At 38.3% G+C, this 72,089-nt stretch overlaps 2 long non-coding RNA genes across 2 annotated transcripts; both read right to left on the minus strand.

The window, feature by feature from the left end:
* Positions 1-18,267: 18,267 nt before the first annotated feature.
* Positions 18,268-24,606, minus strand: LOC309441384. Its single transcript, XR_014184364.1, has 3 exons — positions 24,576-24,606; positions 18,708-18,839; positions 18,268-18,415 (listed from the first exon to the last, which is right to left on the minus strand). It is a non-coding gene; the product is annotated as an uncharacterized lncRNA (long non-coding RNA).
* Positions 24,607-62,356: 37,750 nt separating this feature from the next.
* Positions 62,357-68,158, minus strand: LOC309441072. The gene is made up of 3 exons (XR_014184311.1): positions 68,019-68,158; positions 63,465-63,593; positions 62,357-62,464 (listed from the first exon to the last, which is right to left on the minus strand). It is a non-coding gene; the product is annotated as an uncharacterized lncRNA (long non-coding RNA).
* Between the last annotated feature and the right edge of the window lie 3,931 nt (positions 68,159-72,089).

Genomic DNA, 72,089 nt, shown 5'->3' on the forward strand with positions numbered 1-72,089 from the left:
TTGTTTTAATCTCATTAGCTGGGTAGTGACTGCTGATCACATAATTTTGCCACACACATTGAGTGAACCCAGTCTTACATGTATAATGTCCTACTTGTACTGATCATTCATAAAACATTACCCTCACAAAGTACTTCTTTTTATCTTAGTTGATTTATGAACTCAACTTGTCCAGTTAATTTAATCTATATCTCTATTACTAAACAGAACTGGATAGAGATATGTGACACTTTATGTTCTGTTTTAGCAAAGTAACATTTGAATGTTTTAAAAAGAAATAGAATCTATTCCATGCTCAATGTAAAATGGAGATTTATCATTAAAATACTACTGCAACATTGGATCAAGTGGTGAGGTTTTGATATTTGCTCAAAACCAGAGTGAAAATGAACGTGAAGTTCAGATTTTGTAACTGTTGATAAATGTGATTCTTCTTCTGAAATAGAGAAAATATTTCTTAAAATTAATTTTTAGACAGAAGGAACTAACGTGCAATTAGATCATGTAAACATTCATTAATTCATGTAAAATAATTAATAGTTCAGGAATTGCTGTAGGAAAATACTGTATCAGTGCTAGTCAGCTCTTGTTTGATTTTCATTTCTATGATTCAAACACTGGATAAATCCAGAAGCACTTGGGACAATTTATATTTACTAAAGTCTCTCCAGATGAAAGCATGACAGGAATAGTCAATTGATACAACATTGAAAATAACTGGGAAATTAAAATAAACTGCTATATCTCAAAATCTAGGAATAGGGATGTTAATCTTTTGTCTACTGTGATAAAACCACAGTGGGGGAGAGTGGGGACACTGAGGCTTCAAGGGAGCTGCTGTGGAAAGAATGGCCGTGCTTTCTGTAAGCTGCTGGGGAGAGGGAACCAAAAGGTTACAGCTGAGGCTCTGTAATGAGTTGACCATTTGGCCGTAGCCTCTGGCATAGTTCTGCTGTTTCACTCCCAGCTATTGACCTTTATGCTGTCAGATCGTGGGATTTCCTAGTCATCCCATCTTTAACAGCACAGCAAAGACAAGTCAGGAATTTAGTATCAGAAAGTACTGTGAACTGGTTTTGTAAATAGCTGTTTACCAGCTAGCAGTACCCTAAATTTGAAGAAGTGATGCTTGAGGAGGATAAGATATAAATAACGAATCATTACCTTCTATAGATAAAGAGACATTTTTCACTGGTTTGTGCTATCCTTTCATTTATGTTGAGAGAAAAGGACAAATCCTCCTAGAATAATCAATTTCTATTTTGCACTGTCTTCCTCCTATGTATTGGCAATGCGAATGAAACTTCCAAACGTTTAAAACAACAGATTGACTACAATAATTGGGAAAGCTCTGTTTTTCTCTTATCTACTCATGAGCTCTTAGGCATTTCAGATGCTTATTGCTATGAAGTGAACATATACCAGAGAGCATAGTGAATCTCACTGGTCAATATGTATGTGTGCATAAGGCCCTGTTCAGTCTCACTAGGTCAATCAGTGGGATGTGGAAGTCTCTTCTGTGTAGTCATTAGTTTCCCATGGTGATCCTTTTGAAAAATAAACACAGGACGAAGCAAGAAATCCTGGCATCATCCCATTTTTGACCTCTTAATCATTCCTTCACTCTAACTTGCTGTGGCCCTAGAAGATGCTATTTTTGACTAAGTTGAATATAACTATGAGCTGAATAATTGACAAGGGAAGAAACAGTGTGCTGTGCTTTGGGGAGAGGACATACAGACACTGAATCCAGAAGGAGGACTAGCAATAGTGTGGCCCTGCTAGATGGCCAGAGAATTTTCCTGTGCTACTCTGTAAGTTTCTGTAACACCCATTCAGAAGTAACCTCCAAGAGTCAATGGGAAATTCTTATGAACATGAAGGTTCAGAGAAAGTATTGCCTGATTTAAAGTATGTTCTTACTCCAGTTTAATCTCCAGTTTTAACTTTCTTCAGTATTATTGCAAGTTCCCATTGAATTCCAGCTCTCTCAGTTCTGTACCATACTATTTTCCGTTTGCTTGACTGCCAATCCTGTATTTTGTTCAACAGATCACATCATGGGCATAAGAGAGATTCTTCATGTAGGGATTGATTCTTGACTGTTCAGTATTGCATAAGTGATCTGCTGCACTGTACAGTGGCTGTTTTAACTGGACCCTGCCAGAGCTCCTCTGTGGTGCGGAGGAGGTAGCAGAAGGAAATACCCCCTTCCTTTGTACTTTCACAATCTGTTCTTGCCAGCACAGATCTTTAATTATAGAGGCTTGACTTTGAGCAATGGTTACATGGGAAAAATCTGTTCTTTGGCCTTCTTAGTACATGCATCCTTTCTGTTGGGTAATTTCAAGTCCGAAAACTTATCATCATACTTGCTCACTTGTAGAGTCCCCTTCTGGGACTTCAGTCACCATCTTCACATCTCTGGTGGTATCAGTGCTATTATCACTTATGTAATACTTACCTTTCTTAAATATACCTTCTTTCCTTACTCTTCTCTCTCTCTCATAATTCTTGCCTAATTAGACCACTTCGAGCCTCATTCTTCTTTCTGCTTAGGAATGTTACACCTGTGTAACAATTAAGAGCTTGTTTGAAACTGAACTTCTCCAACTGGACAGTGCTCTTAGAGGCTGTACAGACAGTGTTTTGATTGCAATGAATTAAGCTGACCTCTAAAATACCTATTGTTCTTTCTCCCAGCTACATACTAGTTTATCTCTCCATACTGCGCAAAGCTCTTGAAGACACAAACAACTTTCTTAGAGCAGAGAATTATCCGGGGCAGAATAGGTACTCTGAATATATCACATATGAAGAGCTTGTCTGTTACTTTTTGCAAAACATGACATAACATGGTGAGTGAGGAAAACCCTGTGTAATAAATGCATTTAAGGTGCCCATATTTTGCCTTCACCTAGAATACCATTCTATTTAGCTAATACTAAACACCAGATAAAAGATAAACTAAGAGGTCTAACTACAAAAGAAATTAAAGTACCTTTCTGCATTTTATAAATTCCACACATTGAAACACCAGAAGGAGGAGGGCTTTTAATCTTGTTTGCATTCTTTATTAAGATGCTTTGTGTAATTAGTTGCGTTTCTATTGGAATAAATGGTAATTTGGAATTCATCCAAATTGAAAACCTAAATGAAAAAGGAGCATTAGTGGTGGGTTGCATGCTAAAAGAGGCAAACTTCTCTAGGGCAGATCTGTTCATGCAACTTGGCCCTGCTTAAATAAAATCTATAGAATCCATGTGGAATTTAAGAGGGAATGTAGCACATAGGAGGGATGGGAATGCAAAAGAAAACAGATTTTCAGCCAGAAGGGCAATTCACTTGTAGTTTAATGAAAACCCCCTAAAACCAGACAGAATTATGTATGGTATGTTGAAATTTTGGTTTGGAATAAAAAAAGAAAGCCTATAAATAAATGCGAAAATATTATTCTGTATTTTACATTATTGAATTGAGTGTGTTTCAGGACTGGCTGACACAAAGACTTCATTGCCAAATGAAATTATGCTGTATTCAGGTGACAGTATTATAAAAGTTCTCTTGATGCTGCTGTAGGGTATAGCGTGTCACTACTTCCCATTATAAATTCCACTTTGCAGCTGGTTGTTCGGCCTTTTTAAAGTGTTTGAAAGGCATAAAAATTTCACCTAGTTTATTCATGCAGGTATAAATTATAAATAATTTTCCTGTTGTTTTTTGTTTGTTTGTGTTTGGTTTTTGGTGGTTTTTTTTTTTTAGGTAAAGATTTTAAGACACTAATCTGTGATGCACACTCAGTGCTTTGGGGGAAAATGACAAATGATTAGCTTATTTTTGTTTGGTGAACTTGTTACTGGTAATGCACATTACCTTTCTGGGGATAAATGTTTCATAAGGAGTTTTAGTGCACAGACTCATGTACATGAATAACAGCCACACAGGACACGATGGACTGGAATGCCTCTGAAAGAGCTGTCACAGTCCATCGTGTCAATCTATGAGCTGGGGTGTGCCTGAATAAACCTAAAAATTCTCTGTGTTGGTTCTGGTGAAATTTTGATTGTGATGTGAGGAATCCAGCTAAGTAAATCTGAGATTAGAGTCTTGATACTTGATCAGAAACAGTATACTAGTTGGTACTGGTTTTCATAATTTGCCACATGAATCAGAAACTGTTTTGCTTGACTTTCAATGTCTGATACTGTCCTTAAAGCCAAAGGTAACTGGGCTTTTAGAACATGACCCATGATGATTTATATGATAGGTCCAAGAAGTCTCTAATTACATATGGATTTAATAATTAGCATGTTTATACGATAGCTAAATAGACAATAAGATGAAATAGTGAAAGTGTTATAAATTCCTCTTTATAGTGAGTGATGGAGGAAACATCTTTTTCTGCTGTTGGAAACCAGAATTACTCCTATGGAAGCCTTATTCCTCTTTATTTATTGTTTTAAGGAAGCACTTTTCCTTTGTTTGGTGGTAATAACAAAGATAAAAGTGCTTTGTGTTCCAGCTCCATGATATTTTCAGGTTGACTGATCTAATAGTAGTTTTCTATCATTGAGTTCTCTAGGCAGACTGCAAAGCCCTCTCCTAAATCCTGCACCAAATTTGAAATGTTTCCTTCCTTCTAATACATACATGAAGGAATCATCTGGTATTTGCCTAAAAATTGAGCCAAATTACAAATTTACTGGGTCTTCTAGAAGATGTATAAACTGGAGGCTTGCCATTCAAGTATCCCACTTAATTTCACTTCTTGGAAACAGGACATAAACTCTACAGTGTTTAGTCATTCTATACTAATAGGATATTTGAATTCCAGAAATAAAATGCATAACAATGCACTTTTCTGAGTAGCTGCAAAAGTTTATTTACAAAAAAATAAGCCAGCTGGGCAAGGAACTTTACTCTCTGCTCCTTGAAATACTTGAGATAATAGTTAGGTGTATTGTTATGTAGAGATTCTCTGCAATAATCCAGTCTGGTTAGGACAAAGGAGTAACAATTTGGCAGAGTGCCAGATCCAAAAGAAAGGCTACATTTTCTTACAACAAAAATTCTAGCTAGCACTCAACTATGGGCCTACTTCTGAATTCTTTATCTTGTGATCAGGATTTCCTCACTGCAAACAAAAACCCAGCCAGTCTTGAAGACCCTTTGGCTATGAATATTTGTAACAAAAAGATGACATTCCTACTGTTTCCCACTGTGCCATCAATATGCCACTTTCTCAAAACATTTTTCTTAGTATAAAGGCATCACCTTTATTTCAAAGTGAGCTGTAGTCAAAGTGTTCTCCTATAAGGTTCCGTTTGGGATAAACACAAGGGAAACCCAAGCCTGCGGTATTATCTGTGTCTATGATACATCAGGCAAAGTGTGACAGCTATTAGCAACACAAATTAAAATGCCTCATTTAATGCAAGAAAGGTCAGAAATGAAAGCTGGGAAGTTCACAGGAGAAGGCCCAACAACAGATGAACACTTACCCAGCCTTTGCTTCCTCAAGAAAAATTAAGTGCTATTTCTTACTTTCTTTTCAGAGTCTGTAGAATGACAAACATACCACGGAATAAGACACAGCAAAAAAGGTCTAAAATATTGTTGAAAATCACTTTGTCCTGGCCAATCACAAAAAAATATGCGTAGCTAATTAGATCACAATTCTCATCACTGAACCCAAATATCTAATGAGGAGATGCTTCATCAGATCTTTTGTTCCTCCTAAATAAGATGATTAAATAGAAGAGACAATGACAAAATATTAATAAGTGATGCAACTTCTGTTTGAAAATATGGTAGTAATTTCAAAATGAAGTATCCTATGGGAAAATGTGTATGACTTGGTCTCTACCAGGGACTGTTGGCAGGCAAATTCACTTTTAGAGGATACATGAATGGACAGTGTGTCAGACCTTTGCATCAAAAATATGAATGCATAAATACATAAGCGTAACATTTTTTGGTATTGTGACTGTATTTGCAGCTGGCAAAATTATTTTACTGAAATTCAGTTTCTCCTATGACATTTCAGGAGTGATCTTTCCAGAACTATCAGAAAGTACAGCTGTTTTTCTCTGGTTGCCTTTTAACTTTTTTACATTTCACCTCTGTTCTCCTGTGCATGTGTCTAGATTAAGTTTGAGAGCTTTTCCATATTCAGAACATCATCGCATTCTGAACATAAAAGTTGTGTATTGTTACTGTCTTTTGATTAATCTTTTCAACTTGTGACATGCAGCAACTGGAAAACAAACACAAGGCAGCTGTCTACTAGTTTTTATAGTAGGGCAACTAAAATCTTGGACTATATTTAAAACCTCAGATTTAAATGATCCTCTGCACCAGGTGTAAGCAATTGGTTTATTCTAGCATTTCATTATGATCCTTTCTTATCCTATCGTAGCTTCACTTTAAGTAAGAACATTTTCATGTGAGTGATTACCTCATACAATGATTTTATCATGGATATTTCAACAATCAACCTTTCCTACTGCTCCTTTTGCCATTTTCATGCTAATGTGTTTTGTCCGGCTTAGAAACTGAAGGTATTTACCCAGGGAATGGTTTTGATCACAAACATTTTTAACAAACATGAACTGAAAAAAACCCGCTTTCTATCCATTTAAAAATGTAGTACTATCATGGCTATTTCTTGGTCTGCTTACCTTTGGAATCTGTAAATGCTGAATTTTCATTTTATCAAACATCTGTAAAACAAAATCAGCTAAAAATGTATTCTGTGTTACAGCAGAGTGAAGCCATGAATCACATGATAACACACTAGAGCGACTACTGTCAAAGGACCCCATGGGGAATTTAGGAAAAGGTAGTTAAGCAATTAATGAAGATATTTAAAACACTAATATGGCAGAGACAGCTTTGAAGGCAGCAAGGGATTAATATTTATTTAATAGATCGTCAGATACTGTGCCAAAAAAAGAAATGTAACAGAAGCCACCCTAGTCTGAATGCAAACGTGCACAATTTGAAGAACAGTTTGTGGCGGCAGTGACATCAGCTTGTCATGCTTTGTCGTGATAGATGAGAAAAATATCTTGCCTTAAAGAGAAAATTTCCTTTGCTGCTTTTGACTATTTTGGCTGAAAATTACTTCAATGATCCAAGCCCTGTCACAACACATGGAATTAAAGCTTCATAAGAAGGGAACATATTACTACTTTATAGAAGTGGCACAGGTGGGTTATATGATTGACTACTGAACACTGTAACTGCTCTGCAATGTTTCATGGGGTTTGATGTGACTATTATCTGCTTTTTTAAAGAAATTGCATGTAACTAAGTAGAACTTTCCAGTTTCCTGAATTGCTGGTCATATTGAATGGGTAAACTCTGTTTATGTCAAATTTTGCTTCTCAGGAAAAGTCAAACTTCTATGTTGATTACAATGGTTTTCAGAACCATTTATGACTGACCATGCCTGGCGTTGTCTCTGAGATGCAGCCTGTTACGAGTGCAAAAGATTGCTGTAAAGTTCTATTATTTCTTTTTGCAGAAAATCTGGAATTCATAAAGAGCCCATCTTCCTTAGTGATATTTCTTTAGGTTTCCAGAACACTGATATATTTCCATTCTTCCCAGTTAAAGGATTAATGAGGCTACTGAGGAAAACTACTTTTAATGTATCTTTAATGTTCTTTCAGATGCAGGTGATGGGGTTACCTTATGTCCCCTCCTCCAGGGAAAAATAAAACTGTGTCTAAAAGCTGGCTTGTCTTAAATCAGTGCAAACATAAGAGAACTAAGAGGTGACAACTGTTCTCTTGGTGGAAGTTCAGGGACCTTCACATGCAGAGGTACAAAGCTACAAAAAATACAGGCAGTATTTCAAGTCTTATCAGATACCCACACATGGAGAAGACTAGAGACTGCAATGAGTGCAGTGGTTCACAGATATTGAATCTGTCCTAAGTTGGCCTTGTTTCTTTTATAGGAGTTCAACAAAAATTATAAAATTGTAGTACAGAATTCATCTAAAAACATGAGGAGAGCTATTCTTTACAGTTGATTTTGGTATCACAGGGAACTGAACAAAAAATCAGTAGCACAAGGCAGACTGGAAACCTGAGTCAACAATTCTCACTGGACCATCAATCTGTGCAATAATGATGAGGCAGATGGGAGTTTTTAAAACTTCTGCTTAGTATATAACAGGGTTTTTACTCTATTTGATTTCTTTTAGACCTTGACACTCTTATACCCATTGCTTAAATCCCAAACAGCCTTTATTTTTGACATGTTGATTTAAGGAGAATTTCTCAATAAACAATTAGTAACGACATTTTTTAAAAACAGACCTACTCGTATACATTGCTGAGAAAGTAGCTTTGCGTGTATCGTTCTATTTTAAGTGACTGTCTAAAATATGTTGATAGAGATAATGCATTTATAACACAGTAAATTTAGTTAACTACCCCTATGTATCCCTCCTAGAATCATATGCCAATGAAAAAGATGCTCTAATAATCAGGGCTGAAGCCCACTGAATACAACGCTTTCCAATTAGCACTCCCCAGCTTGAATACTACCGTTAACATTAAACAACAAAGACAAAAGTGGGTATCAATTCACATACTAGAAGATAATAGATGAAGTTGGAGGGTGTGATTATTTGTGATTACTTTACAGCCATACACTGAAAGTAGGAGAATCCCAGTTAGTAGTTAATCTCTGGCTACCTCTTTGAAGATAATGAAATTGGCTTCCTACGATGATTATTCATTAACAATTAATTCTTTCTTGGTGATCTGCTTCATTTTCAGCTTCTCACCACAAACATGCAATGGAATAATTACAAGTGGAAATGAAAAAGCAATTAGTGGCAGATAATGCCAACATCTGATTAAAAAACAGTAGAACAGATTAGCCATTCAGTAACTGCAAGTCTTATGCCTTCAGCAGGGAGATATAAGTTACCCAGCAATATTACAGTTCAAGCTGCGTTTCCCTTTTATTGCTTCCCCTACATCATGGTCTGCCACATTAAATGCTTTCTTTTATTCTTGGGGGCATTGGCTTGTTGTAAATAATTTCTAAAGATTAAGTATTATTTGAGATGATTTGTCATCCTTCATGCTGAGGCTCTCAAAAAAGAAAGGAAGGAAAAAGTACTTAAGCGAAGTCATTTATTGTATTTGCAAGCAAATGTGATAGGATTTTTTTTTGAGGAGAGGATAGTTGGAGATTTGCTTAAGTGTCCAGAGACTAAGAACCTGTAAGTTAGAGTCTCCTCCTCCAGTCAGTATTTCCTCTCAAACACAACAACTATTTTCTGTTGTAGCAAACAATAGTTGTCTTCACTGTCACAAGCATAGCTTATTTTTGAAAAGTGCATTGTGACACTGCTGGGTCTGCAGATCACCATCACAGTATCACAGAATCACAGAGTGTTAGAGATTGGAAGGGACCTTAAAAGATCATCTAGTGCAATCCCCCTGCCGGAGCAGGAACACTTAGATGAGGTTACACAGGAAGGTGTCCAGGCGGGTTTTGAATGTCTCCAGAGTAGGAGACTCCACAACCCCCCTGGGCAGCCTGTTCCAGTGTTCTGATACCCTCACTGAGAACAAGTTTCTTCTCAAATTTAAGTGGAACCTCTTGTGTTCAAATTCAAAAGATACACTACAATCTTCTAAAATAGTGGATGATTTACATCATGCAGTACCCAGAATTCCATAATTACCTAACACTCGCTTAGCAAGAAACCCAACTAAGCAAACAAAAGTTTGCAGGAAATCTATAAAGTCTATGGGGGATCTGAGAACTGAACCCAGAGCCCCTGTTGCACACACAAACCACAAGAACAGAAAGGCAGAATCTCAGCCCTTTCAGGAATCCCAGGCCAGATTCTCGCATTGCAAACCCTTCAGCAGGGCAAGTTCCCATTTCCTGAGCAGAGTTCATGGGGCCACTCTCTGGACTAAGTTTACAAAAAGGTTGCTTTTCGAATGCTGATTATGGAACTGACTTGAAAGAACCTGATAATTTTACAGTTCTACTTTAGAGAAGAGAGTTCAGAAACAGGTGAATAAGTACAGCTGGTGCAGTGGGTATGCAGATGTGTTAATGACAGGAACCTCGTTAACCACTTGGTCAGAAAATGATCAATAACATGGAACTGCAAGTTATTTTGGTTTTCAGTTTAGAGTTCGCACAGTAGGCAGTGTTGTCATGGGCAAATGGTCCATTGGCTATTTTTCAAAACAAAGAACAAAGAGAATTTTTGGAGTTAATGTTGCTTTGTTAGTTTGAGAGCCTCTGTGTTGTGTTTTCAAAAAGGATGACTATGAACAATCAGAGTTTAAAAATTTCTGTAAGGGGAACTGAAAATTACTTCCAAATACATGGAAAAGAGTGGTTTTCATGGTGTTTATTTAAAGGTTTTATTGTTTACACTTGTTCTCAAAGATGCACGATGCAGATATGCTGAAATATTTGTGACACACTCGTGACTGGCAGTCTGAAATCTCCTTCTCTATCCTAAGGACAGTTAGGTTATGGTAAGAGGGTAGCCTTGTAGATTCTGTATTCTCTCTCATTTTGTAATTTTCCCTACTTTTTTTCAGAAGTGCTGGCAAAATCTTTGAAAATATATGCTTCTGTCTTGACTTCCCTCTCTTTCCCTTGATTATTTACTCTGATTGCTCCCTAGAGAAGCTTTACTTACTTTTACCTTATCATTTGTTTTTGAAAATTTTTCAATTTCTGTCTAATTCTTTGAATTTTCTCCCTTGCTTGTTTTTTATCCCTGCTCTTTCCTTCATCTTTAGTTTTATTTCCCCTATTCTTGCTAAACCATTTATTTAAAAAATGTTTGTCCTATGACCCTATTCTACATCTCTAAATTATTTGTGTGAACTTTTCACATACATTGTCTCACATTCTCCTGGGGACAATGGTTTTGAGTTATTACAAAATCGCTCAGATTTTTTCAGGTAACTCAGTCAGGTCTGAGACATCATCCTATTATACATCTAATTTATTATCCTACACCTACTACTGTGGAAAATGGGCATCAGCAGGAAAAACTTTCACAGCCCTGAGCTTTTCTTTTTACCTGTTAGCAGCCGCAGTACCACCATCTTCTCAGTTACATAGACTTACATCTGTTTGCATTACCCATGTATAATTAAAGTGTAAAATATGTGAGACGAGTTAGGAAGAAGCAGCAACATATTGTCATGAAAACAGCAGTATTTTCAGCCCAAAGAAAGCTTTCATTTTGCCCACTGTTGATACTAACAGCAAATACTGATCTACAAAACCCACAGTAAAGGACTCTAACCAAATTTTCTAACCACGTATTTGGTTGAGTATGAACTAGTCAAACTAATCAGCCAAATGGCTCATGGAAATAATTAAGGGTGTTGCATGTGCAAGGATTTGCCTTAGTACTATGTTTCTTCCACTCGATAAACTTCTTGTTTTGTAAAGACTTTCCCTCTGTGGCTAACGCAGATTGCTAAATTCCATGTAAAATGTCAAGGGAGTTCTGGAGGGCATTGCACTGATGTGTGGAGCTCTTTTTTAGCACAGCCACAATTCAGTCATATAGAAATTTCTTGCACTAGGTTTATAATTGCAGGAGGGGAGGTTGTAATGAAAAATAATTTATTTGAATTTTTTTGCATGTGCTTTTTTCTCAGTTGATTCATCTCTTGACACAAGCTTGTGTAGTCAATGTTTGGCAATATATCAGTCACATTCAGATGTAAAAAAGAAATAAATACATAGAAATTGCAACATTTGTGCCAGCTAGTTTTGACTGGCTGAATCTGTGTGCTGTGTATTAGAACTGTGTTACTGACACTGGAAAAGCACTTTCAGGCCAGAAATTTTCTCCTCAGGAAGCCCTAGAATATTTTATATGTTTATTTAAGATGTCAAATATAACATTCATACGACAGAGGTGATGCATTAAGCTAAAAACGCACAGTAGCAATGAAATTAGCAATTGCCAATTCTTTTTTTTTTAAATTAGTAGTTCAAACCTGTATTAGTGTAGAACATTTACTTAGCAAACATATAGTATTTAAACTATGAGGTGATTTGAAGAATTAATTTAAAATAATCTTAGTTTCCCATACTAATCTACCATCATAAATCTATTTTTCTTTATAGTACCAAACACATTTAGGGATAATCCTACACAATTCTTCCATACCAGTTTATTCCCTTATGTGACTGGACATGTGACTGGCCTGTTCGTCACCATTTGAGTTTCATGGGCTGGGCTTCTGATGACATGCAAGATGAGTAACCTGTTACAGACATGGAAGCCTTCAGAGCAGACTTTTATCAACCACCTTACAGGAAGAATGGGTAGGCGATGGGCAGATGAATGTCTCATTTCTGAAGCAGCAGAAACACTACCTGACTTTTCAGCCTTGGCAAGTCAAGATCTCCACCTAGCTACTGAACTTCTTTTGTCTTTCCTAAAAGGCTTTAGAAATGAAAAGCTGTAGTTTGTCTGCAAAATGAAAAATGCTCCAGGGAGCCAAGAGATAGAAGGTAGACAGTGCTGACAAGTCTGTGGTTATTGTCAAATACAGATTTTAGATCATGCAGATGAAACCAAGACTACTACCTGCCTATAGCAAGCTGTCAAAAGCAAGAGCACCAGCCATAGACATTGAAATATTCAGAAAAAAAAAAAAGGGTTTAAATTCTTGTTTCCTTGGCAAAGGTTTTTCCATCACATTCCCCGAAACTATTTTCTCATTGTCCTTAACTACTAGAGATGCTGGCACAAGTAATACTGATACTTTCCTTGTGTTCTCTTTTGCATCATTCACAATCAGCAGCTTTTATCTTCTGAAGTCTTACAGATGACATGTTTTGTGTCTAGTTCAAAGTCTATCTACTTTCGTAGATAGCTTTATCCTCATCTTAAGGTCTTTTTCCTTTGTGACAGTTGCAGCAGTGCATTTTACACTCATTGCTTTTCTCCTACTGAGCATGGGGTGATGTTTCAGAAAAGGAGAGGTAGATTGTTCCAGTAAGTACTCACTGCTTTCTTAAGACTTCTCAGAGAGACTTCTCAGTCCATTGTTGCCACTAAGAAATGAGAAGGCATCGCATCTCAGACAGCCTCTCACTTATTGTCCCAAGTCATACTTGTGTCTCACCTCCTACTATTTATTCTCTTCAAATTGTGACTATGACAGTTTTCCTATCCCTATGCCTATTCGAACTGTCAGACCACATCAGCCATCCATCAGACCTCTCAGCTGACCTTTCCTTCATCTTCATGTTAGGAGCAAGCTTTTTTATTTTGACTTTTAATGCTTAAATCACTTAAAACTTAAATCACAGTTTAAATCTTCTTCAGCATACATAGACAGAACAGGGAGAAATTCGGATTGTTTAGAGAGAGATTATGTGGTGAAGACTGGGAACAGCAAAAGAACAAAGCTAAGGATTAGCATACCAGATTAAACCCAGTGTGACAAACAACTGGTCCTACCTAACACTTAGGTGTCAAAATCTTGTCTAAGGAAATCACTATAATGCATAATACAATCATTTTATTGCTTCAAGGACTGTTACTGGCTTTGTGCACTAGATATTTTACCTTAACAGTTCACTCTAGATGCCTTTGGGCTAGAAAATAAGCCTTGATAGAAAAATGCCTGAAAAAAAAATGCCAGCATACAAAATGCATTAAGATTCATGTTGTATTGTGATCTGTTTGTTTTATTGGCAAAGCATTGTGATTTTGACATAAAGGAATATACCAGACCAGATAACCTTTTCTTTCAGTCTAATGTTAGGGACTAATTAATTTATTGTGCCTGTGGCTCCCTGGTAGTTTAAGATGCACGTAAGGTGACACAATTCAGTGACAGCTCCAGGGACCAACAAAGTCTCTGTATGAAAAAGTGTGAAGAAACTACTGTCAATGAGATGACACTCATAAAGGACTGTGAAAATAGATTACTCTGTACCTGTACACAGATTGTACACAAACTGAGTGACAAGTGTTACAGAACTTAGTCATGCATTTATAAAGGAATGAAATTGTTCATTACAGAAGTAATTTTACCTTGTGCAGAACTACTACCCAAAACACTGTATGTTAATAGAGAAGTAATGTGAGTGACTGCTCCAGTAAGTGTGTTACTCTAAAAAGTAAAATGCTCTTAGATAGTCTCGCTTCTTTTATTAAACATTCACCATAGTTTCAAGGTTGGAGATGTATCAGTTACGACCCAAAATCCTCAAATCCTTACGTTAGAATTGGAGTCACATTTATGGTCCATTCAGCAAACCAAGATGGAAGAAAATATACTTAGCTTTAAGCCTCAACTTCGTTCCTCATCTGTGAAATCTTGCAGTAATAATGTAATATTCTTAATATTTCAAGAAGTTGAACTAGCCCTACACAAAAAGAACCACATTTCTGCAGCTATTCAGTCTGATAACCCACACACCCTCCACCGCCTACAAAAAAAACCCAGTAACCAAAACCCAAATCAAAGCCCAGAACCCCGCGACTCTGCAGAAGGGTAGGATGTGTGAATGTGTAACACAAAGGGTGATGTACTGCAGAACTCTGTGTGCTGCATGGAGCCTCTCTGGTGTCCTTCTCTTCCATCTCTCCCAGTGCACTTCCTTCCACTGCACAGACACCTGCCTCTGCTTTTTTTTCTGTTAAGGTGGGAGTTATGTACAGCAAAACATGGCATGTCCTATTTTATCCAGGTTCCAGTATAGGTTGGAAAATTACATATTAGAGAGCAGGAAGGCCAATGGCATCCTGGAGTGTATTAGAAGGGGGGTGGTTAGTAGATCGAGAGAGGTCCTCCTTCCCCTCTACTCCGCCCTGGTGAGACCACATCTGGAATATTGTGTCCAGTTCTGGGCCCCTCAGTTCAAGAAGGACAGGGAACTGCTGGAGAGAGTCCAGCGCAGGGCAACAAAGATGATTAAGGGAGTGGAGCACCTCCCTTATGAAGAAAGGCTGAGGGAGCTGGGTCTCTTTAGTTTGGAGGAGACTGAGGGGTGACCTTATTAATGTTTATAAATATATAAAGGGTGAGTGCCATGAGGATGGAGCCAGGCTCTTCTCGGTGGCAAATAATGATAGGACAAGGGGTAATGGGATCAAGCTGGAACACAAGAGGTTCCACTTAAATTTGAGAAAAAACTTCTTCTCAGTAAGGGTGACAGAGCACTGGAACAGGCTGCCCGGGGAGGTTGTGGAGTCTCCTTCTCTGGAGACATTCAAAACCCGCCTGGACATGTTCCTGTGTGACCTCACCTAGTCGTTCCTGCTCCAGCACAGGGGTTGGACTGGATGATCTTTTGAGGTCCCTTCCAATCCCAAACATACTGTGACACTGTGATACTGTGATCTTTTTCCTCATTTACTTACTCCCTTTCTGGATTTTCAGGCTAGAATTTCCAAAGTTGCAATCACAATAGTGATCTCTCATCCCTAAGGAAGACTGAGATCTGTGAGAGTTCTCTGAGTGGATATTCAGGGCCTCATTATTCTCCTGCAAGAGGGAGAGAGGTTGTTGTGTCAGGGATCCTGAAGAAACTGAGCATGTTTTTAAAAGCAGGAACAAATGGTGAAAAAAATATTACTTCTTTCAATATATTTGTCCAGTGTTTCCAGGCACTGCTGCTTACACAGACAGATCCACTGTTTTCGTTCAGCAGCAAGAAGCATTCAGAGCAGCACAGAGCTCAGCAGGGACAAATTTCCTAAATGCATGCTTAGTATTAGTAACATGTAAGTGTTCAAAGTCTTAAAAAGACCTTCACAGCCTGTGCCAATCTCCACACCGCTATTAAGTTAGTGATAAGTAAGCTTGTTTAATGATAATATGGCAATGTCTACATCAACCACCTGGAGCCCTAGACTTCTGTGGAAATTAGTGTCATATACTCATCTACTCATAGTGCAATACTCATCTGCGAGCTGTGTGATCCATAGGCAATAACAAACCAAACTGAACTCCACCCAAAACCCCATCTATCACTGAAATATGTGTGCCTGTGGAGAGGATGACAAAACTAATGGTTTTGGTTTGTAAACTTGTTTTGTTTAGCACGTAGTTACTAAGCATTTTTACAAGTAGCTACTATATGCAGATAAGATAAAAACAGTTACTGAACTGCCTTGAAGCTAAATTGAAGGGGGAAGGAATGACATTCATATTTGAGCTGTTTTATAGATTTGCTGGGACAAACAGTGTGAATGGCAAGCCTGTAATATAACCCGTTCCTTTCAGAAGGTTGGAGTTCTCCCTGAAAACAGAGTAAAGCTCTGCATTCCTGAAGGGTAAAATGTAATTTTCCTTTTATTGAAATGGTAGAAGTAGGACCATATAGCTCTCTTTTACTTATAGAGTGTGTGGTGGTTAGTATTAGGTGAAATGATTGCATGACCAGGCAGCCAGTACCCAGCCCATATTGTTGGAAGGGGCTTGTCCTTCTCTAGTGCAGGACTTTATGTTGTCCTTGAACATCACAAGATTGCTGTTGGCTTTTCAGTCTCTCTGAACAGCAGCTCTTCCCTCAAGTGTATTAACTAATTCTCTCCAAATCAGTGTAAGCCACAAAGAACTGAAGTATCTTTAATCAAAGATAGGAACTAGGCTCCTGTCACTCTATCACCCCAGTTGTGACTCAAATCCACAAGTTATTTTTGTCCTTAGTACATTCTCAGTAGTCACTTCTGCCTCTGAAAATGCCTGAAGTGCTGCCATCTTCTTCTGGAGTGTCTCCTGCACCTGCGTCTGGTTAGACCATGGCAGCAGCTGTCCATCTGCCCCACCACCATCGCAGAGCCCCACAGGAGACATTATCAGGCACAGAACATTGCAGCCAAGCAAAATGCCACATTCACTTTAAAACAGCAGTGGCATCTGAGAACCAGCGGTTTCTGTTTATGTAATAGCTCAACCCTCAGTCTAAACGTGTTAAAAAGATTTTGGTTTGGATTAGGTTGGTTTATTTTTGTAGCCTTTCTGTCTGAGCACAACCAGTCTTCCAGTGCAGCTCTATAACTACTGGAGCCAGTGAATATTTTATCACTAGTCAGACTCTGGTGCCATTGAAATCAGTGATGGACTTTTGCCCTCAGAAGTATTACCATTCACACCTAACAGTGACTCCATATATCATGTAGTTTAGCGTTTGAAAGGAAGCCAGTGGAACAGTAGAGTTCACATTGTTATGGTCTACAGAATTTATACTCTGCAGACTCTAATTTAAAGAAGGAAATACAAAATTCCTTTTCTTCATGAAGTTCCATCTAGAATTTTCTAATAAATGAAGTGGAATAATTCATATGCTAGCACATGGGGTTTTTTCCCTTGCTTCTTTACAGTTTTTGCAAGTCAGGATAAAGTAAGATGCTAGGTTTTAAATTCATTTATTGACTCAGAAGACTGGGATAAGGATTCAAGCAAACACTTCTAACTACAAAGAAAGTGAGATCCAGATCCTCATTAGCATATATGTGATAGATTTGTTCATAAATTTTCTGTTTCCCTCAGAAAAAAAGTGGTTCATTCTTCCTGAGATTACAGGATAGTTTCAGCCTCTTGTCTTCTCGTCTATCTGTTCCTCTGGTGTTCAGCTCCTAGATTTGTTTCCAACAAATACTGATGAACTGTGAGCAGTTCTTCATCAAAACCTAAAGTCTCACACAAAGGAAACATCTCAGCACCTGACTGGGTCTAAAATGGTTGAAAAGAAGCCAGGAGAAAAACAGGAAGCAGTTTTAAAGCTCTAAATATCAATCTACTCAAAGCTTACATTAATTCTCCTTATATTTACAGTACACTGTGGTCCCATTCCCCACTTACTGTTTATTTTAAAGAATTTTTGTAGTCTACAAAAGACTTTTTGCTGGTGTTGAGACAATTTTTTTTCCTGTTTCTACAAACAAATGTGAGATTTCACAGCTCTTCTATCACGTTACAGAAGTCCCCCTTGCTGTGCATCATGATCATGTAGACACAAGGAAACAAAGCTTACCAGGTTACCCAAGCACAGCTGAAAGAACTAAAAATACATGTAGACACGCTACAGTTACATACGTGCACACAGATATTATGTTGTTTTGCAAGATGGAAAAGAAAAATCTTTTCACTAAATGAAAACACTGAAAATGAAATGACAACAGCAACAGATGCTAAAGCAAATAATCTAATTAAGATGATTTCATCAACCATTTAAAAAGACATTTTAAAAAGCAATATAATCCTAAGTCACCAGAAGAAATGTTGATTATGCTTGCATATACAGGCACAATAGTACTCTAGCTGAAGCTGCCCTTTCAAGCATGAAAACAAATGATACTTTCAAAACTGGTTTTTAGGTTTTTCTTTTGTTTTTTTTTTATAATCCAGCTGTGCTTCACATCCTGACAAGGAAAAGTATACACATTAAAAAAATTCTTAACAACTGTAACCCACAGCCACCCACAGGAAAAAAAGAAAGAAAATGTTTAATGTAGATGTTACATTAAAGGGAAATAACTCTGAGTGTTCTCTGTTTTCTTTTACCCCACCTTCATGCCTTGTTTGTCAGTTTTTCTTTTATCCTCCTTCCCAAAGCAGGACATTACAACTCATCCCTCTAGAGGAAGATGACTAGACTCTTTCTAGCACTGGAGTCTTTTCTAAAGATTTCAGAAGGAGGGTTTTCTCTTTCACCTTGGTCTCTGTGATTGACTACTGGTACAAAAGACTTCTTTTCCTTCATCTTCATAGAATAGCCAGTCATAGCATAAGCAGGTAAGCAGGCTCTTCCTAACACCCTCCATAGGTGGTAGTTTACAGGCAGTGCTGTGGAAGAAGAGCAGGGACAGAATTAATTGAATTAACTGGAGCAATGAAAGAAGTGCAATGCTTAATGTTATAGAGTAAAGCCGGGCTTCAGGAACAGAAATAGGTTTTCACGAATGGTATTCTCCGACCGTAAAACTCCTCTGGAAGAAGCTCCAACTGAGCTTCTCAACAGGTTTACCACACGGTCAGGGCTCACTTGCATGATTTTGTATGGATGTTTTTTAGATGGAAATAAAACCATGTTAAGAAAGTTTTTATTTATCCCTTTTCCTTCCTGAATCAGTTTGACAGCAAATGTGTTAGGCACTAATAATTCTTGAATGGAAAGACACTAAAATGACGTTGCAACAATGGATGCTACTTAGAAGTGTTACTAATATCAGTTATTTTCAGAGGCTACCTCAGCAACCATGTGGAACAAACAAGCAGATGCTGACAACATTAGAGCTCAAGCTACATGTTTCGTCTTTCTGTAGACAAATAGTCCCTTTGACACTTTCATGCCCACTGACACTACAATAGCTTTTTCCTAAGAGCCTGAGGGCAGTCACTGGCCTTACAAGGACTGGCAAACCTGAAAACATCCTGTAAATCAGAAAAGCTTACAGAGATAAGTTCTTAGAGCAACTTCACCACTCTTTGGTGAAAGTGATTAGATTTTGTCAGAGGAAGCCAACTCCAAAGCTATTCTCGTTTCCATCAACAGGGAAGTGGAGAATACAGTAAACCGTCTTGGTGCTGAGAATGACAAGGATTATAACTGTTATCAAATACTTAAATTGGTGTTCAAGGCTGCCATTGTTCCAGTCACCATAACAAAAAACAAAAACAAAAATCACTAAATAGTTGTTTTGTCCTTAAAAAAACACAAGTAGATCAAGGGTCAAGATAAGTTATTTCCTTCAAAATAAATCAGAGGCAAGGAACACCTGAATATTTAAATAGCCTGAGTCAACTCACTTGAAACAGTGACATCAAAAGTACTATATATTTCTATCAGATGGAGGGAAAGAAGTTGTGACTGGGGGTTTGGACACAATAGATGCGTCATGGCAGAGTGTCGCAGATGTGTGGCAGGGCTTCTTTTCTGACTCACTGCTCCCTTGCATTTTTCAGCTGATTAACAAAAGCCAGTCTACAGTAGAAAAACGTAAGAACCAGACGCTGTGTCTGCCGTTTATTGTGAGTGGGTATTTTAGTATGCTGGTGCGCAGCAGTGGTGGATGGCTTCTCACAGAAAGGAAGAACCCTTGTCTAAAAGTAGATGTCAGTAGATGTTGTGAGGGGAATTTCCTAGGTCAGGAGGAGAGTTAAAAGCTTTCTCTACTATTGTAAGAAAGTATATTAACAACATCCCTAACTGCAATTAATTTGTTTCAGTAAGGAAAAATTCAGCTGCTAATACTGGAATTGGAATTTTGACAAAACATTGTGTTTCAGATAAGCTATGTTTTTGATTGTTTCTTCTTCATATTTCAGCCAAGCCCTGTCATTTCTATTAAAATTCAAAATTAACATTTGAAAATCCCATTTTCATCCACATATTATCTCTGAATTTCTTAAACAAACCCCACACCTTCTACAGAAAAAAAAAATGCAGTCCTGTATCTTCATGGTGAATAGATGTTGTTCTGTTAATTTTGAGCTAGTGTCATTAAGATGGAGTTTCTGGATGACTGTGCTAGTCCTCATTTAAATGGATTGTGAGGTCACATCACAAAACCAAAACTGATTAAAATGACTAAAATCTCTGAGTAATTAACATATTTCTCACAGAAATGGCCTATCAAACCTTCAGATTGCGTCAATGCCAGTTGATACAAGCTACCTTTTTACAGGCTTGAAAAACCCAGCAAAGCAGAACTATTGCGGTGTAACCTTTAGTGCTGATCTGAAAGGTGAGAGGGTGGAGCTTGTCCCCTGCACTTGGTTCTTCACAAGTGTCTTCAAAGCGTCTGACATTTCATAGACCTTTCATTGTATGTCAGCTGAATCACAGACCAGGCCTGCTCAGGCATTTACAGACAGAAAGAGGAATCTCCTCATTAATTACAATGACTTCATGACTTGGTTGGACAGTAGCTTGGCAGTATCTATTGTGGGTCCTACAGCATTAGGAGTTTATGTTGAACTCTCCATGAGAACCTGAAGCTGAGCACAAAATAAGGGTGAGATGTTAGAGGAGGAAAAACTAGTCTGGAAAGTCAAGAGACAACGTGCTAAAGCTCCTTTCTCATTTAGTGGTGAAGGAGGCGTTTGTGGTCTGTGGTGAGAAGTGTTTTGGGGTTGTGTGCGCATGTAGCAAGGTTTTTTATCTCTATGAACATATGCGACAGTCGAAGCCCTATGTATTTGTTGCAGCAGAGGTAGCAAGGCACAAGCCTTACCATTTCCTCTCCTATAGAGCTGGCGTTTGTGTGGTTTTGTCTGATGGAGGCACTTGAGTGGGGACAGTCTGCTGTAAAGATGCTCAAGGCACTGCTGAAAGGTCAAAAGAAAGTTTGTTCTCCTTTTTGCTCACATATGCTGCTTCCCATAAAATGTCCTATAAAAGTTTTCTTAAACATCTTTCACCCAGAAATACAAAGCCCTGTTGCCTGTTTGCCCTCTTTGTATAAGATTGCATGAAGGTAATCTTTGCTTTCTCTGTTAGCCAACTGTAGATCTGCTGTGGTTAACATTATGCCACACCTCAACTGAAAAGTTCTGTTGAGAGGCAGGCTGTTTTGCCATGTGCCCATGGTTTGCTACCAGTTGCTTGGAACTCTGGTAGTGTACACATAGTCTGAGAAGAACTACAGGAAAAAGGTAAAGAAGAAAATGTTGCAGGGGTCATCCACAACTACAGAGTAAAATGAGCTGGAAGTCATCTTTGTCATTCCACAAGCTGTTAGTTGAGACTTTCTCACAGCCCTCAGGAGCTTCTGCATCTCTTGTCCAACTCACTGGAGAATGACTCCACTGAAATTGCATAGCCTGGTTCCTGTAAAGCTTTTCTCAAAAAGGACAATTTTGGCACTGAAGTTGCAGAATTATAAAACAAAGCCAATTTGCTTTATATATTTAAGACAATGTATCTAAACCTGGCTTGCATATTTTACCTTTTTCTCACTCATTCCTCTCCTACCTATACCTTTTGGCTCAAATAAACCCATAAGCCATGGAGTGCAAACTGCATGCTGATAGCCAGCTGGACATTCTGAGTCCTCTAGGACCCAATGAGGGGTGACTAACGTATGAGATGCAGGGAAGAGATGCTGACCTTTTTGCAGGCTCTTCGGCATTCATAGAGGTAGTGGGTACTTAGCAATGCAGCCTTAGTAGGGTCAAGATTACAACTGGGTGAATAAAGAGTAAAGGTTCAAAAGTCTGCCCAAACATCACATGAGTTAGCCATGTTCCTCTCCATGACATTATAAGATTTTCCATAAGACTTGCATAAATGTCAGCAGAAAGTCTACTTGTCTAGCATGTGCTCAAATACTCATCTACTGAGAACAAAGTACTACTTCTCAAACTGCGCTGTTTCTCAAGCTGAATTAAGTACCTTCATTCACTATTTTTGTGGACCACAGCAAATGGACAGCAGTCTTTAAGCCTCAAGCATGTCAGAAATTTCTCATAAACTTTCAGTGTAATTTAGATTTGATCTGTCTTTGCAGTTTGACATATTAAAACTCAAACAATTCCCACCAAGATTCTGAGATAAGAGTGATGTTTGGCAAATTTGCTCATTGTGGAAGAAGTAAAGGTTGAAATAAAAATTTCTATATAATTCACCTGCAAATGAAATTATCTTCCCCAGGTATAAACCTCTTATTTACTGCTTCAAGTGCACGCTGATTTTTTTAATTGTCTCTATCAGAAGAAACACCTAGCAACAAAACATACTAGTCTGCGCTCTCTAATGCTCAAGAAAAAACAAATACATCCAACACAAACCTTTTCAAGACAAGTAGCTCTATAAAATATACCTCCCTCTAGTGAGAATATGGGAGAAGAAAGCAAACTGAGAGATGTTATTCACATTACTTAATGTTTTCCTTCAAGTGGCTGCTAAGGTGGTCATGGAAGATCTATACAGAATATGGTTTTGGTATCCACAATGAATTGTTTGAAAACATCTGCCTAATGTGTTTAAGTAATGAATAAGTTTGAGGAAACAATATGAAGAGGTCAAAATAATCTACTAGGTTAAGTGAAATATGATTCATTTAGCAACATGTAAAAGCTGGTTACAGTTAATATTCTTGTTAAATCCTCCTAGCCTATATGGCTACGTAGTAGTCTAACACAAAGGATATATGTACTTTAAGTTAAGATCATCTTTATATTGTTAAACACAACATAGGATGAGTTCAGGGAATTCAAGCACATAAGAAAAATATTCATTAAAACCAGTTTTAGTAATGTCCAAAAGCCAAAGCTGTTTTATTAAAATTGACAAACTTCTTCAAATGCACATGGAACCTTGTGTGTCTTCCCTGAGTTTCAGTGGGTAACTTCACTTAACCACAGCTGCCCTGAAGAGGGGGCAATAAATATTTCAGTCTTACTCTTTGTAATGCAATGGTAACATAAACTAATCCTGCCACAACATATTAGCACCACTGAGAAGAGCTGTTTGGTAGCTGCAGACCAGTAAATCCACTGATTCATGTTTTAGGAGAGTGTGTGACCTCTTGGAGTGCTAGACTCCAGACACAGGGCAGTGCTTCCTCACAAAAGTGTGTTAGTAGAACAACTACAACCTCAGCAAGGATTCAGCTCACATGATTTCTTCAAAACTTTCCAAAACCAGAGAAAATAAGTCAGTCAGATATGGTCAGCACTGAAATAATAGCTGCAGTCTTCACTTCAGAAAGCATTTCTTGATGTTACTATTCAGAGATCCTGTTTCTTCCAAGGTATTCTCACTTTCCGTTTTCAATGATATCCATGTGGCCCCTGTTTCCCTCAGCATGGAGTTACCCAATTTGTCTTTGTAATGCCAAAGTCAATTATCTCAACTCAAGGCACTTGAAACACACTGTACCTATTCGGAAATGCAATTGAAAACAATCAGACCAATAAAAAGCCTCCACTTGAGGCTGGAGATAAATTCTGGTATCATAGGACACAAGTCAGCTTTACTGATTATACTAAATGAAAAGGAGAGGGTAATTTACCACAATACTTGCAGTGAGTCAGTGGTAAGGAAAGAAATATTTCTGCACTTGGCATTTGATTTAAATTCCTATAAATAATAGCTGCAATGGTGACAACTTATTCTCAAGACAGAAGACAGAAAAGAAAGGAGGAAAGAAAACAAATGTTGCTGTTTCCTGATGAATATCCATTCTCAGTAGTCTAACTATACCATCTGCAACACTGGCACAAAAAGTTTCAGTCTTACCAAGCTCCTGGGGACTGCTGGGATTCTTTCTCAGCTCTCTGTATAGACCAAGTAACTGTGATACCTTAAGCACCTCTTCAGGCTCTGATTAATTTTCACTCTGATTTTCATTTGACGAAGCATGATTGGCTGATATGAAGTTATTTTCTACTCCGGTTATAAACCGCGTTAGAGACATGGCTAAACCTATATTATCCTGCTAGATCAGGTTGAAATTTTTGTTTCACTTCAGTTTACGTCTGCTGTAGCTCAGCACACGGCAGCTGTGTGCTAGTAGTGAAACTTGGGCTTGGGAGTGGAAAAGCCCTCAAGAAAGGATAAAAGTGACCAGCAGTCACCTGGTTCAGGCCAGATCATCCAGACTCCTCCATAAGCATCCCTGAGACCTGTCACCAGTCCCCTGTCTCTTTCCACATAACCAGAACACATCAAACCTGGCAAAAGCAACATAAGATGAGATGCAAAGCTGTCCTCTCATTTTTGGAGGACTTCTGTGTACATCATATTAGGTTTTCCCCCCTTCATGTGGGTGAGCACCACTGCTTTGCCTGCTGCATCAGAGCTGGCACTGTGCTCTCCACTGTGCAGTCGCAGGGTGGGAGATGGTCACTGCCAGGCCTGCTCTGCAGGGAGGGCTTGCTTTTCTCAGCCTTTGGGTCACTGCCATGAGGCAGAATCAGACAGAGACGTGGCACAAGGCAGGCATCAAATACTCAGAAAGTGACAGCACAGCATTAGGGACAGAAATTAAATTTTTGTGTGGTCCTAAGCCACCATGGGCATATCATAGTGACTATTTATTTTCCCAGGAAGACATCACACCTTTGTGTGGCTGGGAAAAAGTATTGTGTGAAACCTCTGCCTACGCACATACACCTAACAGCCAGCTAGCTTGGCTTCACAAAGCTACTTCCAGCAAGTGTTTTGCATTAACATGAAATTCTGGCTACATTTTACACTTGCGTTTCACACGTGCCTCAAGGCACAAGAACATTAGATCTGCAGAAATTGTCCACAATTTCTTGACTCTCTGTACCATTTTTCTGCCATTTCATTTGCCTAGGAGCTCTGATATGATTCACCTCACCAGGATTTCAGGGAAGGAATAGGTGAGCTCTAACCATGATGGCCAGAGAATTTATCCCACCCCACTGTCCCAGCCCAATAGCTGCAGCAGAACAGGAGCTAAGGGACTGATCCTCACACTTCTTGCTACATGTAACTTTTAGGTGGATATCCAACACCCTCTCATTGTGACCTTTGCTGCAGCCAGCAGCATGGTTGCTCAGTATGCTTGATGCAGTTGCTAGGGAGCTTATGGGTAATTTTCTTTACTGGTATTATATTTTAAGATGTTTGTCAGCCTGACTTTATTCTCTGCTGAATAAGGTGTGCACAAAGCTGGCATAAGGCAGACGAGCTCACAGCTACAGTGTGGATGCAACAATTTTAGGTCACTCACATGAGCAAATTCTCACCTGGAGCAGGTCACTGCTTCCACAGTAGGTGTATGTGGCTGCTGCAGGATCTGATGACCTGCACATTTAAGGATGCCCAGTCCTTGTTAGCACTATCCCACACTCTCAGAAACACCTTGATTTGTTTCTGGGGGGCTTCAAACCCTCTTATTTTCCCATCAAAAAGGGCAAGAGGTTATGAAATTGACAGTGTGCTTTGGCTTTGACAGTCTATGTTATTTTATAACTATATATTGCTGTTGCCTTCTTAAAGCAACTTCTTAGGAGTATTTAAATTTTTTTTATAATTAGATATGCAATAGAAACTAAATTGAAGTGGAGCAGTGTTTCCTAGAAACAAGTTACACAGAAATCGGTGCAGTGGGATTGCTGCTTTACACAGCTGAAACATGACAACGTGTTTTTTCTTCCCCTCCAATGCACCGCCCAGTGTGTCTTGTGTTATATCTTCATTACCAGCTACAGAAACTGCCACAAAATGTCCAAGCCTGTACTACTTTAAGGCTGGATTTTTTTTTGCTCACCTTGATGAGAGTTTATTCTTATAAGAATTTATCTAGATTTTAATTCATTATGAGAGGGAATGTATTACCTTTTCTCTTTTCAATGAAAAACGTTAGAGGTACCAACTGGCTGCCTATTTTACACTCCTTCCACCATTTTTTTTTTCCTGAGACAAAGCCATGGGGCTTGCTTCAGAACTTATTTTTGTAGGAAAGAAGGTATTTGAGACATTCCTCTTCGGACTGTTGTGGCATAACTTTTAAGTTGTGTGATTTGGTGACTTTTTGGCTCACTGAAGCTCGGTCGTGGTCACAGAGGGATCAAAGGGATGCAGTGCCCTAGGACAGATGAGGCAGATTCCAATGGTGGAGCTCTTGGGTTTACACGGCAGCTGTGGCAGACATACGGAAAATCTACTGATGTGCTGCAAAGTGACTGGTAATTGTGAACTGTTTGGTGGGTCATCTGTCTGCTTCAGTCTGCAAACACAGGAGTTACACAGGGAAAATAAACCCAGTAACATCTCAGTGAAACACTACTCACTGCAACATAAGGGGTGGGGGGGTGGGGGTTTCTTCTTCCTGCAACTCAACTTTCACAGACATTTATATGATTAACTGTTTGTGACTGACAGTGATATCACTCCTAATTTGGGAAAACTGAGAGCTGTCTCAGATGAGTGCCAAACCATATGCATCTCAGGAAGAACTAATGAAGGATTTAATTGTACTTTGTCCAAGAAGGGCCTCATGTGGGTGCTGGGTTCTCCCCATCCCGCTGTCCTTGGCTGCCAGGCTCCCACAGGCAGAATTCACACCTACAGACTATGTCTGTGTTTTACAGTCTTCAAACAAACTAACAGGAAGGACCTAATTGTTGCTGAAAACCTTGGTCTGCTTTTTTTCTACCATGTCTCCCTTGTGAACAGAAGACAGCCCTGATTCAAAACTACCGGATTCACTGGATGTGAAAGAAGGGCAGGCAGCTTGTGTGCTGTGTGCTGCTGCTGCTGCCATGTACAGCACACTCGGTCTTTGGTTGGTGGTGTTTGTGGCTTACCTGTAGGACTCCTGCCGAGGAGCAGATCCCAAGCCAGAGTTGTCCTCACCTTGCTGCACCCTCTCCAGCCCTGTCTCAGGGCATGAAAAGCTGTGATCTCCTCCCCAAACTGGAGGTGTTCCCTGAAACTGAGATAGAAACAGATTTGCGCTGGTATAAAGTGTAGTTGTCCTCTGGGATGTGAGCATGCCAGTTGCCTTTCCTCCTGCCCCTGGGTGCTCTGCTACGCAGAGGATAGCAGTGCCCACTTGGAGGAATTCAATCCTTTGGGGGCCTTGAGTAGTCCCCCATGGCTGGGACTGATGCTCAGCACTGGTGAGCCTGTGACCACACTGCTTCCAGCCCCAAGTGCTGCTTACAGCACTGAGAGCACCCCATGTGCATGGGCACTGAGAGCCCTTGCACGCTCTGGGCAGCTTACTGGGTACCCTGGGAATGGGCAGTGGGAGATGGACAGCACACCAAGAGCACCAGAAGAACCAGAAAAGGTGCCTCTGTGGATTTAGGCCCTGAGGATTTGGTCTGTGTGTTACAGTGTGAATGGTCAAAGGCCCTAATATAAAACAGTCCCTCATGAGCACTGTGCTGTGCTCAGCAGGGAAGCTCTCTTTAACAGCATGAACCAGTGACTGATTCCACTTTTAATAATATATTACATAGAATATATATATTAAAAAAATTAAAACATATGTATATAAGATATATGTATACATATGTAGATAGAAATACATATAATATGTATATATATGTACTTATACACATATAACGTACACACTTTTAATACATAGTATATCTACTTACTTTTAATTATATATTTACTTAGAGCAGCTACGGTAGGAAGCCATCCTATGGGAATCGGCCTGGCATTTTTCACCTTATCATTCAGAGGTAAATGCATGTGAGCTCCCTCTACACAGACTTGCAGTAATAATAGTTTCAAGGAAAAAAAATCTGAAGCAAAAGGATTTCAACATCCCTTATCAGGCTCAAAACCCTTTTAGCAGTTTGCTAACAGTTGCAGATATTGACAGAATAGTTTGATGCCACACAACAGGTAACACAAGACTTCTGATAATGACATCCTGACGAAAAGGGGGCTTAAAATGCAATTTGTGGTACTGTTGTTCAGGGGACTAGAATTGCGCATCCTAGACCACAGGGCACATGTGTATTAGAATGAAAGCGTGAAGCATCTGGAGGAAAGAACAAAGAACTGTTGTCATTTAACCTGATTATAAATCAGGGGCATGGCAATTCTTTAGCCTGCTTTTCTTAATGTAGCTAAAAATACTGGAGGCTGGATTATGCTCCCCCCCTCTACTCCACTTGCCATGCAGGAGAGGGGTCTGGGGGCTCACTCTTTGCACAGCCCACCCAAGGGCTGTCCCCACTTGTAGGAAGCACAGAGGCTGCGGCCAAGTTGTCCATTTGGACCAGTGGTGTGAAAAACAGGGCCACACTGAAGAGGATGACAAGGTAGCTAACAAGAAGGACTTCACACCCTATCAGGCTTTCCAGCAGTTGACTCTACACAACCCAACCCAACCAGATGAATCAAGTAACCTCTAGAGTTAAAAGCACTGAGCTGTCAGCCTCATTTGAATGTGCTATGCTATTGAAATTTAAGTGTGAACTATAGTATATCTCATTAAGTTAAAAGTGCTGTTTTAATATTAGCATATGGGTTGGGTCAGAGGAGAATTTTTAGGATTTTTGGCAGGGGGGATTATTTTGAGGTTTTTACTTTTAAAACTTGTTTAGGGGAAAATTTGGCTCTGAAACCAAAGTGTTTGATTTTAGAAATATTCAAGTAAACCACATAAATGTCATCACAGGAGAAGCCCTGTAGACCTAAAGCTAAGTGTGTGCAAAAGTGTGTCCAGCCCCTGCTTTAAATCTTTCTCTCAAAGCTATCCAACTAGCAAAACTTCACAGTGAAAATCTTCTGTGACAATAAAACCACCAAATGGTCCTTCCCCTGCTTTTTATTTTTCCCACATCTGTAGGAAATGCTTCATGCTATTTATTCCAGGGAGGCTTCTTCCTCCATCCTCTCCACAGCAGGAACCTTAAGTCATACTCTTCTTGTTGGAATTCTTGGAATCATCTGTCCAATGATTCAGGAATAGATCTCAGCACAAGTCTTTGTATGACTGTTTTTTATTGTTGTTGTGATTTCTGGAAACAATTTTTTCCTGGGAAAGAGTTGTCATGAATCCATATCCCACTCAAGATTTTTTCAAAAGAGCTTCAGAGAGCTCCAGTGCCACCTCACCATGTTTGAAATATCTGAAGTTTTCATTTTAAAATTAATTGTCAAAGGTAATTTAATCCTTCCTTCCCCACATTCCCAGTCCAGTTGTTCAGATTTGACTGTTGATTCAAATGCTGGAAATCTTTCTCTAGGGAAAATGCTGTTTAATCTGACCAATGCCACTTACAAACTAAAATTCAGACATGGAAACTTGCTTGACTTCCAAAAAGATCAGCTTTTCATAATATGGCAATGGCTTGCATAAATAATGCACATACTATTATATATAAGAAAATAAAGATAACACTATATAAGGGTAATGCTTGTTCTTACATGATACAGGTCTTAGATTTATCTTTTTTGACTCTGATAAGCATCCTCAGGCTGAAGTTCCTATAATAAAGGATGAACACAAAAATCTCTGCATGAAATTTGAAATCCTGAAACAGGCAGGACGTTGAAAACAAACAATACATATATGACTTGGTCTCAAATTCATGAAGATTTGAGGAACTCTAAAGGCCAGATATAAAAGCCAATGTTCCATGGCATATCACAGGTTCAGAGTTTACAGCTGTGGCTCCAGCAGCACATTTTGTTAATCCCACTCCAACTTTATCAATAATTCTCTCTGAACTACAAGTACAAGCACAACATTCTTTGAAGTCTGAAAACAAAGTTCAGCCAAATTGTCTCTGGGCAAATTTCTGTCATCACAAAGCCCTGTGGAACTGATTTGAAGTCAATGGGAGCTTTTAATGAATAAGAGAATTGGAGTGGCAGAGGGGGCACGCAGGAGCAGTCTGAACTACCCTTGTTCCTCATTGCACGTTACACAATACTGGGTTTGTGCAGTGGGCAGGAAGGAAAAGAAGCAGCTAACAAAGAAGACCCACCAAATGAGGGTTGGCAGAAGAGGAAGAAGTGAGAAAACTGCTTGTCCAACTCTGGTTGTGGATAGGACTGTAACACGAGAGCAGACACGCTGGGTTAGACCAGCATCCATTTTGCCTGTTACACTCTTCAATATTAGTCATTCATGGATGTTAATGTAAGAAGTATATGAAAGAAGCATATACTGAAGGCAGCTTCATGGAGGTGAAATGAAAATGACCAAAACAGTTCACCAGCTTCATTCCTAAATGTGTTGACCAGAATATTGCAACTGCTGCTGGCATACTCAGGCAGGCTGAATAATAATTATGCCTTTGCTTTCTCTGAGCTTCTGTTTGTGTTTCTTTTCTGTCACAACTGAAACTGAGCTAACAGTGCTGTGGCAGACTGGGAGGATATTGTGTCCACAACAGAAGTAGTAATGGTGATATAATAGCCTAGAACTTCTCATGCAATGACATAAGCATATCATAGGCTGTATATGGCAGAGACAACATCTATCACACAATTGTGATTACCTCTATGGCAGAAGAGAGGAGACATTTAAAGAGACATAACACTACCCAAAGACTGAGGACAAAAAGCTAAGATTATCTACCAACCTGAAATTATGCAGGAACTGTTGGGTGTATAATGGTTTCTAATTTCATTTTACTTCCACTAAAGTTGGTTTGACTATTTCAACATGGGCAGAATTAGGCCTGCTGTAATTGTTCAATGGAAGTTTGATTAAGGTGTGACAGCTAATATCCCAACGGTAACAAAGAGTACTGCAGGAGCAGTAGAGACTACAAGCTGTCAAGATCTTGCAATGGAAAGTCCTATTTACTAGCCCTTGCTGAGAGGCAGCTGAGTCTTGTATGCTGGATCACCACAACCTGCTCTGTGTAAGGTTTCTTGGAGTTTGCCCATCCAAGTACTGTTAGGCCTGACCTTTCTTGAGATCTGAAATCCATAAAAAATGGTACTAGAGTATCTATACGGCAACCTTTGAGCACATAAATTTGTAGAGATCTGATGTGTCTCAGGAAAAAGAAGGATTACTCCTTCGCCGTTTGTCACTGAAAATTGTAACTTTTAAAGCTATTATTTGTTTAATATACTTACAGAATGACCAATAAGCTCCAAATTACAGCTGAAAATTCTGTAATGAAGTGTTAATAAAAAAATATACTTCTTTCTCCAAAGATGATGAGTCACTGAAACCAAAACTTGTGCTAGACAGTGTCATTTTCGATGGATTAGACAGGGCGTGCATTTGTTCCGAACAATCCAAACTCAAGTTGCAGACTGAATCAGAAAAAGATTTCAACTTGGCATTTTCCCATAGATATGTGTGCAATCACTAGTTGCTTGCTTCTTGTATCTTACTAAGTAAGTAAGTCTTAATGTCTTGCATCCAAATAATTATTCACCACTTTGACATGAAAATTTTTGGAGATATCTATCAACCAATACCACTTTTCAAGCTTTTCCTTAAAAACTTCCTTTCTTGCAAAGACTATCAAGCATTTGAGAGTAGGCAGTCAGCTGCCAGATTTTGTACTAGATATTTGTGTATAGAGAGGTTCCTGGCTGGCCCACACTGCCATGCAAACAAACTAGCAGGAAAACCATATCTGAGTAGGTAGAGTTTACTTCCATTTTAAGCAGTTGTGCCTCCTCAAAGCAAATCAATGTTTGTTCTGTCTGCATTATTAGTCTTCAATGTTTCGTTTAAGCCACAATACAGCTGAGACACTTCAATAGAACAGACCACAATATCTTATCACTGGAATGGTTTTGGTTTTTTATGCTACTCTTTAAGGCAACCAAGGCCTGCTGGAGAGGTCTTAATTGCTGCATCTCAAAAGAGATCCTACTGAGGGAAAGGTAGAAAATTAAATAGCTGTTTCCACTGCTTTATCACTAAATCCCTTGATACAGTTGTCCTGTGTCCTAGTTGTCAGCTAGTTAAATATCAGAATGCCACCTGAAAAATCAATAGGTAAGAAAACAGCTTGCAGACAAAAAACCTACCAGAAATCTGCTTTCGTGACATTTCCAGCTCACTTCTGAGGCCAAAAGCTGCAGAATATATGTCGGCTTTTGTCTGCCTTTCTGAACCCAATAATAACTATTAATATCTTAGCAAGTTTGCTTTCAGTAGTGTGCCTGAGTGCCTGCAAGTTAAAATAATACTAGGTATGTACTCACATAAATTCTTCAGTTCCTTGCTTTGTATGTTTTTTTTCTTATATTCTCCTCTACAATTCAAGCCATCAAGTCTCAGACATGGCTGAATCCAGGCTGTAGGACAGCTATAACAGGTTATACTACTTACAGAAACATTTTATCTGATGCAGCCCTCTTCCCATTTTCACAACAGCCTAAATTTTTCAGTTGTTTTGAGTGCCAAACACCCATTCAGAGCACATTTCTACTCATATGGTATTCCTCAACTGTTAATTCCACTATATCTTTGCCTATTCACAACTCGTTATATAAGATTAGTGACCTAAATCACATGGCACTGTTCCTACTCCTTGACTGGATGATGGTGAGTGCCCTGTTGGGGCACCAATACCTTATTTGCAAATAAAATAAGTTGTCACTTAGTGAAGAGCCAAACATTTGTGTGGGCAGATGTCCATTAGCACAAATGTTCATGGATTAATCACCAAAAGGGGTGTGAACACTTTTGAATAGAAAAGCAATTTAGAATTCATGCAAACATTTGTGAATAATTTCCCTAGCTTTTCTTTAGCTTGGCAAAGGCCTAATGTTTTGATGTGAGACTTGCTGATTATTTCAGTATAAAATGAAGTATTAGAACTGAGATATGAATTCAAGTTTCGCTGAGACATTTAGAAGTAAATTTGCTTCTCTGTACATGTAGGTTGCACTTACTATTGTATTGACTGTAAGAAGAAAGCATTTTACAAAGCATGGCCATGTACTGTACAGCACTGCTGCAGCTCAGTGCAGAAATTAAGGACCGTTCTGGGACTCCTGAAACTGATCAAACAACTTCTGTTTTCAAATCAGCCTGTTCCTTTAAATACTGCATGTTTTAGTGGTATATTCCCGTTACTTATTATCTGCAGATGGTTGTATTCTCCATGGTGCTTTATAAGATGATCTCCACCATTTTCAGCTACTCTTAGCATGCTTATCAAGCATGTATTACCTCAAAGATATAATCTGTATATCATTAAATGCAGCTTTCTTACAGAAGTGGAGACCTCTACCTTTGATGTATGGACTAAAGAAAATGTTTCTTAAAGATGCAGCCCTGTGGAAACAGGACACTCACACTTGCAAGACATAAAACGTGACAAGGACCCTGCAAATTTTAACTGTTGTATTAGTTGTTTGGTTTTGATTAGATAGCTTCTCACAGGTGGTTGTCTCCCTGCTGCAGCCAGAGCAAGTTAGAAAGATAAAACTTACTGCACATAATTTTGACAAAAGCAGATGAGTAAAAAAGCTGCTTGACTGATTGTGAACATCAATAAAGGAGCTTTGGAAAAGCTTAGATTGGTATGAGGGTCTGTGAATTGCAGAAAACCATTTACTTGGATCCTGACACTAATATTTTGAAAGGCAGTTTGTGAGTATTAAGTGCTTGATCATTGAAACAGCAAAGATTTACTTAGAACTGAAGGTATGGAATTAGATCCCTAGCACTGCAGATGTACTTTTAAAGAAAAACTACTGCAGTTACATTTTAAGCACATATCTTACTATAATAAAATATCCATTAGTTATAAACACCAACTGCTGTTCAAGCACAGCTGTTTACAATGATGACATATGACCTGAACTTCTTAACAAATCCATGTAACTTCATGAAGACTTGATGCTACAAATACAAAATATAAATGAGAAAAGGAATCATGAGGTCTGGCAAATACTAGGGACATCTCTTTTTTTTTAGCATATTACTCTCTCTTTCTCTCTCCCTCTGTTTTTTTGTTTGTTTTTTGTTTTGTTTTCTGTTGCGTGATCTTAATGATTAAAAAAGAGAGCAGAAGTATTTTTATAAAGTTTCTGAAGTCTTGTGTTTTGTGCATGTCTTTCCCTTGCCCATGGGTACCATCAGCATGAACTTAAATTTTCTCAGCAATAAAAAGCCATTTCATCCTGTCAGTACCATTTCCTATGATAACAATTTCTGTTGCAGTGAATAAATTGTGGTCCTTTCTTAAGAAAAAAAATAACTCCTGCTAAATCATAGGCAGGAAACCACTAGTGAGAAAAACCCACAGCCTAACACACACTTCTTGGATCATGTAGCTGAGGTGAGCATCCTGCACCATGATCAGAATCTAGGGACAACTGCCCTGTGGAGAAAACAGAGGGAACCTTTGTCACTGATTAAAACCAGAGAAACAAACAACCTCTCCACACTCTGAAGGTGCAGTTCATGGGCAGAAATGAATGAGAGTGAGATAAGGCACACCAGAGTTGCTTTGAGAGATGCAGCCCTCACAGCTGGCCAAAAACACATTAAAGAAGAAATCAGGTTGTGGGATGTGACTGACATCCCCATCTTCCACCCTCATGTTAGTTCTGGCATAATGGTTTTGTTTCTTACTGGTGAAGCCCATTTATGATAAGATATACCTAGCAGCTATTGTACACTTCCCCTTGTGTCCACCCCTCCTTCCCCCACCAAATCCCACTGTCAGCAAAGAAATAACCACGAGCTTCTTCACATCTGACCTTCCCCTGTGAGATCCTTTCCTTGGTAGGAAAAGGGCTAAAAGGAGGAAAAATAATGCACTGTCAGGAAATAAAAAATACGAAGCCATCTTGGGCTGGATGAAACAACTTTCTATTGCTACAAACAACAATGAGAACAGAAAAAAAGTTAGAACATCACATGTGTTGTAAAATATTATTTAAACACTGACCTGCAGAGGAATGAGGGATGGGAGAGAATAAAAGGTAAAACAGGTTAAGTACATATGGCCTTTCAAAGCCTTACTGAATTGAAATATCACAACCTAGTTTATCTAATTAGCTAGTCAGACTCATTTTAATAACCTAACAGGCAGAGATGCAGCTTTCCCCTTCGTTCCCTGTAGCAGCAGCTAGCTTAGCTGATGCTAGTAAGAGCCAGGAGTTTCTGGATTACCAACTGCCAGGTAAGAGCAGAGTGGCAGTGCTGTGCTGTCTACTGAAAGCGCTGGGGATATTTTTCCCTCCTGAGGACAGGATCAGCACAAACCTCCCAGAGCCACGTTCTGCAAACCAACAGCTGCAGTCTTTCACGAAGGGCCGGAGTGCTCGCAGCCAGCCAGCTCCTGCAGGCAGCGGTACCTCCAAGGGTCCCCAGCACCAGCCAGCTGGAACCAGTTATGTTAAGATGGGAGCTTGTGCTTAACAGAGCTGTCGGGTTAGGGCACAGGCACTGAATGAAACACAATCTGACTCTGAATGATTACTGAAAACACATGGTACTGGGAATGAAATGAGCTAAGGAAATATTCTGAGGAGATAAGAGCAGATAAAATGCTATAGTTGAAACTGTTGAGGAACATTGAGGATAACTGGGGGTGGTTCAAACCATCCTGTGTGCCGAATCTGCTTGTAATAAATAGGGTCTAGGTAACTTTGTATCTGATAAAAACTGTTTCTGAAGCTTATTTTTTGCAATAGTTTTCAAGCCACAAATGGGAAGGGGTACAAGGACTGTTCAAGAGAGAAATCGTCCTCATTCAGTTGCATGAATGAGGAGTATAAGAATGTAATTTTGCCAAATTATCTGGTGGATATGGGAGGCAAATTTTAACACATTTTCAGGATCTCACAGTATTAAAAAGCAGCTCCTTTTACAAGATGCAATCGAAGGGCAGAATTATATTGTTCACAGGCAGTTCCTTCACTCTTCCTAATTTTAAGACAACTATTTTTAATTACTAAGTCTTCTTCAAATCACAGAAAAGCAGAAGGAGACATTAGGGTTGCAGACAGGAGGGAAGAAGGCTTTGCCGTGCTCCTGTGGTAGATATATTTCTTCTATCCAGCTTGTGCATTTCTTTAAAAGAGCGAACTGCACAGAGAGCAATACTCAAAAGAACTGGTTGTAGGTCTACAGAGAGCTACACAGAACACCACATAAACAGGTTAATCTGCCAGCTGGAGTCTTTCGAGATGAAATTATTTTAGAGACTCATGAGTGAGCTTTTATCTTGTGAACCAGGAAACAAAATATTGATCCTTTCTGTATCCACGGGAGAAGATGTCCCCCTAGAAGTTGTGCAGGGAATAACGAGAGGATGCTTTGGCATGAGCTGGGAGAGACAGTGTGTGCACACCCAGCCACAGCCCAGACTCCGAAAGGAAACTCTATCCCTAATATCCAAGATGGCCTCTGTGTTTCTCTGACCTGTCATATTTTATAAAGCTTTGGGATTTTGACAAGTGTTTATTAAGTATTTGTTTTGAATGATAGTCCAGTAATGAAAAGGTTTGCTCTGTTTTTTCTCTTTTTTGGTATTTTAGTGTTGCTATATTTCTCATAAAGAAAGTGTTTAAAGGGGGTTTTAACCTACTAAATACTCTAACGCTTCATAAATTCTCTAATTCATGTCTATGACTGTGTATAAAATGAATTATCACCTAATGCAAGTAACACGTAACAATAAATCCTTTAGTAGAGATGGATGCTTAAGAAGCCTCAGGTTCACTATTTCAGCTCTGGAATTGGATTCTGCAGTAAGACTGTAGCATAACAACTGAATTTTGAAAACTCTTCAGATGCCTAATTGATCTAACACTACTGGGATTTAGGTGTCTAACTAACTTTATTGGCCTGACTCTACACAGTCAGGCTCTTGCCATAGCACAGAAATACTTGACTCGGCATTTCTCAAAATCCATGAAAAATAGTAGTTGCTTTCCTAAAGAGATTGCTATCCCTGTCATGCTCTTAGACTGTGGAGGGAGGAAGTATATTAAATATTTAATTCAATGTGCTCTTTTGGGGAAAGAAAAAAAAAGGGTTCTCAGGATCTTTTGTGCAAGGACATGATGGTTAAGGTTACACTCCCACAGTTTATAGGAAACTTGTGGGCATAAATCATACAGTTGTTTTCTGGCTTACTGCCACAGTCAGACAGGTGGTTCTTCGCAGCCCTAAAAGACATAAGGAAATGGGCTTACAATGATAAGTATAGCTCATAGCTTTGTTAGCATTCCTTCAGAAACTGCTAGGTAAGGACCTGCATAAAAGTCTAAGATATTTATATATATATGTACTTAATGCTTGACTTTCTCATGAGGCAGCTGTGAAAATGGTGTTGAAGATTCTTAAACTTTTAAATAACACAGAAGATGAGACAACTTAACCTATTTATATCTTGCAAGAAAAGAAGAGTTTAATTTGGGAGATAGAGTTTAGAACCCTGATGCTTTATGATCTGAAATCTCAGTCTCAAATGATTGATTATGAAAGGGTTAAATGAGAGCTAGCTAAATTTTGTCTCTCCAGTATTTCTGGGATTATATTCTGCTCCATTCAGTCTTGCTTTCCCCAGGGGAGTTATCTGTCCTTCTGCTGCTTCAGCCAAAGATTTTCCCCAAGCTGTTTCCTCGCTGTGGTAGTGGTAGAAGGCATGACTGGGACTGTCCAAAATACACCCACTTGGCTGCACATTCCCATCCTCGGGTCCCACTGTGCCGCCCCCTCAAATGGTGTCACAGAGCTTCCCTTCCCGGGATTTTACACTGGCAGGAAAGTATGTGCTGGCAGCTCTTCTAGTAGCCAGCTGAAAATATTAACCACAGTTTGAAGCTTCTCAGTTGTTTCTGCCTAGGTGTATTGGCTTTCACTTGGTCCTCTAGATTATATATCTGTGCTATGTATTTACAATGACAAATATACAAGAGTAAAAATCAGAATGTGTGTGATTAGCTGAACAGGAGTCAAAACTGTTATGGTACTGAAAGGTCAGTGTTTCACTCAGAGAGATAAACATGATCTATTTTTCACAAGTTACAATTCTGATGACTATGAATTTCTTATTTAGTGGTTAATTTGGTGAGAATCAAGAGGGGAAAAAAAGTTGTTTAATAAATAACATAATTTGCCACTAATAGCAACGATTCTAGGTGGAAGGAAGCTAGCTACTAACAGTATGTCTTTCTCAAAATGTAAAGCCTACTGCTGACATTTCAGTATGTAAGATCTTTATATTCTGCACATGTACATTCAGTCAATATTTACACCATAAGATATGTCTTCACTTTAGAATGTGTTCTTTGCCTGATCAACTGATTCAAATACTATCATTTTATTAGATATTGTACACTTGGATACTTCAGTGTTGCCTGAGTCTGTTAGCTTGATTTTTAGTGCACCAAAGCAGGAAGCACTGATTATTTAATATTATTCTGAGTGTTTACTGCCAATGAGTTAATTTTCTCTGAAGCTGAACAATAGTAACAGGAATGACACCAAGCTAATAATCCTTTATGTCCAGGAAAATGTATTTGTGTAAGAGAGGAAGAGAAACAGATTTTAAAGAGCATTAGATCTATACACTTCAGATCTGGCTTGCCATTGAGACTGCTTCAAATAGTTATTAATTACACTGGAATCAGAAGCTTAATATTAATCCACTGAACATCAGGCATCAGCACTGGCTGACTGTGTAGACTTGCCAGAATTCCTGAACTCCTGACATATGGAAACTACTTCCCAGATTTAGAAGGCAGGACATACACGTTGTCTATACTGCTCTTAACCACTCTTCAGAGACATTGCCAGGATAATTACGATGCAAGGAAAAATATTGTTTCTTGGTAGGCTTATGATGCTTACACCTAAAACTAGGAGCAGTGAATAATACCTAATAAGAAGTATAGCATGGAAATATAGAAGTAATATTAATAATGAACCAGACCAGAGCTGTTTCAAACCTATTTTTATAATATTATTTTTTCCTGAGTGTGTAACTATTTATTTTTTCTATTTACATTTCATATTTCGTAACGTCTCAAGAAACAATTCTCAGTTTGCTGCAAATCATCCCTTAGTATCACATGGAACAACTGAGACACATAGAAAGGAGGATGCTGCTCTCATTAAATGCAAGAAGAACTTCCAAGGTGCTGTTCATTGACAGTGGATAGTTGTGGTCCCACTGATGCCAATGCAGGTGTTGCAGTGTGAGCACTGTGTGTTGAAAAGAGACTCCTTCAACTGTGATGAATGTGCAGAGCAAGGTTTGCTTTTCCTTGACTTGCATGTACTTGAAGGAAAAATAGCTGATTAACAGAAGATGAAATATAAGCAGTGATATTCATTTGGTGCAGGTTATTCAATGTCAGGTAAGAGGATCAGGTTGCCTTGGGAGAATTTTTCCTGCTATATATTTTTTTTTCCCCCTCATTTGCTCTTTACTGCACAGACAACTGTTAGGAAAAGCTTTATTACAGGAGCTTCAGTATCTTCTGTCACTGCTCTTTTGAGCTCAGTCTCCACTGAGCTCTTCTCCATATGTAGCAGATCAGCAGAAGCAACTGTCAGTCAGTCCTGAAGACAAGAAAAATATTTTTGCTGGGGGATTTACCGTTTACCAGGAAACAGCACAATAGGCCATAGAATTCCACTGTTGTAAAGAGTTAAATAATGGTTAAAATAACAGGAAAAATACTAAAAGTGTGTTTGTTAAAAGAAACTGTGTGGAAAAAAAGCAGTTAGTGAATCAGTCCTTTTGCATGTGAGGTTCCATAACAATATATGTAGAAAACTGTATTCAGAGGCATTGAGAAGTCCCAGGTTTAATAATACCCTGAGAACTTCCAGCATTTTTGTTCTTGTCAGCATTGCGTGTCAATGCCGCTTCTTACTTACAATATTATTAGCAAGCTAAAATCTGGCGGGTTTTTATATTTCTGCAACAGTAAAGAATCTATGACTTCATGCAGAATCTTTCTGTGATGTTTCTCACAGCCAAAGGAGGCACAGAAAAACTCCCTTTCCAACAAGAAGCCTTTCCGCAGAAATAAAGGTCTAATTACTTGTTGCCCAGAAGACAGCCAAGAAGAGTATGTCTTTCTGCTAAGTGCTAAACAACAAGCACAACAATAGTGTCATTTTTAAAGAGCTCACAACCCAAGTAAAAGGTGAAAGGGCTGGATCCAGAGCTGTGGAAAGTCCAAGGGAACTACGGAACCAGTACTGAACCATGTGAGGAGCAAGAGGTCTCAGTATCAGCTGTCTCTAAAGATTCCAAGACCTTGGTCTTAAATTAGGAACTCTGCACTGCTAATGAGATCCATTACTCTAATTTTGAGCCACCAGCTAGGCCTCAGATATTTTTTTCAACTTTAATACTGTTACTGAACTCAGTCTGCATGATTGTATCTTATTTACAATATCAAGAGGTAAATTTAAAAAAAAAAAAAAAAAAGGAGGAAAGAATTGGCTTGTTTAAACATTCTTTAATGGTAACTATTTTTTGCAGAAAAGAGGACATTAAAATGTGTTGCATAATAAGTTAAATAATTTAATTTGTTAAGTATTAGGTTAATTGCGTTAGCAAGTACAAAACTTTGTTTGCATGCCAGTTAAAGATCATTTAGGGATACTTGTTCTTCAGTTTGACAGTGGAGGTACCCAAAAAATGCAAAACACTGCATCAAATTTTGTCAGTGATTTACACAGGGGCCAGGAGTTTGCATCTTCCACCATGCTCAGTGAACACTAGTGGTTACAAGCTACACCTTTGTTAATATTTTATCAAACTCTGACAAACATCTTAAAAATAAATTATGTGGAGGAAACTAATTTAAGCAGTGTAAAGTACTTTTTTTGCTTTTTCTTTAAGAAAATCTCTGAAAACAAAATGTGATTTGATTGACTGATTACCTCAATAATTCCAAGAGTAATTTTTGCAGTTAAATTCTCCTTTTGATTAGATCACTGCAAATGGTGCAAAGCAGTATTTTTATATATATATATATATATATATTTTTTTTTTTTACTGGAATGCAATTATTTTATATCATGAAAACCTATTAATGAAATTTCAAAATTTTTTCAATGATTATGTCCAGCGATATAGTGGATTACAAAGTGTTTTAGTCATTGCCTCTGTTCCCGTGCAGTACTAAAGGACACTGTCAGTAAACTAGTATGCTGAAATAATTTCAGGCAAGAGATATCCTATGCCAATAAGCTATATGAAAATCTAAATATTAGAAGAAAGTATTTTTTCTCTATTTATCATGCTGCATACAAGATTAATATTGGACAATCTGAAATTATTGCTTGCATTGTACTTCAGAAGAAAGGCTGACAAGATCTTGTTGAATAGCCTGAGAACCTGTATTCTCAGAGGGGTTTAGTAAGACTTCTATTCATCGTTTTACACTGAGTTTCTTCAATGTAAAATGAGCAATCCTCAGAGGGCCTCAATTGTATTTGGGATTTATAAACTATACCCTCAACAATGTGAATATTGCTATTTAAAGAACTGAGATTGCATTACACTTGGACAATAGTTTCCCAGAGTTTGCAAAATGTGGACTTACAATAGAGAATATATTTTTCTCATTTATAAACATCTGGACAAACCAGTATGCTGTCTAGATCCCACAGCAAATTAGGGTCTGATTTTTAATTAAGTTTGGCATGCATCAGAGGGATACATATGTTCAGCACATGTTTTTACCTTATACATCTTTTGCTCCATTACCTACATATTGTTCGAAATGAGTGCTGCTGATGAATACAAACCATCCAAATTGCTTTACTGAAAAAATTCACAAAATGAAAAGTAGTTCACAGCTTTCACAAAATAGAGCCATGATTTTTCTGAAAGAAAATTCATGGGTTGGGGAAAAAAATGACTGAACTTTTAAGATTATTATAATTACTTGCCAAACCACATGCACTTTCCAGATTTTGAAACCTCACACTCAAGCTAAGTTCACCAAGAAGGAGTTAATTTCTCCATAGTGTTTCAGGATCTTTGCAACTCTTCTCTGGTGAAATTGGAATAATTCTATTGTTCTGAATTTAAAAACAACAACAACAACAAATCTTGCTTTCGTATAGTTCTGAGATGAGAAGGACTCAAAATTAAAACCGTGGAGCTTGTCAGCTCTGAGAATGTGATAGTAGATAGAGTTATAGTGATCTGCTTTTCAGGAGAACTTTTGGAAATGAGCTTTATGACTTCAAGTTACAAAGGGATGGGGTAAATCACAAGTCTTTAAGTCTAAAATCACTGCTGCACAAATCCTGGCCTGGCTCTGTTTCCCAACAGACCTGGAGCTACAGGACGGAACATCCCAGAAAACTCTGCTTAGCCTCTTGCACCAAGGCAGATGGGACAACAATTCCAGGACTGCTAAACCTTTAATCCTTACAAAAGTAAATACAGATTTGTCTGTGACCACACAAGTCCAGAAAGGCAGGACTGTTCCTGCTATTGGGTGTGTGAGCTGTCCCTGCCACTAACAGTAAGAGGAGGAAACTAAGACAGTGAAAATGAGTACCTGCTAGCCCTTTGCACTTCAATAATCTAGACTTGCAATGGTCTTATCTTGGAGAAGAAAATACACAGTGATTTATCTATTTAATCAGTCAGGCCTCTCAGAATAATACTGCATGAGTGAAGGAGAAGCCAGTTTGTCAGAGTCGCCATGGAGACTGGAGGGGGCCCCAAAAGTAGATGTTCTATTTTTGCCCTCCTCAGCTCTGCTGCCAGATACTTTGCAACCCCAAGGACAGGGATGTTGACCAGCACATGATGCCCTAAGCAAGAAGGGAAAAAAGACTGGGGATTTACTGTTTGGTGAGCCCTTAGAGATGCAAGGAAGGCTGGGAGTTCTGCTTATGGAGAAAGAAGAAAGAGACACCACAGAACACAGAAGTGACATACATGTCTTTGTGCTAATGCAGAGTGCACACATAGGAACATGCACACAAAAGAGGAGCTTTGCCAAAGAATTTATCATTGTAAGGTTTTTTTGCCCAGCTTTTTGGTCTTAACCAGAAGTCTACACTCACAGAACAGCTATGTTTGCAAGCTGGAGGCTCCTCCTTTTACATAAAGCAGCCTTTTTTAGCCAGTTATAGCACTTGCCCATTCTTGCCCACTCAAGCCCCAAGGAAAATGAACAGTGGATTCAGTAGATTCTCACCCCCAGTCACACCCCATAACCTGAAGTGATAGTTCCTTGTTACTAGGGGAAACAACCAAGGAGACATCACCTAACTGAATGTTTTTGATTGGCACAGCACAAACATAAAACCGGGCAGCACTTAAAGGCACACATCTCACATTGCTGTATTTTTCCTGTATAAAAGTCCAGTGAACTTACTTTCCTGAGACTTTCACTTATTTGGGTTAGCAATTTTCTGCCATCCAGTTATCCTCTTAAAAAGTCCTCGTAATTCAGAATAGTGGAGTGTGTAAGTCTCTTTTGTATGGCATTGAAAAATTACAGCACTACATATGCATGTATTACATGTGCTACAATACATACTATAATGAATGTACATATTGTACATATAGGGATATAATGCAATTTGTACTAAATGTACATGTTGTCAGGTGGTTAAGTGACATATTTTATCAGAGACAGAGTGTGGTGATGTTGAAAAGAACCTGAGCTGCTAAGAAAGCTCTGGTTTAGGGGATCTGTGTCCCCTCTGATCCAAGGGAGAGGCCAGAGAGTAGGGAAGGAAAGATCTGGAGGTTTGAACATAAGCACGGAGAAGGGGTCACTTGCAGAACTCAGCAGATTTATGAAGCTTTATGATTTCTTGGAAAGGATAGATAACAAAATGGATTAAATATTTCTGCAGATAGTTAACATTCCATTCAGAAACTCGCTTTTCTACCAACGTTGTGTCTTCGACACAATTTGAACTGATGCAGCTATTCAGTGATGAACTCTCTTTTTGTAACCTTACTTTACATTCATTTGTAGCATGAAAGCTAGTAGCTTGAACAGAGCATGAACAGTCTCTGTAGAAACAGAATGCCAAGTAAATATACCATTTCACTGCGTTTCCCAATAATGATATTATTTGGTTTTAGCTTTTTAATCCACTAAATGAACCTATTTTCACCTCAAGGTAACACTAATCTGCTTTATGTGAATACTGAAGAAGTAAAAGAAAATCTTTCCTGTCCTGAAACAAAAAAGAAGCTACTTGTTTAACATTCCTCTTCTGCCCATGAGTAAAGTGAAAATCTGAGAAACTGCCACAGAGCAAAACTGAGTCCCCATTTAATGGTTTCTCAGCCTGTTCTTTTTTCATTTGGAAAAGTGCAGAGCTGCCTATCAGGGAGACTTTCTGAGACAAAGAGGGTCTATAAACCATGAAGTCACGTTGCATTTTTGCCTGGCATGAATCAGCTGAGACCCATCTTCTTCAGTGGATCTATTCCAATTTGCACAGACAATAGGGAGCAGGGAGTCACAAGCAGTTGTAGTTCTCTGCAATTCTTTATCTTTTAGTGTAACTCCTCTATGTTACATACTAACCAGAAAGATTTGAAGATACCGTGTGTTTTGAAGTAACCTGTGTTATGAGTTAGGGATAGAATTCATTAACATTTCCTCCTTTTCCCATTAGCAGCTTTTTTTTCTTTCTTTCTTTTGCACAGAATGAATGTTAAACTGGTTATAAAACAAATTACAGGCAATATTTCATGTATTCTTGTAGATGCTTTGAGAAACACAGCTGCTTTAGAGTCTCACAGGACCACTGCATTTATGCTCCCAGCACTCATCTGATAAATAGATAGTTAATAGATACTTTCAAATATTCTATTGATATTTCAGGAATCTGTAACAGGAAAGCATAATTGATGCTCTCAGTAATTGGTAAAATATTAAATAATTGTGTAATTGTTTCAAAATTCATGTATGTAATATTTCTTACTATGACAATGAATTAAAATAATAAGGTTTACTTTACCTTATGTTTCATTCATGAGGTTATGATGCATACGTATTTACTTTTTAGACGGTGCAAGAATTACTGGAACAGAAGTGTTCCCAAGACACAGCACATTTTCTCGTGCAGTGGTCTGCAGTAAACACTCATCTACTCAGGGAGGGAAGAGTTTGTTGCTTTTTTTTTTTTTTTTTGCATGCTTAATGAATGCTTCAAAACTGGTATGAAAATCCCTAACTCACAAGACTGTTGTGAGGATTAATTAGTGACTGTAAGATGCTTTGAAGATAAAAGGTGTGATGTAAATGCTAATTATTTATTATTACTATCTTCCTAATCTTGAACAAATTTGGTTGATGTGGAAGTGAGTGATTGATCTTGCTACACAGAGCTACACAAAGTGGAGAAGAGCCTTTGCAAGCTTCACATTAATAATTCTCCCTATGAATCTCAGCTCGATTCTGAATCTCTCCACCTACCCTAGCGCTCTGGCTTGGCATGGCTGTGACAGTGCCTTTCTGACTAAATTGCTGCACTGCTGCAGTCTCCAGACTGGATCCAACAACCCATGAAATCAAAGATTTTTCCATCACTTTCAATGAACTGGGCAAAAGGTCAAAAAACAGGCTTTTATGCAGTATTTTGGAAAATAACTAAACAACAAAAACCTGTTTTCTGAAACCTGACCAAATTTGCTCTATGCATGATTAGCTTGATACATACTGTCAGGTTTTGTCAGTTGTGTCAGATCATATTCATATCATACAGTTTCCTCTGTGCACAATAATATGATTCTTTGCAGGTCTGTTCAGCTGTGAATCTGTAGCTACCTGCTGCATTATATTATGTGCAACTTTAGCATCAGTATATCGTATCACATAAAGCAAGACATCTTGGTGCTCAGGGCATGAGAGGAGTTTGGTTCCCACTCATACAGCATATGAAAAAGTAATTTTTTCTCTGCATGGTGAAGGCTCTCAGCTCTCACTGCCTTCACAACTCAGCAGAACCTGCAAGCCACAGCCAACTACTTGACATACGCTTATCTTTCTCAGCTGTACCTCAGAAATGTTCCTATACTGGAAGCTGCTCTCCTCAACTTTCTGATTGTGAGGATGCACCATGAGGAGGCACCACCATAATGACTGGGAAACTGGAGGTTTCCTTAGAATTGGTCTCTCTTTGACTTTACAGACCATTCCAGCACAGAAAAACGGGTTAGTGCCTTAAACCTGATTGAGGTTATGATTGCTTAAATAAAAGTGAATGGGTATATGACAACATTTGTCAGATACAGCAGAGTGGGGAAGTATTAAGAAAGAGGAAACGTAGGAATTTCTGTTCACATTCGTACATGTTGTCAGTGTGCTATAGGCAAGTATCAAGTAGGAGGTAACAGATTCAGATAGCTGACATTAAAGCTAGAACAGCTCAGACTAAAATAAAACCTGTGTTGTTACCAGCAATGGCAGTTATCCAAGGACTGTGTTATATTCTCTGTCACTCGCCATTTTAAAAGCCAGTTTAAGCAGTCTCTGTGTTCATCCAAATAAAAGAGTGAATCCCAGACATCCCTATAGCTGGTGGGAAGTGAGAAGTCAGGGTCCCTTCACCATCAAAGCATCCAGGAGGGCACACAGTGAAGTGTAACACAATGAGTATACCCATTACTCATGATGCCTACCAAGCAGGGTGACATTTATCAGGGCACAGCTCAATAAATACCAGTCCTCATGGACTATCACAGCATGGCATGCTGCCAAAATCTGAGACACAAACAAAATAATTTCTGTGGCAATTGGTTAATTGGCTCAACTGTGAGCCAAAGTTGTTTTCCTCCCAGTTTGACATGGGTTAGGTAGCTCTCTTATGTAAGGAAATATCACTTGAGTTGTCAAGACAAAATAAACCAATAGAGAGACTGTTCTGCACCTACAGGTATAACAGATTGCATCCAGATAGAGCTGCACTGGTGCTCTGGGAAGCAGAGAACATGTAGATCCAGACCTAGAAAAGGTTTTTCATCCTCAAAGGAAGTGTGCCTTTTTGTTTGTTTGTTTGTGACTCCCAAGTGTCACGGAAAATCTTTTGGGATGTTCTAGAGCTGTGGTTCTCAGGTAGTGGAGTATTAATAGTTACAAATTAAGCAGTGGGCTGTGGAGCCACTGTATGCTCATACGCTAAGAGGTCTTAAAAGAGCAAAACTTGCATTCACAGTTTTGTTGGTCTCTTTGTAAATCTAATGTGAGCTGTGGGGTTTTTACATCATTAGACCAGGAAGTAATGTAATTATTTTCAGTTTGTTTTGTGTTGGTTATTTGTTTTTAATGCTTCTGTCATTAAAGGTACATAGCTAAATCACAACAATCATTGAGATGTTTAAAATAATGTGTAACGAATACACTGGTAATGTTAGACTTGATGCTGCACTGGGAAATCTAGTATAGATTCACAAAGTTACTTGAAAACTCCCATCTATCTCAGCAAAGGTCTAAGTGATGAAATGGTGGTAGAAGGCACTTAAAGCACCTCCATATCTCCACAGATCTGGGCCTTAATTTATAACTACAACACACAGTGAAACAGGATTAGCCTCTTCATGCATTTCTTTTAACCTGCTACTTTAACCTGCTACTGGAGGGCACAGCACAGTGCCCTCCAAGAACAGACACAAAAGAGCCACTCACAGGGTCTCAAAACTCTTGCCCTGACTGTGTATCAGGTTTTAAATGTAGCCCTTATTCGTTTGATCAGAAAGATTGCTGTCTGTCATTAATAGAAATGCCATTGGCATTGTGAGGCAAGTTTGTAATCAAGTTATAACCATTATCTCACAGAATATCTGTCACCATTATATTTTTAGTTTAAAGATATGACAACTGAGGGAAATAATGCTGCAAGAACAGAAATATTTGTCTTCAATGCTCCTTAACCTAGTAATGTATTATCCTAAAGTGCTGAGTAGCCACATGAATATCAAAGCTTGAGCTTCTGTGTACTTAATATTGAGTTACTCCCAATTTGGAAAAGATGAATTATTTGAATGTAGAGAGGGACAGCTTTGCTGAACCTATCTGAGTACATTACACGTAACCTATTTTACGGCTGTCATAGGAGAGCCCAGACGGACCTCTCTCAGTCTGTTTGGATTCTAAATAAGATTTCTGAGATTAAAGGCCAGTGCCAAGGAAAAGAATTACAAAATAAACACCAATAATATTAACAAAGCTATGAGGCATAATCTCAAAAATAGCTACCATTCTCAAAAATCATACAAAAGGCCTTCTTCACCAAAGGAGTTAAGCATTGGGACTTAAGTATGATAACATACAGGTGATCCTTATCTGTGCTCAAAATCCTAGTTATGATAGGATAAATATAGCCTCATAGACCAAACCAACCCTTCAGACCACAAAAATTATGCCGCTCCAATCTAGTAACAGTTCTTAGAAAAATTAATAAGTACTTTCTGATGATTTAGTGAGTAATATTCCTGAAATTTTAGAAGTCCTAGTAAAGATACCGTAAGATGTTTTAATGGAAAATAATAAAGCAATAGAAGCAATATTGTGCTGTGGATTAAAACCTGTTTCAATCTACACTCATGGACATGCTGTGCATGGGAGAAGCTCTGCGTGGGAGGATGTGGAGGAAGGAAAAAGCAAAACATCAAGGGAGCACATGCAGAAAGGGACTGTTGCCATTTTCCTGTGTAAGCATGCAACTAATTCACCTCAGAGGCTCTGTGTCTGCAAAACAGTCTCTAAATCTTTCACAGAACATCTGTGCTAGAGATGGGTGGACACGGCCATTCTGAATCAGTTCTGCATCTACTAATTTATTACCACCTGCAACAAGTTTATCACATATTACTTTTCCCAGAAGGTTAATTATGAGGGCAAAACACGTAAGACGTGGCAACTGCATGTGAAGAAGTGTCATTATATTTTATTGTATTGCTGGCAAAGCTTCTCGTGAATTCAACTCGTGTTTATTCAGTTTATGTGTTGTACATTGATTTGGATGAAGGATAGATCCTTCTACAGAGTCCTACAGAAAACACAAACAAAATAGTCCACCGAGTATGGAACTGAATTTCACAGGGATTAAATGAATAAAAGGAAACAAGATGCAATTTCACATCTTTTGATTGACTATTATAGAAGGAACTCATCAAATCTCTTTTTTCCCCAATGCCTGACTGACTTTATCCCATGTGCTATAGATAAATACTGCAAAACAGGTCAAATGAAGGTGCAAAGAGGTACAGGCCATGAGTTTACATCTTTACTATGCAAAAATACATGCTTCAAAGAAAAATGTAAACAACCGGTATATGTTGTGATAATAATTGAAAAAAAACCTCAGAAGTCTCTGTAAAGAAGTCTCTCTTCAAATTGGACTATTAATTATAGTTATAATTTTTATGGGTTTTTTTTTTTCCTAGCAGTTATATTAAAAGGCCACACAGCTCCAAAAGGCTTTGTCCAGTCCAGCCTTCCCTGGTACTCTAAGTAAAATAATTTCCTGAAGAAGCAGACAGATCTCATGAAATAATATTTAACCATGTGTTTTCTTCTCACTGTTTTCTCTCTGAAACGTGTTTTTACCTTTCTTATTTGCTTCTGTTCTATATCCCTGAGACTGATCAAGGACTACTATCTTCCGTATTTTAAGACTAGAGTAAGCTATATGCCACCAACAAAATTTATCACACAGAGAGAAGAATAAAATATGAAATGGAGAAAAGGGAAAATAGCAGTTTGATCAAAGAACATGCCTTTATTCACATCTTTCACTCTGAGCTATATTCAGAAAGGAGATTGCAGCATTCAGCTGATAACAAGAAATCTTCACAAAATAATTTTATCACTTATGTCCAACAAGGATCTTGACAGAAATCCTGCTGGAGAACATGGGGAAAAAAGGATGTTTTGTTGACTCTTTTCTCCCAGGAATCTATTTTTATAATAGCAGGGGCTTAATTTAAAATTTTCTTGATTACTTTTTAAAAAGTTTTTACTGGATTCACCTCCTTGAGTGATTTTAACATTTCTTTTTTTACATATTTTTATTGAAGAAATTTAAAGTATCTAGCCTGTTTCTGCTTCTGCTCATGGAAACAAAGAAAATCTCATTCATATGAATGCAAACATAGTTATGTGTTGATGTTAAACATATTCTTTTATTCTTGTCAAGGATACATTATGAATTTCTGTTATTGATACATTTAAACTGATTTCAGTGATTGCATACAGACTTGTTTCATAGAAACACTCTGTGACCTTCGCCCCAGCCAAGATCTTCTCTTTTCTGTGCTTTGGCACAGATACAAGTGATTTTTTTTTCACCAAAAGCCTACTGTGAAGAGAGTTTTAGCAAAATTTCAGGCATAGCAAGGACATTTGAAGGACAGTAGTCAAAATATGTGTGTGCCATTAACATAACTACATTTTCAAGAAGCGTGAACCTAAAACTTCTGGCAAAACAGAAATTAAATCTGATTGTAGTGACATGACACCATCAAATGTAAAAGAGGCATCTTTTATTCAGGAAAATTGCCCATGATCAGAACAGTCTCTTCCTAAACCAAAGAGTTCACAAAATGCAGCACAAGCGAAGTATCTGGAAATGGTATCAGCAGGTGCTCTGGGAGAAGCAAATATTATGACCAGTGAATGTGTTGCATCCTTCTCACTGCTAATAAAATGATGCAAATTACATATTTGATTTTGGAATTCATATATGAAGTTTCACATTCGGAAATTCCCAGTCAGACATGGGGTTTGTAGTAGCATATTTGTTGAAGTATTTTTCTCTGTATCTTCATGGAATTTATCTGTTTGATTTCACCCTGTAAAAATCCTTTCAAACATGTCTTATTGATTTACCAACTTTGCTGCTCGATAAACTTCCACCAAAGTCAACACTTTCTACTTGCACTTAGAAGTGAGACTGGGGGTTTCAGGAGGAGGTTTTTTAGGCATTTGGAATACTGTTAACACTTTAGAAACCATCTGGGGTTTTTTGACAATCTGATCTTGCTCTGTTTTAAAATATCTTTGCTGCTTTTGTTGCTGTGGAAAAAAAAAAAAAAGTTAAGAAAAAAAATACAGAGGAAACATTTAACTATAAAGAAGGGAAACAACCGAAACAAAATAAAGGCTAAATACTGTCAAGTGGATAATGCAGGGAAAATGCTTCTCTCCAGTTTCCATGACATAATATTTTACTTGGGAAAGTGAAAGACAAAACAAAAATAAACAGAAAAAATATGTTTTAGTTGGTATCCCTTTAAGTTACTCTATTACAAATAAACCTTAACCATCTGAACCCTGGGAAGAACCTTAGAATTTGCAATTGGACCTCTTGAGCTTTCATAAGTGGCGCAGATCCACCAAAAAACAGTGCACATCCAAACTCACTTCATGTAACCCATTTTTTCTTTTGGGAAGGTAGGTGAAGATAATTATCAAAATGTTCTGATCCAAGGTTCTGAATAAAAGTTTACTAAACCTAAAGGAAACTATTCAAAAGAGCTCAGCTCAAGCCCTTGTACTTCTTGGCTTGGGTGAGAATGGCAAACCAAGTAAAGTGTTACAAATGACAATCTCTTGGTTCACTTAGAAAAAAGAATTAGTCCATTTTATACATTATTATCACATACAATGGCATATCAAACTTGTATAATAAACTAAGAAACAATTGGAGTATTTACTATCTGATTCAAATAACTTGACAGATATTTCTTCATATCTTCTAAAAGTTGTCCCTGATTATAGGAATATATATTACTTTAAAATATTTTTTTTCCCAAATGTGATTTTAATAATGACTCTTGCCATTTAAACTCAATTTTCTACAAAAATGATGATAGCAAATACTAGTTGTTACACTAGGTGTACCTTTTCCTCTTTTGTTAGTATAAGAGACAAATGCTGAGAACATTAACAGGGAACTGTCTCTTGACATCAATAGTGAGATCACATCTTGTACAAATATTCTGCACTTGATTTAATGATTTACCAGATGGAAGAGAACATACAAACTTTTGAAATAGTTCTGTAATTTCACTATTGTTTTAATGATATGACAAAGCTCCCTCAGAATACTGCATCAGATACAGTTCTGGTAAAGGAGAAGTATAGTTCTGTATGCCACCAAACAGTGCACACTCACTTTATTGTTGTGTACAACTGAATCTTTTTCCTGTGTGACTATGTGGGAGGAACTCTACAGTGTGTTAGGTCATGTTAAAATTACGTATGATATGAAGAGGAATTCTTAAAATCAGTTTCTTAAGGCAGAAGGTACTTTAATGTACTTCCAGTGTCTCTTCAAATGTTGCAGACACTGAATCTGAACCCAACGTGGCTACTTCTGGCAGTATGTGCAAGCTATGAGAAAAGCAATGTGAACTCTATGCAGCTAGTTTATTTGTTTTTTTAAACTGAACGCTTTATTATCATTCTTTTTCACTAAAATGTATGTCCTTACCATACAAAACATTAATTATATCATAATTTATTTCACAAAGTTCCCAGACTTCTTGAACTGTTAATTAAACACAGCTCAGACTTTGGTTCTGTATCCTTTCAAGAGTTTCTATTCCCCTGAGTTTAGAGATCACAGCAGGTGATCAACCATGGTCTCTCATGCAACACTGAATAGTGTTGTTATTTTCAGTGAATTCTCCCATTTCTCTGTAAGCTTACTAGAGATGAAGTTGGCTTGCAAAATGACCATGTGTTAGAAATAGAAAACAATAATAAAATAGCAGTGCATGCTTTGTGGAAATATTAACTTCTGATAATAGTGCATCACTTTGAGACAGATAGCCAAAATAATTTTTAAAACAAATTCTGTTTAAAACATAAGAAGTGACACAGAGCCTTAGAATGACTTTGAAAACCATCAATACAGAGTTGGTAAACTTGTACCTGTAATACCATGAGGAGTAAATTCTACCTATTTTTAATAATAAGCAGGTATTCTTTTAGCTAATTTATTTTAACACATTTTCATCTGCCCCCAGGCTTTTGGGTCAACAGCCAAGGGAGTCAAAGGGCAGTTTTGCACGTATCAGTTATAATCCAGGGCTTGTTTTCACACAAAAAGGTTCATCTGAAGCAGCTAAAGGTGGAATTTGGAGCCAGACAGTTATGGCACCTTAAATCACCATGTGTGAATGATGTCATTCAGAATAAAAGATTTTAAACTGAATAGAAAGGGATTGATATGGTTTACTTATGTTTAAAAGACTATTCGAATTTTTTCTTTCCAAATGTTCCTGTGTAAACATTTTTGAAAGTTAGAAAGAGAGCTCAGGATTTGGTCTTGTAGGGGCTGTACTGGCACTGGCACAGGACTCAAAATCCCCATGTTTGGGGACGTGGGAATGGCTTGAAATTGTGCATGCATCTTGAACAGCCTTGCAGGATCCATGTAATTTCCACTGTTTTTTTTATGACAGTTTGCACCCCCAAATTTTATTTCATCCCATGTGTTGTACACTGCCATCAGCTTCCAGTGAAGTTAAGCCAGCCTCCAAGTTAACAAAGGCATTCATACTTACCTAAAACTATATTTACCTACAACATTTTTGAGATGCATCTCAAGGGAGCCTTCCAGGAGCTACAGATCTGGGTCATATGATCCCATAGACAGGAAAAAACACAAGCAAACAAACAAACAAAACGAAACCAGAACCAGCAGCCTCGTGGTCCCTGCTTGTACAGGGTGGTTCATGATTTTTTTTTTTGTGAAGGAGATGCTTGGATTTTTCACAGACAATGGATGGGCCCACATTGTTCTTCTGGGATATCACTGCTTTGTATAATCTTCAGCCATGCTGAACAAGCTTACATCTGTGCTCATGAGAAGTCCCTTATGCCAAGGACAATGGGGAAAAAAACTGTATATACAAGTCAGCCTTGGGAAGCTGTGAAGTTCACAGCACATGTGATATTTCTGACACAAATCAAAGACAGGTCATGAAAACTTAAGTTGATACAACTTTTACCTCCAATGATACACCTTGTTCATTGTGACACTATAGTCACCACGATGTACCACAATTTGCTTCCATTTTTTACCTCTCTGTGTACAGTCCTTCGTTGAAAATGTTTGTTCTATTATGTTCATTATTTTTCTTAATCTTTTGTGTGTGTCTGTCTCTTAGCAGGGATTCACTGTCTAGGCTTATTTAAACTATTAATTGGCAAGTTGGAAGAGACCATAGTCAGAGCAATATATACTAGATGTTTGTGATAGCATGGAGTCCTGTGTCAGCAGCCTACCTCTACATTTTCTATATGGGAAAAGGTTATATTTTAGTAAGAAAGATATTGTATTCCTGCTGTCTGGGAGCCAGGTACAGTACAGAAAAAATATGCTCCTGAGAGCCAGCAAATATCGACCTCTGTTTTGAAATCTCTGAACCACCTTCATTCCTCTTCAGTCAGAGTAGACTGAGTATTTGCTCTGCTCCAGGACTGTTAATCGCAGACTGTCCATTAGAACACAAAGGAGGTTGGAGGGTGATTTCCTGCCAGCAAGTGAGTGCCCATTGCTAACCACCATATCAGAGAAATGTTGATTAATGTTCATGTTTCTCACCCTGTCTAAATATTATATAGCCTGAATAGTCCAAACCATTCTCCCAGGACATGGGAAAGAGAAGAAGTGCTACATTTTTCTGCATTTTTTCCATAAGTAGCACTATTTCATAAGTCTTTTTTTGGACAGAAGCTAAAAATTCTGTTCTTTTTAGAATAACAGTGGTTTCATATAAATGGACCCAGATGCTAATGCAAAGGAGAGCAGACAGAGTATAATGTAAGGGGACCAAATTAGGGGAGGGCAGGGACTCATAGAACCAAAACATCATCTGAGACCTTCCTTTAACTTGGTGGCAGAATTTAAATATATTTTTCTCAGGAGCCCCACAACTGCTTCCAGCATGTAATTTCTTCACTGTAAAACAAATAGATGCAAAATAAGCTCAGTGTGTAACATGTATTTAGGCCAGTACTGTCAATGAAGGAGTACATATGTGGCTGTGAAGTCCCTTGTGCTTTTTTATTGAAACCAGGAACGGTGACATCTATGTTTCTAAGAAAGCAAGCACTGCCTTTTTTTTTTTTTTTAATCTTTTTATCTGGGAGTCTCATATTTATTGGTCTCCATCATGTTCCTGCCCCTTCTTCCTGTTCAGTTAAACCACACCCAGCCAATTCATTTCTTTTCAGTTTCTAGACCATTCTTGGACTTCTAAATATTAAACGGAAGGCAGCTTTTAACTCTCACCACAGTAGCCTGGCTGACTATGCTGAAACACTCCTCTCCTTTTCTCCCCATAATGAATGTGTGACAGGGACCATGGTTACTCTGCTTTGAAATGACAGGCAGGGAATGGTGTGTTTCATGATGCTAAAATACACTTGTTCCCCCCTTTTCAATTTTTAATAGGAATTGGATCATGGCAGGAGTTTAGTGATGAAATAAGTGGCAGATATAAACCTTGTATCACTGCCTTTAGATAAATCAGCATAAGCAAACCAGAGAGTAAATCAGATTATTTCTTATGTGGAGATGTCATCTATTCATTTCTATCAGATATGGCGCATACGCTTCCCCCGTGCACTTCAGCACTGACCTGGGGAGGCTGCCTCCAAGGAGGGGGCAGCTACGGTCAGTTACCTGGGTGCCAACTGGTAAAATTGTCTTTTAAAAAGTAATTGACTATGACGTTAGAGTGCAACTAACCTCTTCAAGTTTCTGGATGTCAAATAGGCAAGCAGGGTGTTATTTTGCATGAGGGAATTCACAGTAGCATTCAGCTAAGCCAAAAGAACTCCACTGAGACAATAAAAATCACAGTAAAGATGCATTTTCTGTATTAAGTTGTATGACACAAAAGTTAGCTGTGGAAGTTGCTCCCACAGAGTTATTCTTCAGCACCCACTTTTCCCTGATGGCTATGTGATACAAGTTAAATATAAGGGGGAAAATCAGCTTTTTATGTTAAAATGAGAGAAACTTAGCCCCTGCACTTTTATCACAGCTCTGCCACTCCCCTGCTGTACTGTGGAGATTAGAAAGCAGTTCCCCAAGACTCACATTTAAAGAGCCCCATAGTGGTTTTTGTTTAATTTTGTGGAAGTTTCAAGCAAAGAAACATGGTGCTGTGGGAAAGGTCCTCAGGGAGCCCCATTCGTGGAAAAATTTTATCTGGGTTACAGTGAATGTAGAAGGAGCAACTCACTTTGCCCCAGCAACAAGAATTATTTGCTACAAAAAACATTCATTTAAGCAATTGGGATGGACTTTTTCTTTTCTCGGTTTCAGAGTCCTCAAATCTTAAATGAGTACCCAGAGTGGCATTTGTGCTTCTGATTCATGTCTGAGCTTGAGCTGTCCTGGTTTGCTGGGCTGAAATACTGTCAACCCAAGCATTGTATTTTAATCCTCCAGCCTGAACAGCCTTAAAACTGATTTGAAATGCACTGAGATGACTGTGTAATCTCTGGGAGCATAATTTTAAAAGCATGCTAAGACCTGGCAAAGATGCAAACTCCTGACTTTGTACAGATCATTAATAGCACATCTCAAGCAAAATTGCATCAGTGTCTCCTAAGTTTGCTTTTCACAGTTAAAGGTCATTAACTAAAATTAGGCCAAAAGAAGAGCACTTGCAAGCAGCAAAACATAGCAGATATCATATAAATTCTTCTTAAAATCAGGTCAAGTGTTCCAAGTACTTCAAAGTCCTAATTAATGCCTGGTGTAAATTTACCAGGTTTCCTTTTCCATGCTGAAATATGTCTCATTTCATTGATGTAACCAAAGAAAAAAATTAATGCCATGTCATCAGGAACAAGATTTTAAAACAAAATTAATATCCTCTTGGGTTTATTTTGTTTAGTGCTGGTGTTAAGCAACACACTGCCTTTCCTCAAGGAGTTCTGGACAGGAAAAAAGAAAGCATTTTGGGCAGAGGATTTCTTTTCCCCAGAAATGTTTTAGCTGCAGTTTGTCAGCTGCGCAGCCCCGTTGCATTAGCCGCTGTGGTTTCCCCTTCCCCAGGTGAAGCAGTGTGCCTTCCCTGCAAGGAGCTGCTGCCAGAGACTTTGTAAGCATGGGGACTTAATTGCTGGTAACTCCAAAGCCAAAGCAGCAATAAGGAATCTGACATTGATCCCACAACACTGTTCATCGTACTACCTTCTGGCAACATCAGAAGAGGCACAGGAGCAGGAAGAGCAAAATCAAATCCCAAAAGAGGCATACAGTATTTTCATTCTAACTTCTCTAATATTTTCATTCTAAATGATCTAGTGATGAGCAGTGGTTTGTTTGGTTTTTTTTAAATCCATTCAAATGAAATTTTCAGGGACACTGAATTTTAATTATTATTACAAGTAACCGACCCCACAACATTTGCAGAGATTCCCAAAAGTCTTCCTTGATTTCATAATCAGACTGAATTAAGATCATTAGGACCGAATCCTTACCACAGGTGTGGTTGAAAGTGTCCTTAAAAGACTGTGTCAGTAGTTGCATGTCTCAATATAATTTCTTTCAAAAAATCACTTAAGCACAAGAGTATCTTACTTACATTGTCCCAAGTGTTGTGGCATGTTCTTTCTCATATAAAGTCATTCATCTGCTTAAGTGTTTCACGAGTAGGATTTGAATGCCTATGACAATGCTGCAATGAATTTGACTTTTTGCAATAATTTAATTATTTGCATCTAGTCAAAGTATTAATTGATTTTTTCATTTTATAAGTATTAATTAAAGATCATTGGCTTTGTGTTAACATATGTTATTGGCTGCTGGTAGTTGATGTGACAGGTGGGTATGCCATTGTATGTTGCTCTTGTATATTAATAGCTTACAAAGTCATCATTCATGTTGGAAAATGCATAGACTTAAAAACAATTGCTATTTCAACCCTAGTCTAGATTCCATGAATACCCTACATTTAGCAGTCAGCTAATAAACTCAGTGTATCAGTTAGTGGTTATAAATAACTGAGAATGGAAGATCATGAATTAGTGTTGATCTGGATTCACTCTGTCAAATACAGTGATTTTATGACAACGTGAAACCGCTGACAACGCATAATCAGGCTCTTATCTTGCAGATCAAACTATTGATATTGCAAATATTACTAAAAATGTCTGTGAAATAAATAAAAATAAATATTAAAAAATCTTATGAAGCATCAAAATTGCTGTCTTTCATACAGTTCAGCAGAGATTTTTAGCTTTTTTTTTTCTCCCTTTTTCATGTGTTTACCAAACTGTTACAAAACATATGCACTACTTTTGAGGAAAAATAACACAAGCCAAGCAGAAGTATCTATTCATGATCAGAATGCAATGGCCTTAATTATATTCCAGTTTGCTTATAAGTGACTGATTGAGAGTTAGCAGATGGTGTTTTCTTTCACCCCTTTGCCTTCCTCTTATTTAATTACTCCAACTTAGTTTATGTGCTGGCTCTATAATCTACTAAGCATATATATTTGTAAGATTGTTGCTCTATGATCTCCAAATTCAGCAATGCTTAATCTAGCTCCACTCATCTATCTTCGACAAGGTATTTAAGCTATATGCCTAAGATCAGCCCAGCCCCTTACACTTTATGCTGCTCTTGGACGTGTTTCCATCAAATGAACAACCTAGGACACTGTAGCACCCGTGGAAAATCTGTCTGGTGAGAAATATATTATACTTAAGTGTCCTTCTTAGCAGCAACGGCTGCTGTTAGTAGTGGCACAGAGGGACTCTGCAGGCTGCCTTGCTAGGCTGGGGCAGCTCCTTGGTCTGGGAGGGCAGTTTGCTACAGCTGATACATGGGCTGGCAGGAAGAAAGCTTTCAATACAATGCTCTGGGGCTGTACGGAGATAACAGTGCCTCCACTTGACAGGGTAATTAAACCACACACTGTTATTCATAAATTGTAACAACTTCATTGCTATTTGTGTAACAATCCTCTCTTTTTTCTCAGTCTCTAATTTTATCCCAGCTTCAAACATTCAAAATGTACCCATACAAGATGTATGGTGGGCACTGACTTTTGTCTGTTGACGGTTCTTTCCCTCCAAAGTCATTTCTGTTTCAAAACCAAATAGTTTGCACAACCAGTACCTCACCAGCAACCCTTTCTACCAGGAATCTGAGGTCCAATTTTGGTGGATTTACACAAAGTCTTGAGTCCTGAAAGCCCTCCCTGGTCTGGAGCCTGATGGAAGACAGCTCAGGTGGCATCCCAGAGTAGGGGACCCCCTTTAACAGAAAAACATGACTAAACAATTCACTCGTGGTTGAGAAGATTGAAACTGGGAGGACATGAAGGATGTGGGATTAATAGAGTCCCCTTCCTTCTGCCTTTTCCTCAGTAAAAACACAAGAAAGGAAGATTCCTCAGGCAGGAACACATACAAGTCCTAGGGCGTGTGTGGGCTGGAGACACAGTCACATCTCCTTTCTGCCCAGACCGCTGCCTTCAGTGCAGTCTGGCAGATATGGCAGTGCAGCAGTTAGATGAAGAGATTTTGTCTCCCCAGACTGCTTTGATTTTACAGTTCTGTCCTTTTAACAGAAGTTTTTCAGGATCAGAAATTCAAATACAAGTTTTTTTTTAAAGCAATCAGCAAACATCATACTGACATAACTGTTTTTTTTTTTTCCCATTACTAGGGAGAATTCAGAAGTAACACACCCACAGCACCTAAATTCTGAAGAAATGACATTATTTGCTGAGTGATCTACTAGAGGACATCAAAGACACAACTAAGCTGCGAGCCTTTGTATTAAATCCAAGTCAATAGATAATTTTATTTTCTTCTTCCATCTGTTTTAGCACTGATCTAAGTAGCTCAAGTGAATTTAGCACAATAGAAACTGTGGAAAGATTTAATTGGCTAAACCTAATGCAAATATTTCTTTTTAAGTGGTATGCATTATTTAAATCCACTACAAATGTCCAGCAGATAAGTTTTGCTTGTTTCCACTTCAGGTCCAGATTCCTGGAACTAGCCAAGTTCCTTCAGCAGCAATGTTTGAATATGTTCTAGGACATCTGATATTCTGGAATATCTAGAAATTTATTCTTCTGACTTGCAACTTAGAAGGCTGAGCATGACACTAGTTTATTTTTCTCTTAAGGGAGCTTTGAGATCTGATGATTAGCAGACAGAAAGACCAGGCTTTTTTTCTTCTTCTGTCTCCACATTACTTCTGAGCTAAAGAAAAGAACTATAAAGGTGGTGCTTTAGAAATGGCTAATACAAGACATAACTCCTGTCCCTGTGAAACCCCTAGATGGGCTTCTGGGTTGTTTGCACCTCAACAGGAGTATCATTGGCCCCAAATAGTATCGATGATCTGGTTCATGGTGGTTAAAGATGGAGTTTTAGGTTTCTTGCCTGGTTTATTCATGATGAAGTCACTACAAGCCCTTTGGATAAGCACTTCACACAGTAGGTGTGAGGTTTAGCTCTAAGGACAGCATTACACTGCATTAATCCAATGACTTTAGTACCTTTACTCCAACTATCTTACAGCGATGTAGCTGAGAGTGAATCAGGCTGAAGATTCTGCATGTAGGTGATTCCATTATTTTTATGAGGCCCTGCAGGCTCTAATTCTTTGCACCATGTGGGAGCCTTCCATGAATACAGAGTGCCATCTGTGCTTGGGTCTTATTCCTTAAAGAAACATTTAGCTTTCTATTCATCCTTTCTGCATTCCTGGGGCTGAGCAGTGTGTGAGTGCGTTACCCCTTCCTCCCTTGTGTAACCAGAGTTTATTGATCAGCCTCAGGACTGAAAACACAGCAGAGAGCCCTGCTGCTTCCAGTAGCGGTTGCCTATCTTTTGAAGCAGAGATGAATGTTTGAGCCATAATGTATTCTTTCGACATGAGAGCATTAACCTATTGTGAAAAATAAATGCAAGAGATTCTCAAACTGGGAGGAGAAAAGGCATTGGAGCATCAGAAAGCTTGCACACCGAGCATTTTGCTTCATCTCTTGCAGCCTGAGCCTCTTGTATCTCTGACTAATTCTCTCCCTGTTCACCACAGGAATACTAATTGCCAGATGAAGCTCTTTGTTCAGCTAATGTTCTAATTGTTGCTTAGAAGAGGAATTGTCTCTCACAATCATTCAGTCCTAAGAAAACTTGAAACCTGATTTCTGTGGTTGAGTCTAGACAGTGCACAGTTATAAAGCTACTGAAATTACCAGACCAGAGTCATCGGGTCAAAAAAAACCCCAATTTCATTTTGAAATGGGTTGTTCAAATCCAGATACAGATACTGTGCCTTACACTACAGGTGAGCTGAAACAACACTAAGTGCCTTGCAATGTTCTACTGTGACACGAAACCCACAAGACATCTGGAGTTTCAGTATGAATGAGAATCCAGAAGTTCAGATATGCATCGAAGTCACATTTGACTTACTAGGACTAGACCGTGGGAGCCTATAAAAGCTACCTGAAAACAAGAAACATTAAAACAGAAAAGCACAATCTTAATGTAGGTAACCTTTGAAGAGAAAAGGTGTTTGTGTTGCCAGTGTTTTGATCATCATCCATCTAGCTTGTACTTGAATCTAGAAATTTTAAAAAGGTCTTAGAGGTGCATACATGCGCATGTATTCTGCAGCACACTAAAGACAAGAGCACTTTTTGGGGCATAAATTCAGCTTCTTCAGCTTTTTCAGTGGTTAGGATTTGTGACACTCTACCTGAACCCAAGAACACACATTAGCAGAAACACACACAAAAACGTATGCCCGGAGTTAAAAAAAACCCTCCAGTTTCTCATGAGAAAAAACACACATAAGTATGTAAGAGCAAACAACATAAAAGTAGAAGAGATATATACAAACAGGTCAATAAAATGGTGCCATGTTATATGTAAGAATAAAACCAGTACAGGAGAAAGTCACATACGTAATTAAGAATCCAGAGATTTTTTTTTTTATTGCTTGGAGGTACTTCCTGGGCATCTTTCATACCTCGCAGAGGACTCAGCAAGCTCTGCTGCAAGCCATCCGAGGTGTGGGAGCTACCAGATGTCAGCCATTCATTGAGACTGAAGTGGTCTAATGAAAAGCAAGATTTCTTATGTTAGTAGTATAAAATAAAATGAGAGAAATATATAAAAATATCATGCTAATGTATTGGATAGTGCATTTTACTACTAGTTATAAATTATATATTTTATATAATAAAAATCCTACCTATTTCTTTACAAAAATGTTTCTTCCTCCCTGACCTACCAAACCTTTGAGCATTAGACTGATATGATTTCCTTTTTCTTGAATTTTCAAAGCTTAGTAATACCTTTAAGCTTCTTTTATGTGGTCAGGTTTCTTACAATGTCATGTAACTCCTGTGGTCTCATCCCAGATTTGCTCAGGGTATGACTAACTATTATCAGTTTGTGGCCATACCGCCTTTGCCTCTCAGTGAACCAGTGTAAGTGTTGACTCCTGCAACCACTCATTTCCAAACATAAAACTGTGTACTCTCCCTGTTCTGTTGGAATGGAGGAGGGACTGTGAAGAAGCCCTGTAAGGACAGCAATCATTCTGCTTGTATGTGATAGCTGTCCCTGACCAAGAATGTTAGAGAATTCATTACTTTTAACACTAATTCTCTTCTGTATGAAGGATGAGTTACTGATTAATGCAGACCAAATCTGTTCCAACTACATCCTACACCCCATATGGCACATAAAAAGCCCTCTTAAAAATAAAGTTATAAAAAGAGGTCTACTAAGTCATAGCCCAACCCATAACCAAAGTAGGGCTTTTATCTATGATCTCATGACTTATTACATTATTCAAAATAGTTTCAAAAGTGACTAACAAGGATTCAGACACTTCTTTGGGAGACCACCTCATTCCCCAAAAATGACGTTATCTAATTTTCCTAGATATTAGGGCAATTATTTTTGCCTTTATAGCAGAGATTGGTATTGAGTCTAGCAAGAAGAATAATAGATAAGATACATGAAAAATGTTCCGTATAAGCCCCAAATTCCCTGTGCTTAAAATATATTTTAATGAATAAGAAGAATGGTGTTCTCTTAATACTTACCAATGATGATGGGACTATGTTAGATGTACTTTCAGTAATGCAGCTATGTCTCTGATAGCTTAAAGAATAACTTTTTTTCCATTTAATGTCTTCTTTCTCTGCAATGCCCAGAACAACGTGATTGGCAGTCTATGGCATGTGAGTAAAGAACAGCTGTTAGCAAGAGCATTTCTACCTCAGCTATGCAAAAAGGAGGCAGGGAATCAAAGTAGCTAGGAGGTGTCTGAAGACCTAGAGCAAGCTACTAGGCACATATGGAATGAGATACAGCTCCCCTGAGCCATGTCTATATGGTCCACAGCCCCAAGGACCAGCTGCCCTGTGCTCCTGATTGTCCAGTTTGGGAACCTGGTGGCTGTGGGCTGCTGCCCTTCACTCATCTGCCTTCCAGGGCCCTGCTGAAGAAGCCAGGGCATGGGGAGACGCAGGTTGGCTGTTAAAACTTCTAACCTCACAATGGAGTCCAAATGAGGCATGAACCTCCATAGGAACCCAAAGCTTTTCTAGCTTTGCCAGTTCAGACATAGCCTTGATGTCTTGCCTCCATCATTATGCTTGTGTCCTTAAGTTTATGAGGGATGGGGCTTTAAAACACTCAGACAAATAATTTTGGCACCAAGTATAACAAAAAGCTAGGTGTTCATGCAGTAAATCAAGTGCTACACAATAGTTACACTTATTTTTAGTGAAGAGGAGCATATGTGGCTATTACCAGAGACTAAGTCAGTTTTGCATAAAATATATCTAAAGCAGTTTAAATCAACATGTAAACAAGTACAGATTATAAACAATGTATACCTTCAGTCTTGTTTGTGCCAAACTCCAGTTCAAAAAAAATGGAGAGTTAGTGGAAATTCACAACCAAAGATTTTTGAATGTTATGACCTGAATAAAGGGTAGAGTCTTATGGGGTAGTATTCACTTGCTTATAAATAAGGACTTGCTTATAAATAAGGACTTACATTGTGATTTACAGGCTGAATTTTTTTTCTGATTTTTTTGAAGAATACAGGGTCTCTAAACTTAAGTGTTTCCCTGTCATCCACAAATAGCCCTTAAAATCATAGGTTGTTTCTCTCTCTTCAGGATTTATTTGATTAAAAAAATAAATATAAATATACACATATTCCATAAATGTTACTTTTTCCATAACCCGAAAGACCTTCAGGTGATATATAGATCATGTATGACTTAGCCTGGAGAGGGAACATAAGGTACTTATCAAAATTCAGCCCTGTTATTGCCTCTCCTTTTATTTCTGTCCACTATAGCGAAAAGCTTTGTATGTCCTTCCAGTAAAGGAGGCAAGGCTGGCTGGCAGTCAGAGTGACAGAAGGAAAGCAGTGCAGCAGAAAATTGGATAACAGGATAAAAAACACAAGGACCACAGGAAGCCCATCAAAACTGCCTCCTCTTGTCAAAAACCAGACAAGTGACAAGTACAAATACAAAGTATTATCCACAATTCAGTATTTCTAACGATATCACAATTACAGTCTTGCTTCCTATAGGCAACCACTTAACTTTTTAGGCTTGACCTTACAATAGCAAACCAAATGTGGTGTGACAAAACAAATCTGTGGAAGAATTGTTTGCAGTCAGACATCTGACTATACAGTCCCAAACTAACTTTTGTTGTTGTTGTTGTTATTGTTGTTATTTCCCTTAGAAGAAATGTATTTAAAAAGTATTGCTTAGTCACTGATCTAAAAAACATGTTGACTTCAGACCTTGTACGTATTTAGTGATTAGAGATTGTGCATCAGGAAGAGGCAGGCAATTTAAATTATCTGCCAACAGTTCAAGACTGTGGCTAATTCATTACTCACACATCTCTAGTTGGAGTACTAATTTAAACTCATGTGTGTCATATTAATTGTAATCTTGTTTCAAAGTGACAAGATAAATATCTCAAGGTACGTAATATATTATGGACATAGGTCAAAACAAATGAATGTCTAAAACAGATTAACACTAAATACATGCAATTTGTCATGTTTGTAAATTAAGAAAGGATAAATTACATTAACATTTAACAGACTGTTCATTATACTTCATCTATGCTTAGGCTTAAATACACTATCAGACACTTTTCCTGTGTATAAGGTCTCCTTAAACAACTGGTACAGAATATGTAGAATTGCATGCTTGGGATACAGAAACAGCAGTTCCCAGATGCTATAAAGAACAGTACACAGTCCTATAGGATAAATGAACCTGGCATCCTATTGTATTTTCCTAGATTTATTCTTGTTATTAGTAGGAGTGTAAAAGAAAAATTCAAACATATTCCCAGCTTTTCTCCTTCCTTCCTGTTAGAGGATTAGTTAAACAACCAATGATAGGACAAGGAGTAATGGGCACAAACTGGAGCACAAGAGGTTCCACTTAAATTTGAGAAGAAACTTCTTCTCAGTGAGGGTGACAGACACTGCAACAGGCTGCCCAGGGGGGTTGTGGAGTCTCCTACTCTGGAGACATTCAAAACCCGCCTGGACATGTTCCTGTGTGACCTCATCTGGCAGGGGGATTGGACTGGATGATTTTTCGAGATCCCTTCCAATCCCTAACATTCTGTGATTCTGTGATTCTATGTTGGAGATGAGGGTTTAATTTAAAAGCAGTCTTGGAGCTTTTCCTAACAAGGAAAGCTTTGAGCTGCTTCCTCAGTTCAGTCACCTGAGCACTACATGGTCCTTATTGCACTTCCAGAGCTGTGTCCCACTTCAGCCCCAGCCAGGGCCATGGGGGGCAATCAGCCCCCAGGACACGCACTGCTGCAAGTCCCTCTAAGGGCAAACCCTGTGCTGCATCCAGCAGCTCCCAGGAATGGCTTTGAGAGTGCTCCTAGGTAAAAACTCATGAAAGTGTATAGGAAATGAATATAGCTGCTCCTGTGACTGTAGAATTTGACCTGTCAAAGAGAGGTTATTCATATTTCTATTTTCGCAAACGTGTTAAAAAGAAAGGAAGCATCTCAATATTCACCAATATTCAGAAATGGGAGCTTTTGAAAAAATCTGCACATATCATATATCTGATATATGGATTCATCCTTTTTTGACACCTGCATAAGAAATATATTTTACATTCACAACTTCAACTGCTAACCAGTTTCCTGGTTTGATATTATCACTTAAATACTCTTTAAAATACATCTCCTTTTTCTAGGGACTATTCTCTCAAATGCATTATTCAGTTACAAAGTTAATTCTAAAGCAACCTGGATTAGGAGCCCAGCTTCCACAGAATTTATTAGACAAAAATAGAAAGAAAAATACTTATTATAGTATCACAGTAAATAAGTATTTCATATCATTCTAACTAAATCTATACTAAAATTTCTAGCCGTGCTAGTTGTATTTCTCACCAAAATCTACATATAGACCAGCTCTTGTACACTTTTGATTCACTGAATCTGTCCATATAGCTGAAAATAAGCAAGCAGAAAGCCTTAACACAACACGTTTGAAGTAATTTGCTGAAAACTATAATAATTTCAGGTTGAAATCACCTCTCATGCTGATTTTATCAGATGAACTGTCTTTTCCCCTCATAATGTAAGGATTCCATTGATAGAATGAATAATAATTAAAGGATTGACTTAATTCCAGACGACATTCAAATTCATTCAATTTTAGTCACTCTGATGATAAAGCTATAACACTGCTTTCAGATAAAGAAAATCTGATGAGAATTATATACTAAATGGAGGCTTTTCCATCACCAACTCATGCTATTATATCTCCATCTATTTCTAGATAATACTGCTGCCTCATACTCTTTAATTACTGCCATTTAAAGACACTAATTTAAGTTCTATTGCTTTTGCTATATAAGAGTAATTCTTTACATAAATATGGCCAGCCATTTAGATGTATTTGTTTTGATATGTATGACATCTATGTTTCATTTCACTGTATTTCATCTCTCTCTTAAGACACCATGATGCTTCTCACTCTGCTTTGCTATTCACCCTGCCATTTGTCAGTTGTTGTCATCTCTTGCTATTTCCAAACTCCTTTTTGAAAAAAATCTACCAATTTTCATGGAGATGTACAAATGCTAATAGGAACCAGCAACAATTCTAAGTGTGAGATAAAGGAAGAAAGGATTAGAAATAGGTGGGTTAAATCGGACTTGAGTGCTTACTGATGCAGATGTCAGTACATGTGCATGAGCAACTTTTCTCTACTTGCAGACCTCACGTTCTGTCCAGTGGTGAAAACAGAAGCAAAACTGAAGCCTTTGCTGCTGCTATATGCCAAACATGAGCCACTGGTGTTCAATAAAATGGGCAGTTACCTCAGTGTTAACAAGGCCGATAGAACAGTGTATCATTTCTTACGTCTGAAACCCCTGGGTAACTCGGCTGTGGGGATTATTCTGATTGGAAATACGTTTGTCAGATTTTGAGTGTAAGTAGTCTTTGTAGACATATCATTGTCTGGTTCATGTGAAATCCCATCTGGTTCCCACAGGAGCAACTAACTAACACAGTTGCCTGTAACTCTTTTGATAGTTTATGGTTAGATTACCTCGTGCTAGTATTACCTGTCAGATGCCGGCTGATACTTTCAGGAAAGCTGTACCTGGGCCACTTTTCCTCATCCAAGCAGGCAATATCAGACTGACAGCACAGAATGGCAGAAACACAAGCTGGAAGATCACATTTGGAATCAATGACCTCCAAGGCAGAGGGAGGATCAGCACACATAGGAAGGAGACTATGGGATATAAGATGCAATAATTTTAAAACTTTCTAAAACTCAGAACAGAGTTAAAGCAATCAGCAAAACTGAAAAAAGATATCGCAGACTAGAGCAATTTTGTTTCTCAGAGTATTCCTTTCAACTTCTTTTGTCTGAACTAAAATATTGTGGCATTACTTTTTGTATTTATTCAATGAACTAAAACTTATAGATAAATTCAGTCTGACAAAACAGTCTAAAACTTGCATGAAAAAAAGGTGAATTTATAAATATAGCACACAGCAGAAGCATTCATGTGCCAGGCAGGCATAGATCTGAGATGCTACCAGGTTATGATCACTGAGATAAAATTCTTTTATGAACATAGTAAGTGAGTAGATTAATGAGGTGGAGCTGTTGAATGCCCTCCAAAGGTCCCTTCCAACTTGAATTATTTAATGAATATTGATATCAAATTACTTTTGTGAAATGTCCTGCAGAAGGAGTAAACCTAAGGGCAATAACATAATCCAAAGAGTCGCCTCCAGGGAGTCTTAGTAGAAGTGACAGGAAAATTCAGTGTTTTAAGGTTTTTTAAGCAGGAGCAAAAGCATTTGCTTTTCATGTCTGGGGAAACTAGAACACAATCGAATGCGGTATTGCCAGCAAGTGCTCAGAGAAAGGGGAAGATGGCCAGCAGAAGTCTTTCATTAACAACTCCTTCCATGTTCTCCCATTGGATAGTGAGATACATGGAAACGAAACCCGTACAGATTGATTTATTACTTCAAAAATATGTTTTCCATCAAATGTTTCATGTTATAAGTGATGCTTCATTTTGAGGACATAGTCTGCTCCCCCATTACTGCTGTAAGGGCTTCAAAGAAAGTGCAACAAAAGGTGTGTCTTTATCCAGAGCAGGACAAATTTTTGCACTTAAAAAAAATCATTTCTGTTTGGAAACATCAAAATTTTGAGTCAAGTACCTTTCTCAAACCTGCCGAAATAAACTGAGATTGCATACTGTATTTAAACAAGCACAGAGATCGGGTATCAGAGACACTTTTTGCAGTAATGATGACAACATGTGCAACCTTCTTTCCCCAGGAAATTCTTAGATCTTGACATTTTGAAAGAAATGAAGCCATTTCACTTATTTGTTGGTTTTAGGAAGATATTGAACTACACTGAGCAGATGCTAAAACAGATGGACACTGTCTTTCGGAAAAGCAGGGAAAATATCTGATTAGAAAATGTCATGCTATTGTTTCTTTTTTTTTCCAGCTCAATAAGCTATGAAAGGACTTTTCCTCATGTCATAATTTAAGGAAAATATAAATGCTTATACTGCCTCAGTCAATACTACAGAAGTAGCTAGGTCCTGGCCATGGTCCACTCCTCTCTTGCCAGAATGATCTCATGCTGAGTAGCCCCCATCTCTGTTTTCCCCTGAAGAAGAGCCTTTCAGAGTGGCAAGAATCCCAATGGACTGTATCTGGAGTCAGAGCAACCTCAGGCAGGCAGGAGGCCCCATGGAGATCGTGATCCCTGCCCTGACTGGGGATAATGGCAGCAACTTGGCAGGCTGAGGTGTTTGCTGTATTTTGTTCTTTCACCACCAGGCCTAAAGGCCCTTGTGGGAACCCAGCAGAACTGGGAGAAAGGCAAAAGAAGAAAAGCTACTTCTCATCTCCTGATGGTATCTTTCCTGACTACCGCTTGCCCAGGGGATGGAGATGCTCTTTCTCTTCATAAAAGCCTCCCTAAAGATCCCTTGGATCCTTCCTCTGAGCCCTGCATCAGCCACACTGTTTGCCATTCAAAATTGGTGCATGGAGACATCTCTGTTGCTTGTATATAGCTATTTCATCTCCAAATTCAATCAGCTTGAAAACAAATGTATGTTAGTGACTGATCTAACTTGTATCATAACCAAAAGATTTTCTTTTCGCCCTAATACTGGATTTGTATGACAGAGATCTGCCCATGGAAGGGGCACTGTGAACAGAGCGCAGGGGGAAGAAAAAGGGGATCTGGCAACTAGTTCTGATTTTTCCTCTTCCATAGATGATTCATCTGTCCATGTTTTGTCTGTAAATTAGATAACAGACTGCTCAACAAACCAGGCAATTTTTCTCAGGCTCTTCACTAGCATTTGCTGATGTATCAGCTGACGAGAGAATTCTTAGGCCTTCCTCCATCACACCAACCTGCCTTTTCCTTTCAATAACTGTTCTTCTGTCATATTCTGTTCCTCTGCACTTTGATTTCTATCCCTTACTTCCAAACTACTTGAGAAACAGTTGCAAACAGTTAGAATCAGATCCCTATGAATAACTGAATATGTGCTTGATTGACTGAATTGGAAAAAGATTTATTTTTAAGACAAGCTGGAATAAAAACCTTCTTAGGGTCCATTCTTATCACAGAATTGTTAATGAAGACCTGATGTTGCTGGAGAAATACTTATTACAAAAAAAGGATATTTCACTGCTGATTGGTGGGTGACATAAGCTGTGAAGAGTTCTGTCTCTTATCTGAGTCCTATTGAAAAGTTAATTTTATATCTCCATGTTCTTGCGATCTATTGAGATGAACAAACAAGAACCTTTGTACATAATTATTTGGTTTATGAAATCTTCTAAAATACAATTACAGTAAAGCAGATAAAATAACATTAATTCACATTTTAAAAATTTAAGATTCTAATAAATAATTAAAAATACAAATATTCATTGTATCAGAAAAGCAAAACAACAAGAACAACAAAAACAAAAACAATCCCACAGGCCCCCCCAATAACAACAAAAATACCAAAAAAACAACACCTTAAACAATTCTGGAACAATACTATTAAATCACCAAATACTGCTAAATTAAATGAGTGGTAAATGTCTAAATTAATTCTAAGCATCCTTGAAAAACTCCTTTCCCCAAAGGGCTAAAGTTCTGTGTTCAGCAGCAGAGTAGGCACAAGATCAAAAGTCAGTGAATTCTAAAATTTTATACAAGATCAGTGTGAATGAATCCTGCAGGATTGAAAAAGTGAAAATATGGGACTTTAATTCTCTGCTCTTGTGAATGGTTAGTAGCAAAGCATATTCTCTTTGGTCAGTGCCTTACATTGCATTATGAAAGTCTGCTGGAATTAGACATGGGTAATGATGTCTGCTCCAAGGCAGCAAAGAAGGAAATAAAAGTGGAGTGAAAAGAAAAATGCTTGCCATGGAAAACATGTAGTGTCAATTATTTATAAAAACAAGAAAGCCTCCCAAGCCAATCCCAAACCTCATCATTCTAGTCTATCATTCAGAAGGTGTATAGGAAAAAAAAAAAAAAAAAAGAAAAAGAGATACAGTTTCTCTTCCAGTGCACAAAGAGTTTCCAATTCTACTGTGCAGACCAAAAAATGCAACGCATTCTGATAGCTTGTGGTACTGAGTCATGAGAAAGTATATAAACATTCATACATGTTAGTCATTACTAGACAAGTGATACTGTCAGTGAGACATATCCCAGCTGGGACACACACAGCATCAGGTATTAATGTTTAAGATCTTATGTTTTGCATTAAAACTCAATGAAAGAATGAAAATACGTCAGGTCTGTACTGGCCTAAAACACAAAGTTGCTTTTTCAAGTCTCAGCATCAACTTAACCAACCACAAGAGCCAATCTGGAGATCTGGAGCCACGTGTGCATAAATACTAAAGTGTGTACGAGTGGTACATAACAGGATGATGTTTTCTGTGGAGTTTTAATAAAAAGAAAGAGATTCAGCTAGAAAATAGGGGGTTGTCAGGGAAGGGAAAAAAAAAAAAAAAGAAAAAAGAAGTCGATATGGGTCCTTGTTAGGAAAAAGAGAGGCTTTAGTCCTCATTCGCAATTTCGCAATTTTCTTAGCTACAAGAAATCAGAGAGCCATGGCTTTTGA

This window comes from Streptopelia decaocto (assembly GCF_964273445.1).
Source record: "Streptopelia decaocto genome assembly, chromosome: 6".
In the NCBI taxonomy this organism is placed as follows: Eukaryota; Metazoa; Chordata; class Aves; order Columbiformes; family Columbidae; genus Streptopelia; species Streptopelia decaocto.